The sequence below is a fragment of the Mobula hypostoma genome, chromosome 24, assembly GCF_963921235.1.
Source record: "Mobula hypostoma chromosome 24, sMobHyp1.1, whole genome shotgun sequence".
Lineage (NCBI taxonomy): Eukaryota > Metazoa > Chordata > Chondrichthyes > Myliobatiformes > Myliobatidae > Mobula > Mobula hypostoma.
Genome location: NC_086120.1, coordinates 39,221,656 through 39,293,744, shown reverse-complemented (window position 1 = coordinate 39,293,744; position 72,089 = coordinate 39,221,656). Strand labels below are relative to the sequence as shown.

The following is a 72,089-nucleotide window of genomic DNA, read 5'->3' as shown; positions in this document are numbered from 1 at the left end:
TGATAAGAAGCAAAAGGAAAGAACAAGTTACCCAAAGTTGGAAAATTTGTTATTGAGTCAGAAACAGCGCAAGGTGCCTAGGCAGAAGATGACGTGTAGAGGTGTAGTTCCTCAGCTTACAATAGGTCTCCTTATACAGTACAGGAGCCACAGACAGGTAGGTCAGAGCAGTCATAGGATGAGGAATTAAAGCAGCCACTTGTACCAGTCACCCAGGAGATATTTATTTATTTATACAACGTGAAACAGGCCCTTTTGGCTCTTTGAGCCATGGCCACCCAGCAATCCCCCGATTTAATCCTAGCCTGATAACAGGGCAATTTACAAAGACCAATTAACCTACCAACTGGTACGTCTTTGGACTGTGGAAGGAAACATAAGACCATAAGACAAAGGAGCAGAAGTCAGCCATTCGGCCCATCGAGTCTGCTCCGTCATTTTATCATGATTCGAAGAAGGAGTCTGAGAGTCTGAGTGGGAGTGCCGAGAAAGAGATTTTTGAAATTTTCGTTATTTTTTTTTCTCCAACGGCTTTCTGAGAGGCGGGACTGCGCAGGCGTGTGACGTCGGGCAGTGCAGCGCGGCAGATTTAAAAGGGCAGACATCCTGCTTCGGATTTGATTCGAAGAAGGAGTCTGAGAGTCTGAGTGGGAGTGCCGAGAAAGAGATTTTTGAAATTTTCGTTATTTTTTTTTCTCCAACGGCTTTCTGAGAGGCGGGACTGCGCAGGCGTGTGACGTCGGGCAGTGCAGCGCGGCAGATTTAAAAGGGCAGACATCCTGCTTCGGATTTGATTCGAAGAAGGAGTCTGAGAGTCTGAGTGGGAGTGCCGAAAAAGAGATTTTTGAAATTTTCGTTATTTTTTTTTCTCCAACGGCTTTCTGAGAGGCGGGACTGCGCAGGCGTGTGACGTCGGGCAGTGCAGCGCGGCAGATTTAAAAGGGCAGACATCCTGCTTCGGATTTGATTCGAAGAAGGAGTCTGAGAGTCTGAGTGGGAGTGCCGAGAAAGAGATTTTTGAAATTTTCGTTATTTTTTTTTCTCCAACGGCTTTCTGAGAGGCGGGACTGCGCAGGCGTGTGACGTCGGGCAGTGCAGCGCGGCAGATTTAAAAGGGCAGACATCCTGCTTCGGATTTGATTCGAAGAAGGAGTCTGAGAGTCTGAGTGGGAGTGCCGAGAAAGAGATTTTTGAAATTTTCGTTATTTTTTTTTCTCCAACGGCTTTCTGAGAGGCGGGACTGCGCAGGCGTGTGACGTCGGGCAGTGCAGCGCGGCAGATTTAAAAGGAACAAAGCCTCATAGAGCGGGCAGCGTAGTTTGCGGGCGGCGGAGTGAGCCGGGAGCAGAGTGAAGACTTAAGGGCTTCGGCTCAACGGGCTTAGGCGGAAGCGGGCGAGGCGAGGAAGGTTTGACATTCATTTTCTGTTGCTATTTGAGGAGAGGGGCATTATGACTGTGAGGGCAGTTTGCTGTTCTCGGTGTCGGATGTGGGAGGCCCTGGAGTCTCCAAGCCTCCCGGACGTCTACATCTGCGCCAAGTGCATCGAGATGCAGCTCCTAAGGGACCGCGTTACGGAACTGGAGCTGCAGCTCGATGACCTTCGTCTGGTCAGGGAGAGCGAGGAGGTGATAGAGAGGAGTGGAAGGCAGGTGGTCACGCCGGGGCCACGGGAGGCAGACAAGTGGGTCACGGTTAGGAGAGGGAAGGGGAAAAGGCAGGTGATGAGGAGTACCCCGGCGGCTGTGCCCCTTAACAACAGGTACTCCTGTTTGAGTACTGTTGGGGGGGACAGCTTACCCGGGGGAAGCGACAGTGGCCCTGCCTCCGGCACAGAGTCTGGCCCTGTAGCTCAGAAGGGTAGGGCAAGGAAGAGGAGGGCAGTTGTGATAGGGGACTCGATAGTAAGGGGGTCAGATAGGCGATTCTGTGGACGCAGTCCAGAGACTCGGATGGTAGTTTGCCTCCCTGGTGCCAGGGTCCGGGATATTTCTGATCGTGTCCAAGATATCCTGAAGTGGGAGGGTGAAGAGCCAGAGGTCCTGGTACATATAGGTACCAATGACATAGGTAGGAAAAGGGATGAGGTCCTGAAAGAAGAATATAGGGAGCTAGGAAGGGAGTTGAGAAAAAGGACCGCAAAGGTAGTAATCTCGGGATTACTGCCTGTGCCACGCGACAGTGAGAGTAGGAATGCGATGAGGTGGAGGATAAATGCGTGGCTGAGGGATTGGAGCAGGGGGCAGGGATTCAAGTTTTTGGATCATTGGGACCTCTTTTGGCGTAGGTGTGACCTGTACAAAAAGGACGGGTTACACTTAAATCCTAGGGGGACCAATATCCTGGCGGGGAGATTAGCGGGGGCTACTGAGGTGACTTTAAACTAGAATGGTTGGGGGGTGGGAATCAAATTAAAGCGGCTAGGTGTGAGGAGGTTAGTTCACAACAGAGGGATGGGAACCAGTGCAGAGAGACAGAGGAGTGTAAAGTGAGCGTAGAAGCAAAAAGTACAAAGGGGAAAAGTAAAAGTGGCAGGCCGACAAATCCAGGGCAAGCATTAAAAAGGGCTAAGAGAGTTGTAAAAGAGCGCCTGAAGGCTTTATGTGTCAATGCAAGGAGCATTCGTAATAAGGTGGATGAATTGAAAGTGCAGATTGTTATTAATGATTATGATATAGTTGGGATCACAGAGACATGGCTCCAGGGTGACCAGGGATGGGAGCTCAACGTTCAGGGATATTCAATATTCAGGAGGGATAGACACGAAGGAAGGGGAGGTGGGGTGGCGTTGCTGGTTAAAAAAGAGATTAACGCAATAGAAAGGAAGGACATAAGCCGGGAAGATGTGGAATCGATATGGGTAGAGCTGCGTAACACTAAGGGGCAGAAGACGCTGCTGGGAGTTGTGTACAGGCCACCTAACAGTAGTAGTGAGGTCGGAGATGGTATTAAACAGGAAATTAGAAATGTGTGCAATAAAGGAACAGCAGTTATAATGGGTGACTTCAATCTACATGTAGACTGGGTGAACCAAATTGGTAAAGGTGCTGAGGAAGAGGATTTCTTGGAATGTATGCGGGATGGTTTTTTGAACCAACATGTCGAGGAACCGACTAGAGAGCAGGCTATTCTGGACTGGGTTTTGAGCAATGAGGAAGGGTTAATTAGCGATCTTGTCGTGAGAGGCCCCTTGGGTAAGAGTGACCATAATATGGTGGAATTCTTCATTAACATGGAGAGTGACGTAGTTAATTCAGAAACAAAGGTTCTGAACTTAAAGAGGGGTAACTTTGAAGGTATGAGACATGAATTAGCTAAGATAGACTGGCAAATGACACTTCAAGGATTGACGGTGGATATGCAATGGCAGGCATTTAAAGGTTGCATGGATGAACTACAACAATTGTTCATCCCAGTTTGGCAAAAGAATAAATCAAGGAAGGTAGTGCACCCGTGGCTGACAAGAGAAATTAGGGATAGTATCAATTCCAAAGAAGTAGCATACAAATTAGCCAGAGAAAGTGGCTCACCTGAGGACTGGGAGAAATTCAGAGTTCAGCAGAGGAGGACAAAGGGCTTAATTAGGAAGGGGAAAAAAGATTATGAGAGAAAACTGGCAGAGAACATAAAAACGGACTGTAAAAGCTTTTATAGATATGTAAAAAGGAAAAGACTGATAAAGACAAATGTAGGTCCCCTGCAAACAGAAACAGGTGAATTGATTATGGGGAGCAAGGACATGGCAGACCAATTGAATAATTACTTTGGTTCTGTCTTCACTAAGGAGGACATAAATAATCTTCCAGAAATAGTAAGGGACAGAGGGTCCAGTGAGATGGAGGAACTGAGCGAAATACATGTTAGTAGGGAAGTGGTGTTAGGTAAATTGAAGGGATTGAAGGCAGATAAATCCCCAGGGCCAGATGGTCTGCATCCCAGAGTGCTTAAGGAAGTGGCCCAAGAAATAGTGGATGCATTAGTGATAATTTTTCAAAACTCGTTAGATTCTGGACTAGTTCCTGAGGATTGGAGGGTGGCTAATGTAACCCCACTTTTTAAAAAAGGAGGGAGAGAGAAACCGGGGAATTATAGGCCGGTTAGCCTAACGTCGGTGGTGGGGAAACTGCTGGAGTCAGTTATCAAGGATGTGATAACAGCACATTTGGAAAGCGGTGAAATGATCGGACAAAGTCAGCATGGATTTGTGAAAGGAAAATCATGTCTGACGAATCTCATAGAATTTTTTGAGGATGTAACTAGTAGAGTGGATAGGGGAGAACCAGTGGATGTGGTATATTTGGATTTTCAAAAGGCTTTTGACAAGGTCCCACACAGGAGATTAGTGTGCAAACTTAAAGCACATGGTATTGGGGGTAAGGTATTGGTGTGGGTGGAGAATTGGTTAGCAGACAGGAAGCAAAGAGTGGGAATAAACGGGACCTTTTCAGAATGGCAGGCGGTGACTAGTGGGGTACCGCAAGGCTCAGTGCTGGGACCCCAGTTGTTTACAATATATATTAATGACTTGGATGAGGGAATTAAATGCAGCATCTCCAAGTTTGCGGATGACACGAAGCTGGGTGGCAGTGTTAGCAGTGAGGAGGATGCTAAGAGGATGCAGGGTGACTTGGATAGGTTGGGTGAGTGGGCAAACTCATGGCAGATGCAATTTAATGTGGATAAATGTGAAGTTATCCACTTTGGTGGCAAAAATAGGAAAACAGATTATTATCTGAATGGTGGCCGATTAGGAAAAGGGGAGGTGCAACGAGACCTGGGTGTCATTATACACCAGTCATTGAAAGTGGGCATGCAGGTACAGCAGGCGGTGAAAAAGGCGAACGGTATGCTGGCATTTATAGCGAGAGGATTCGAGTACAGGAGCAGGGAGGTACTACTGCAGTTGTACAAGGCCTTGGTGAGACCACACCTGGAGTATTGTGTGCAGTTTTGGTCCCCTAATCTGAGGAAAGACATCCTTGCCATAGAGGGAGTACAAAGAAGGTTCACCAGATTGATTCCTGGGATGGCAGGTCTTTCATATGAAGAAAGACTGGATGAACTGGGCTTGTACTCGTTGGAATTTAGAAGATTGAGGGGGGATCTGATTGAAACGTATAAGATCCTAAAGGGATTGGACAGGCTAGATGCGGGAAGATTGTTCCCGATGTTGGGGAGGTCTAGAACGAGGGGTCACAGTTTGAGGATAGAGGGGAAGCCTTTTAGGACCGACGTTAGGAAAAACTTCTTCACACAGAGAGTGGTGAATCTGTGGAATTCTCTGCCACAGCAAACTGTTGAGGCCAGTTCATTAGCTATGTTTAAAAGGAAGTTAGATATGGCCCTTGTGGCTACAGGGGTCACGGGGTATGGAGGGAAGGCTGGGTTCTGAGTTGGATGATCAGCCATGATCATAATAAATGGCGGTGCAGGCTCGAAGGGCCGAATGGCCTACTCCTGCACCTATTTTCTATGTTTCTATGTTTCTATGTTTCTATGAGCTGATCCATTCTACCAATTAGTCCCATTCCCCCGCCTTCTCACCATAACCCTTGATGCCCCGGCGACTCAGATACCCATCAATCTCTGCCTTAAATACACCCAATGACCTGGCCTCCACTGCTGCCCGTGGCAACAAATTCCATAGATTCACCACCCTCTGACTAAAAAAATTTCTTCGCATCTCTGTTCTGAATGGGCGCCCTTCAGTCCTTAAGTCATGCCCTCTTGTACAAGACTCCCCCATCATGGGAAACAACTTTGCCACATCCACTCTGTCCATGCCTTTCAACATTCAAAATGTTTCTATGAGGTTTCCCCTCATTCTTCTAAACTCCAAGGAATATAGTCCAAGAGCGGACAAACATTCCTCATATGTTAACACTCTCATTCCCGGAATCATTCTAGTGAATCTTCTCTGTACCCTCTCCAACGTCAGCACATCCTTTCTTAAATAAGGAGACTAAAACAGCTCACAGTACTCCAAGTGAGGTCTCACCAGCGCCTTATAGAGCCTCAACATCACATCCCTGCTCCTATACCCTATTCCTCTAGAAATGAATGCCAACATTGCATTCGCCTTCTTCACCACTGACTCAACCTGGAGGTTGACCTTAAGGGTATCCTGTACGAGGACTCCCAAGTCCCGTTGCATCTCAGAACTTTGAATTCTCTCCCCATTTAAATAATAGTCTGCCCGTTTATTTCTTCTGCCAAAGTGCATAACCGTACATTTTCCAACAGAATCTATCGACTTTTGAAAGATCATCGCTAATGCCTCAGCAATCTCCACAGCTACTTCCTTCAGAACACGAGGGTGCATTCCATCTGGTCCGGGTGATTTATCTACCTTTAGACTATTCAGCTTCCTGAGTACCTTCTCTGTCGTGATTGTGACTGCGCATACATAGAAACATAAAAGATAGGTGCAGGAGTAGGCCATTCGGGCCTTCGAGCCAGCACTGCCATTCAGTATGATCATGGCTGATCATCCACCTCAGAACCCTGCACCTGTCTTCTCTCCATACCCCCGATCCCTTTAGCCACAAGGACCATATCTAATTCCCTCTTAAATATAGCCAATGAACTGACCGCAACTGTTTCCTGTGGCAGAGAATTCCACAGATTCACCGCTTTCTGTGTGAAGAAGTTTTTCCACATCTCGGTTCTAAAAGTCTTCCCCTTTATCCTTAAACTGTGACCCCTCGTTCTGGACTTCCCCAACATCGGGAACAATCTTCCTGCATCTAGTCTGTCCAATCCCTTTAGAATTTTATATGTTTCAATAAGATCCTTCCTCAATCTTCTAAATTCCAGTGAGTGTAAGCCTAGTCAATCCAATCTTTAATCGTATGAAAGTCCTGCCATCCCAGGAATCAATCTGGTGAACCTTCTTTGTACTCCCTCTATGGCAAGAGTGTCTTTCCTCAGATTAGGGGACTAAATCTGCACACAATACTCCAGATGTGGTCTCACCAAGGCCTTGTACAACTGCAGTAGTACCTCCCTGCTCCTGTACTCGAATCCTCTTGCTATAAATGCCAGCATACCATTCGCCTTTTTCACCGCCCGCTGTACCTGCATGCCCACTTTCAATGACTGGTGTATAATGACACCCAGGTCTCGTTGCACCTCCCCTTTTCCTAATCGGCCACCATTCAGATAATAATCTGTTTTCCTATTTTTGCCACCAAAGTGGGTAACTTCACATTTATCCACATTAAATTGCATCTGCCATGAATTTGCCCACTCACCCAACCTATCCAAGTCACCCTGCATCCTCTTAGCATCCTCCTCGCAGCTAACACTGCCGCCCAGCTTCCTGTCATCTGCAAACTTAGAGATGCTGCATTTAATTCTCTCATCTAAGCCATTAATATATATTGTAAACAACTGAGGTCCCAGCACTGAGCCTTGCGGTACCCCACTAGTCACTGCCTGCCATTCTGAAAAGGTCCCGTTTATTCCCATTCTTTGCTTCCTGAATGCCAACCAATTCTCTATCCACATCAATACCATACCCCTAATACTGTGTGTTCTAAGTGTGCACACTAATCTCCTGTGTGGGACCTTGTCAAAAGCCTTCTGAAAATCCAAATATACCACATCCACTGGTTCTCCCCATCCACTCTACTAGTTACATCCTCAAAAAATTCTATGAGGTTCGTCAGACATGATCTTCCTTTCACAAATCCATGCTGACTTTGTCTGATGATTTCACCGCTTTCCAAATGCACTGTTATCACATCTTTGATAACTGACTCTAGCATTTTCCCCACCACCGACGTTAGGCTAACTGGTCTATGATTCGCCTGTTTCTCTCTCCCTCCTTTTTTAAAAAGCGGGGTTACATTAGCCACCCTCCAATCCTCAGGAACTAATCCAGAATCTAAAGAGTTTTGAAAAATTATCACTAATGCATCCACTAATGAAACCAGAGCACCTGGAGGAAACCCACGTGGTCACAGGGAGAACATTCACACTCCTTACAGTGAGCGACAGAATGGAACCCAGGTCTCTGGTACTATAAAGCATTGTGCTAACCATTACACTACCATGCTGTCCCATATGAGGGGGCAGAAATAGAAACGTCTTTATGAGGAGATGTTTCCACTTGGCTACCAAGGTCTGCAAAACAGATGACATATTAGATTACTAATATCTTATTCTAGAACATACAATTAGCAAAGTTGATTGAAGACAAGATTGTGGACAATTGTAATTTCCCAAAATTGGAGTATCTCTCAGGTGTTCACTGTATTCACACATGAAGGAAGAACCATTTCATGCAATGATGGATAGGTGCCAATACGTTTAGAATCAAACTTTTCCACAGTCTTCTTCATCTTCTCCTCCTTCTATAATTTCTCCGGATCAAGCATAATTTTGTCCAGAGGTGGCCAATGAGACCAATATGAGAGTCTCATACACTTCCTCTAATAGGGTAGGTAATGATGGCTGACGAAGTTTGGGCTGGGTAATTTACGAAGTGCTGCATTCCTTCTGCTGATTACCCAGGGCTTCTCTGAGTTCCCAATACATGGACTCGAAGATCTCAATAGCTTCCAAATGTTCCTTCTCACCTTGAGCTAAAGATTCCCAGCAGTATGAGTTAACACCCACCATAGATGAGAAAGTTGAAAGGAAAAGAACAGAATTGGCTGAATTGGCTGGAAGAAAAATGGAGGACAATGTGGGATGGAAAGGTTAGACTGGTGTGCTGCCACAGTTGCATAGCAGCTAGCATGAGACTATTACAGCTCGGGACGTCAGTTTGGAGTTCATTTCTGGCGTCCTCTGTAAGAAGTTTCCACATCCTTCCCGTGAGCACATGTTTTTCCTCTAGGTGCTCCGATTTCCTCCCTCACACCAAAGATGTACCAGTTAATAAGTTAATTGGTCATTATAAATTTTTCTGTAATTAAGCTAGAGTTAAGTAGGTGGGTTACTGGGTGGCGCGGCTAGTTGGACTGGAAAGACCATTGGTGAAGGACCATACTCTTCTATGATCTATGAATGGAAAATTCAAATATTTGCTTTTGCTGTCCCACTGCAGTTATATCAGTATATATGAGAGCTCTACACTTGGGTAAGTTATTTGTCGACTGCTCACTGAGGTTGGCAAAGCAGCCAATCTATTTGCGTTATCAAGTGTATGACATAATGGAAGCATTCCACAGATCGCTAAGGGGTAAACTTGACAGGAATCCAGGGAAGCTCGTCAAAATGTTACTGATATCCATCAAGGTTCATTTTGTTAGATATGGCTTTCCGCTTACATATGGCCTCTTCTCCAGGCAGTCATTCAATAGGAATTTGCTTTGTAACACTTTCATTCTCTTTTGGTTTAAATCCTATATCAGATCACTAAGTAAAATGGATCCAAGCAAGGTCAAATGCACACATGGTACATAATTGCACAAGTTTTTCCTTGGAGCAAGCTGCCATAAAGCCTTATCCCCCATTTGCTCTGTGTTTTAAAGAATTCCAGCTACTATATTTTAACCCTATGCTGCCCATAAATGATAAAATTACCTTGCTTAAATTCTGATTTAAATTCACATTAAAATCATAATCTCTACATGGAAACAAGGAGCGGTCGTGAAAATTTCAGCTCGCCAAATACGCATTTGAGAGCATAAGAGAATCCTAAACTGGAGAGCACACGAAAGTGAGTGGTGCAATTAACCTGTGCCCATTAATTGAGATGTGGGCAGCATGCCCGCTTTGCGCCATTACTGTTTTATAATGATTCCCACAGGTAGCCAGCGCTGAATTGGCCAGTAATTGACTGGTTACAAAAGCAGCACTTCAACTTGCTGGGTTCATGTGAGCCTGCCTGCATTAAAGGAAGACTGCCCTTCTTAAAGGGGAAGCGCAACGGGCCTGAATCAGGCACTGATCTCCAACAAGGAAGCAAACCTGACAAAGGAAAGAGTGGAGAGAGACTCGGCACAGGAAAGGGTGACTTCCGAGATTCTGGAAGCTGAATCAGGGAAGGAGTTGAGTCAGAAAAGGCGATCCAAAGCCTTCAAAAGACCCTCCTAATAGATGCTCAGAATCAGTGGGAGCAGAGAACTATAATGGGTGGGTGGAAGGGAGGGAGGAAAGAAGCATACTAAATTGTACTGCTTCCCCTCCCCACACCCTCTTGCTCTGGCTTCTTCCCCCTTCCTTCAATCCTGAAGAACGGTTTGGTGCAAAATGATGACTCTTTATTCTGTTCCGTAGATGCTCCCTGGCCTGCTGAGTTCCTTCAGCATTTTGTGTGTTTTACCATGGAGGGAAGGGGCTTGTTTTTGCTTTTGTTGTTTTGTGGGTTTTTGATGTTCTACATTTGTTGTGTTTTCTCTTGCTCTGCCAAGCATGGGCATGCTATGTTGGTGTCAGAGTGTGTGGTGGCACTTTAAATATTTTTTGAGATACAGCGCGAAGTAGGCTATTCCGGCCCTTCAAGCCATGCCGACCAGCAATCTCCTACTTAACCGTAATCTAATCATGGGACAATTGACAATCACTAATTAGCAAACCAAATGGTACATCTTTGGGAGGAAACCAAAACACCCGGAAGAAACCCATGTGGTCACGGGGGAAATGTACAAACTCCTTACAGGCAGTGGCTGGAATTGAACTGGAGTCGCTGGTACTGTAAACCGTTGTGCTAACCACTACACTACCGTGCCACCACACTTGTGGACTGCTCCCAGCACATCCTTGGGATGTACTGCTGGGTAACGCAAATGACGCATTATACTGTAGGTTTTGATGTACACATGATCAATAAATGAATCTGAACTTAAATGCCTTCTCTCAACAAGCCAAAGACAGTGGATACATATTCATATACTAAATCCTATCAAATGTACCACCAGCCACAAACATGGCACAGTGCAAGGTTTTCATCATTCAATAACCAATAATCGCTAGTAGTCAGAGGACGGTTCAAAAGGTTCAATTTAATATCAAGGAATGTATAAAAAGGGTTCTAAGGTTCAAAAGTTCATTTTATTGTCAAAGTATGCATGTACAATACAACTCTGATATTTGTCTTCTCCAGATAGCCATGAAATACAGAAAGACTGCGGGTGTTGCTGAAAGAAAAGTCATCAACCCCCCCCCCACCACCACACGAAATAGAAAAAGAAGCAAAACTCACAAATCCCAAACCCCCCCAACCCCCCTCCCTCACACAAAAAACTAACAGATCGTCCATATGGAAAATGGCAGCTAAAACATCAAAAACCCAAACCCCCCTCAACCCCCTTTTTCACAAAAAAAGTGATAATAGCATGAAACCCCCAACCCCCTCTCTCAGACACAAAAACTAACATATCTCCCACACAGAAAAACACCAACAAGAACATCAGATCCCAAATTCCCATCTCCTCCTTCGCACAAGAAATAGCGTATTGTCCACCTGCCAGTTGGCAACTAAAAGAAAACTGGAGGGTCCAATATAAACTACAGTCCAATAATCACATAAATCTTATAATTTTGAAAACATCTTCCCATCAGTATCGAGGAGTGTGATCTCACAAACTCAGTATACAACTTGAAATTCGTGCTCTTCACAGATATCCACTAAACTAGAAACCCTAAAGAATAAATGATAGAAACATCAGAACCCCAAAGCCACCCCTCCCCTTCCCACCCACAAGCATTGACCCTCTCCCTCCCCCCCCATGCATCAGCAGAAGCACCCACCACCAAGCAAGTAATATCAAAAGCCCCCCCAAAGAGACCTTGATGTAGAATCCGTCAAAAAACTACAGTCCATAACCCAGCACCTCTATCTTAGACAGGCACGCTCTCTCCATCGAGCGAGAGAGAAGTCGCTCCTGCAACAATGAGAGCTGAGACCAGCAACCCCGCTGTTCCAATGCTACAGCTTTCTGCATTGCATACAGAAAATAAATTATATATAAGTTATACCAGATAGTGAAATAAGCTGTGCAAGAAAAGGCATTAGTGCACACAAAAAAAAAACACAAGAGACAAGTTCATGGCTGTGCAAGAGCAGGGCTTAGTGCTCCATTGCTGAGGTAACCTTGGGGTTGTTCGAGTCAGTTCAAGAACCAATTGGTTGTATTGTCATAGAGTCAAATAGCAAGGAAGAAGCCTTGTTCCCCAGAGTTCTATTTTAGGAAGGTAGCTGTTCCTGATCCAGGTGGTGTGGGACTTCAGGCTTCTGTACCTTCTGCCTGACAGTAGCAGTGAGAAGATGGGAGAGATCCTTGGTGACAAAAGCCTTCTTCTTGAAGCAACACCACCAATAGAGTGGGAAGTATTGTGCCTATGATAGACCAGGTTGAGCCCACTACTCTCTGCATTCCTGAGCACTGGGGTTGCCGTACCAGGCCACGATACAATCAGCCAGGACACTTTCAAAAGTGCATCAGTAAAAGTTAATAAATTCATTTGTAACTTAATAGACGGGATGATAATCATCAAAGTTACAACCTATAACAAAGCAGTAGTAGATCTGCAGAATGTGAAATGGGAGTGTGCCATGTGAGAACAAAGGAAGTGTTTTAACTTAAAAGGTCTTTTAAATTAAAAGCATTTTAAAGATCTTTCAGTGCTACATTTCCCAGAAACAGGCTGAGCTCAAAGATACCTAGGTCAGCCGCATTCCACTGCAGAGATAAGGGGCGAAGAAAATATGAGGAGCATGACAGATCCAGACCGATAAATGGGATCAATTTAATTAAAATTATGCCTCGAGCAAGAACAGAGATAGGAGAGAGATACGGAGAAGGCATATGATAGCTCAGCAAGGACAAACCCTATAAGGTCCATTGACAAGTAAGGGACCACTGAAACACAAGGCAGTCATGCAAAGTAAGGGTATTTTTAAAAAATGCACAGAAAGGAATAATAGACGAAACACAAATGAGCTACTTGAGGTGGATTAAGGCCAGCCTTGGTCTAAGGACATGGTCAGTTCAAGAAGACACCAACGAGAAGAGCTCTGTTGCCCTTTGCTTTAATGTTGACATCATCCCTGTCCTCAGGCACATCAAGACCAGAGTCGGAGTGTGGTGACTCTTTGAGAGCCGATCCCAGCTGATCATCTCATTACATTTATTTTCATTTTAAATCTCGGTTTTAAGTCTAACAGGATCACCAATGTATGGTGCCAGAAAAGAACACTGCATCTGCTGATTGCCTGACCATCTGGACCAGCTTCAGCCAGTGGTCACGCATTTTCCCTGTATGTCCTGCATGATTGCTCTTCCTAATAATCAGATTAACTGCCTGGAAGAAGAAGCTTTAAGATGTTGTGGCTTTTGTTTTAATAGCACTATACTGCTTGCCAGAAGGAAGCTTTTGGAAAAGGAAAATGGAGGGCAATGTGCTAGGTTAGAATGATGACGCATGGCCAAGTGGTTAAGGCGTTCGTCTAGTGATTTGAAGGTCGCTAGTATGATCCTTGGCTGAGGCAGCGTGTGTGTCATTGAGCAAGGCACTTAACCACACATTGCTCTGCGACGACACCGGTGCCAAGCTGTATGGGTCCTAATGCCCTTCCCTTGAACAACATCAGCGGCATGGAGAGGGGAGACTTGCAGCATGGGCAACTGCCGGTCTTCCATACAACCTTGCCCAGGCCTGCACCCTGGAAACCTTCCAAGATGCAAATCCATGGTCTCTTGAGACTAACGGATGCCTATTAAAAAAAGGTTGATTGAGAATTAGGTTTATATTGGTTGGCACAACATAACGGCTGAAGGAATGGTACAGTGTTGTTTTATGCTCTATGTGAGTCAACAAACCATGCTTTTATGAAGCCTTGTATGGACAAAGAGAGTGTCAAAACCCTACAGTCGCAGAAACGTTTGTGGGTTTGATATTTGCCATCTTGGTCCCCAAATGTCACACATATCTCCACAGGAGTCCTCCAGCAGATTGCCTGATTTGCTCAGTGGCTCCAAGCCACCTAGACCATAAATCAGCATGATATCCTTCAGCCCCCACTACTCTGCCAGGGTCTTAGCTATGGTCCGTCAAGTCAAGCAATCTAGACTGCTGGTACCTGTGGAGAGAAGATGTCGTATGTGGCCAGAGTTCTCCAAGTCCACTTATGCTCAGGTTCATCCTCTCAGGAAATTCAGCCCCCTCTATTATAACCCAACATCCTTCAACCATCCCCGATACGTGCAGCTCCTCGAGTATTGAGTAGTGGCAGCTGAGGGAACAGAATAAAAGAAAACATGCAAATGATGACTGTACCAGCATGAGTGGCCCGTATTTATGTACGTATAAGTGATGCATTGTGTTATTGTATCTAGGGGTGGCATTTTGCTGGTCTAGGTGGATGTGGAAGAATCTCAGAGGATGTGATTGAAGAGGGTACCTTACTGTGTCAACACACATGGCAAAGGAAGACTTTGACTAAAATAAGATATTCCATTGTGTCACAAAATAGTGGACCCGGGTGTCATTTATATGTCCCTGAGTCCAACCCTTGCACAAGCAGCAGTAGTCCAGTCCTGCCCTGTGATAACCAAGATGCCACAATAGCATCGCAGGTAGCACGATGCTGTTACAGCTCAGGGTGTTCCAGAGTTTGAAGTTCAATTACGGCGCCACTCTGTACATCCTGCATGTGGAATGTGTGGGTTTTCGCTGGGTGCTACAATCTCTTCCCACAGTCCCAAGACATATCGGGTAGGTTGATTGATCATTGTAAATTGTCATGCGAGTAGGTCAGAGTCAATCAGGGTCGTGAGGTTGCTGGGTAAGAGTGGCTAAAAGGGCCAAGGCCGACTCTGCGCTGTATCGCTAAATAAACAAACAAACAAACAAATAAATAAGCAGAGTTAAACAAGGGGAGATACCTGACCCACAGTTTATCACAAGCATTGGCCAGGGACAAAGGTTTGCAGAGGTTTGACGAAAGGTTTAATGAAGGTGTTGTGTTTTACTGAGAATATTTAAGACAGACAGACAGCACGGTAGCGTGACGCTTTACAACGCCAGCGATCCGAGTTGAATCCCGCCACAGTCCGTAAGGAGTTTGCGTGTTCTCCCCGTGACCGCGTGGGTTTCCTCTGGGAGCTCCAGTTCCCACCGACACTCCAAAAATATATGGGATGATGGGTTAATTGGGCAAATTTGTATGATTGGGTGGTGTGCACTCATTGGGCCAGAAGGGCCTGTTCTCTAAATAATAAACAAACAAACAAATAAATAAATAAATTCTCTCATTCTCTCTCTCTCTCTCTCTCTCCCCCCCCCCCTCTCTCTCTCTCTTGATTTACGTAGAAAGGAAGGAAGCAAGGAAGTGGTTATCAGAGAGGGAGCAAGATTATTGTCATCAGAAGTCAATTCAATAGATCACCTAAAGTACAATTTGAACTCTCTCTGCTTTTTGACTCAGAGGTGTAAATATTATCAATAAAGATACTGATAATATTTTTACTTATAGTTACATCGGTGACTGTGTAGCGATGTTCAGTATTGCTACATAATTAAGTACAAACTATCAGCCCTACACAGCTAAAATGATTGGTTCTCCCACAGTAAAAAGAAAATGTGTTTCCAACACAGTCAGTCTTAGATATTCCCTTTACTGTGTGTGATCAAGGTCACACAACCATTGTTTATCCAATTTACTGATATCTGTAACATCATCTTGGTCCCTGGCTCCAAGCGAGGAGGGGCTGGCACTACATGCTTGATATCGGTGTCATTTGTAAAAATTGCGTATATCAGTGATCTTAATGATAGATATCAGAAGAAAAACATTCTCACCGATTACAAAATCCATACCAGTTCATTGCCTGATTCTCATTTCTATCAAGCAAAGACCTTTGCAAAGAGCCTTAAGCCGTAAATATGCTCAATAATTTTATGCAATCATGTCCTTCTTTTATTCTGCAGTTTATTCCAGCCCTGCATGAAATACATACATACGGCTAAGTTGATTGCACTCTCTGAATAGGAGCCTTGGGTTCTACGCAACCCAGTTAAAGAACAATTATTACCCCTCAACCATCAGCCTCCTGAACTGGAGTAGATAACTTCACTCACCCCAACACCGAGGTCCCAATTGATTCCAAAACCTATAGGCTCACTTTCAAAGACACTGCAACTTGCTGGATCACCTGTCCAATACAAATACCGATGTCAGGCTGCTGTTTATTGACTACAGCTCAGTGTTTAACTGTCTGCATCACAGACTAGTATGGGGGGTGGGGAGGGACTACTGCACAGGGAGTATAAAATTAGTCAACTCCATTATGAGCACTAGCTTCCATAGTATCCAGAACATCTTCAAGGAACGACATCTCAAAAAGGCATAATCCATCATTAAGGACCCCCTCACCCAGGACATGCCCTCTTCTCATTGCTACCATCAGGTAGGAGGTACTGAAGCCTGAAGGCACACACTCAATAATTCAGGAACAGCTTCTCCTCTGCTGCCATCCAATTTCTAAATGGACATTGAACCCATGAACACTACCTCACTACTTTTTTATTTCTGTTTTTGTACTGCTTATTTAATGTAACTATTTAATATAAATATTTATATGCATCCGTTAGTCTCGTGAGACCATGAATTTGCGCCTTGGAAGGTTTCCAGGGGGCAGGCCTGGGCAAGGTTGTGTAGAAGACCGGCAGTTGCCCATGCTGCAAGTCTTCCCTCTCCACACCACCGACGTTGTCCAAGGGAAGGGCACTAGGGCCGATACAGCTTGGCACCAGTGTCGTCGCAGAGCAATGTGTGGTTAAGTGCCTTGCTCAAGGACACAACACGCTGCCTCAGCTAAGGCTCGAACTAGCGACCTTCAGATCACTAGACCAACACCTTATCCACTTGGCCATGTGCCAACAATATAAATATGTACTTACTGTAATTCACATTGTTTTCTATTTTATTATGTATTGCTTTGTATTGCTGCTGCAAAGTTAACAAATTTCATGACATATGCTGGTGATATTAAACCTGATTCTGATTCTGAGCTCATGTACTCATTATGATTTATGACTTATTTATCTATTATTATTATTATTATTTTGTTTTTCTTTTGTATTTGCACAAATCATTGTCTTTTGCAGATTGGTTGTTTATTCATCTTCGTGTGTAGTTTTTCATTGGTTTTATCATGTTTCTTTGTACTTACTGTGAGCACCTGCAAGGAAGTGAATCGCAAGGTATTATATGGTGACAGATATGTACTTTGATAATAAATTTACATTGAACTTTGAAATTTAAACTCTATGCCCCTGAGACAGAAATCCCACAGTGTCTTCAATGCCAACGTATATTCTCCTTCTGGAGCATCCGCCTTCTTTCTGTAAAGTTGATAGACTCAACACCCACCCGCACCCCCCCCCCAATCCCACCCCCTTGCGGAATGTAAATGGAGGTTGGTTATCAAGACTACAGCACATGAAATTGGGATAATATGATTAGAAATGGTTAGAAAGCAAAGTGTTGGGCCCTCAGCATCAAGAACACACCCTCTTCTCATTACTGCCATCAGGGACGAGGCGCAAGAGCTTGAAGATGCACACTCAACATTTTCTGAATGATTTCTTCCCCTCTGTCATCAGATTTATGGATAATCCATGAACACAACCTTGCTATTCCTCTTTTGCACTATTAATTAATTAATTTGTTTGTTTATTTATTATTTGTCTATCATTTATTTATTTATAGTTTAGTAATTTATTCATTGTTTTCTAGGTTGTTAGAGCCAGGGATGCTAATGGCGATAAGCTCCAACTGCCTATTAAATTCTCCCAATGGCGTGCACCTCAAATAGCCTCTGACAACCAAGTCTAGCTCCTAGCCTTCACGTGTGGCTCGGCTACTAAATCTGGTGGAACCATTTCTACAGACAGGAAAAGGGACAAAGGCAGGTTACTGGTGCCTTAAAACCAGTCACTTCAGGCAGATGGGGCTCGTCAGCCGTGGTTGGCAGCTCACCGAGGAGAAGGAAAACCCAGATCTCAAAACCTCCGCTGCCTTGCAGCTGCACCCACACATGGAGAAGGCTTTGGGAGTAAAGTCTGAGGGAAAATCCAGATCTGGAGTCACCAAGGCAGTCCTACGTTGAGTTCAACGTCAACTGGCAACTCCTGCGACGCAGCTGGTGCCAAGCCGTATCGGTCTCTGCAGTTCCTTTGGGTTCATCAGTTGCATGGGGAGGGGGAGCCTGTACAAGGGCAACTGCTTGCTCTCCCTGTACTGCCTGGACTTGCGTATCTAGACAGCTAGGACACAAAACTCATGGTTGGCCCCAACCACTGGAGGCCTCAGAGAATTATTTATTCATTGTAACATAGTTTCTGTTATGCCTGCGCTGTACTGCTGCCACAATACAATGAGCTTCATGACTATTGTCAGTAACAACAAACCTGCTTCTGGTTCTGATTCTGAAGTGGAGTTTCCTCGAGTTGGCAGCTATGTGACTGAAGGGCTATCGCAAGTGTCAGTGCTTGGCCCGCAGATTGTCACATGTTTGTTAATGTTACTAAAGCCGGTAGGACCACGGGAACAGAGGAAGCTGAAAGGAGACTTCAAGGGGATGCAGACAAGCTGAGCGAATGGGCAAGGATGTGGCAGATGGAACACAAGATGGGTAAGAGGGCTACAGATAGTGGAATCTGATAGGAAAAGAACAGGGAGCATGGAACCGACTGATGGAGATGGAGTAGGCACATGGGAACAGTAGGGGAGGGGAAAGAGTGGGAGAGATAGCAGAAGGCATGGAGAAGGAGCAGTGAGTGAGGATCTCACAAAACTGCCATCAAAGAGAGAAAGTAAACTTCTTCAAAGTGGTTATACCCTGAAACGACTTCACAGTATGAGTACATGAAATCGTATCTTATTTCTTTATTTATGTGTTTGTGTTATTTAGAGATACAGCGTGAAACAGGCCCTTTTGTCCCAACGAGCTGCACTGTCCAGCAACCCACCTATTTAACCCTGGCCTAATCACAGGACAATTTACAATGACCAATTCAACTACTAACTGATATGTCTTTGGAATGTGGGAGGAAACCAGAGCACCTGGAGGAAACCCACATGGTCACAGGAGGAACGTACAATCTTTCTTACGGATGATGCCAGAATTGAACTCTGAACTCCGACGCCTTGAGCTGTAATAGTGTCATACTAACCACAATGTTACCATGGCACTCTTATCAAGCCAAGGGGATCTGTAACACCAGTCCAACTGGGTGTTTTTCTCAAGGGTAGTAAAAAGATTCCATGTCCTTACATGGTTTCAGTAATTATACAGTTCTGGGGTTTGTACTGGTTTATCATCTGACAGTACGAAGCTAAGGTTTACAATGGCCTGTAACAATCTCTTCAGCCATGAAGGGAGTTCAGCATTAAAGCTTTAAACTAGGTCACAAAATCTTGGAAAAAAAGATTGAATTAGTTATAACTTGCACCAGTTGCCTTCCTGTAACAACCATTTCCCAATTAACTGTAATTTACAGACTTTTCCATCAGCGCAGAACTATCTTATTCAGAATGGATTTTCTACAAAAAACTTAAACATAAACTAGGACTGCACCTGTGAAAGTTGCAGCAAGGCAAAGATTAAGATAACGTCCAAGCAAGGACAGTTTACACATCAACACACACAAAATGCTGGAGGAACTCAGGAGGCCAGACAGCATCTATGGAAGGGAACAAACAGTTGACGTTTCGGGCCAAGACCCTTCATCAGGACTGGAAAGGAAGGGGAAAGATGACAGAATAAAAAGATGGGGAAGGAGAAGGAGGCTAGCTAGAAGGTGATAGGTGAAACTAGGTGGGTAGGAAAGATAAAGGGCTGGAGAGGATGGAACCTGATAAGAGAGGAGAAGTGATCAACAGGAGAAATTGACAGGCAAGTAAGAAGAGGTAAGGGACTAGAGTGGGGAAAAGAAGAAGAGGGCAGTGAGAAGGATTTTTTTTACCAGAGGGAGAAATCGATACTCATGCCATCGGGTCACCGTACCTCATCATGACATAACAGGAATGAGAATCGGAATTAAAATGTTTGGCTGCCAGGAAGTTCTGCTTTTCGTGGATGGAGAGGAGGTACACGATGAAGTAGTCCCCCAATTACAAATCGGGTGCAGTCAGCCCGGGCAAGAAAAATCTCTAAAGATCATAACTTCCCTTTGCATAACAGAGGACGAGAGCCATTTGTCATACCAACATAATGATGCAAACCAAGGATTCTAGGGCGACACTTACTATTAGTCAGTTACTTTACTAATTCTGAAGTAGTATTGGCCATATATATTAACACATAGATTCAATTGGCTATTAATACTGGCATAGCAATTGAATATGCAACTGAGGAATTTGAACACCCACAAAGTTATCAATCGGTCAATATCTGTATCCAATTAGTGAATTTCTCTATTAAGTGTCATTTCTTAGTTTAAACATTAGAACAGCTTTCTGATAGGGGCCACACTGTTCTCCTTGCGCACAATTAAATAACAAGTAGTTGAGGAACGAATGTGAGTTTTTGAGGTCCTTTTCATCAGCAATGACACGCCATCTGACAGAGAGCAGCCTTACACTTTAGAACACACAATTTTGTTGATGAGGAGGACAGAAATATTAATTGAATGAAAACAAAATCCACATTCTTAAAACTAATACAAATTAAAATTCAGATCAAAAATTCACAAATATGCAATTCTTCAGGGAATTTGCTCTTTGGAACTTCTCTGAGGTTTCATATCTTTAGGTTACACAACAGAGGTGAACTTGTAGCAAAATCTTCCTGAGAACACAATGTGTTTTTTTTTACCAGATAGGCATTTAGATACAGACAAGTATTTGCTCTAACATTCAACACAGATTTCTAGATTTTATTCTAAATTAGTTACCCATTCTTTGCATGAATGTACTCATCAGTTGAGTATATGATGTCAATACTATTGGTGAGAACTTGATTCAGCAACAAGCACTCTCATCACAGAAAGAGAAAAATTAAGACCCATTGTATTCTGGAGAACATTGGTTGCAAATTCCTTTTCATCTTCTTTCAGCCTTACTATATATATTAATATTGTGATTATGTAAGTAAATTAGTACACCAAAGGACACTAGTTTAGTCCTGTGTCTAAATACATTTACCTAAATTAAGTTAATTAACTGAATCATGGTCATAAAAACCCATGTGATTCAGCAGTGTCCTTCCAGGGAGAAAAGTTTGTCAGAAGGTCACAGAGAACCAGGCCTTTCAGCCCACCAGCTCAGTACTGACCATCAACCAGCCATTTACACAATCCTGCACTAACCCCACTTTTTATTCTCTCTACATTCTCATCAGCACCTCACAGCTACCATTCACCTACATATTAGAGTAATTTATAGTGGCCAACTAAGCTACCATCCCATGTTTCTTTGAGCTGTAGAGGGAAACCAGATCACGCAGAGGAAACTCCCTGCAGTCACAGGGAGAATGTGTATACTCCACTTGGACAGCTTCTGGAGTTAGGTTTGAACCCAGGTCTCCAGTACTGCGAGGCAGTGATCCTACTAGCCCTGCCGTGCCGGCCTGGTCTACATTAGATTTCTAACTAACAGTAATATGGTTGATTGTTAACTATTCTTAAATTACAGAGCAAGCTACTTAGTTCTATTCAGGAAGGGTAAAAAATATTGCCATTTCCATTCAGTAGGATGCACAGCCGCGTAGTGGTTAATGTAGTACTTTGCAGTGCCAGTGGGCTGGATTTAGTTCCCACTGATTTCTGTAAGGAAATTGTAAATTTTGACCGTGTGGGATTCTTCTGGGTGCTCCATTTCCTCCCTCATTCCAAATTCATACAGGTTAGTAAGTTAATTGATCATGTGGGTACGGGTGAAGTTAATATCGTTAACATACTACGTTGGCATCAAAAGCAGAGCGACACTTGTCAACTGCCCCGGCATTTCTACTGACTGCACTGGTCATTGACGTAAATGACACATCTTGCTGTATGTTTTGATGTACATGTGACAAATAAAGCTAATGTACTACATCCCATCAGAAATGCTGATATCATAAATCCAGTTATGTATACATAGCTATGAAGTTACATCCCAACCATCCAAAACCTTGTTTTTCTTCATTCCCGGTTTGGAATTTCCTATTTGACGTCTATTTCTACAAATACTTTGTAACATTGTAAGTTTTATGGCTTGCACTGTACTGCTGTTGCAAAACACAAATTTCATGATGCGTGTACAAAATGCCGGAGAAACTCAGCAAGTCAGGCAAATCAGGAAGGGAATGAACAGTTGAATTTTTGGGCTGAGACCTTTCATCAAGTCTATTTTGATTCTGTTTATTCCTTTCCATAGATGCTGCCCGACCTGCTGACCAGTATTTTGCGTGTGTGCGTGTTGCTCAATATTCCCAGCATCGGCAGAATCTCACAGTGATTCTGATTCTGACACTGAATAAGACTTGAAGCAGCAGCTTCAAAGCAAGAGGTAAATTCTGGAGACAAGCTCTAAACCCAAGACATTTTGTTGTTCCTCATATGAAAGGTTACAGATCAATTTCCAGGTTATGGCAGCACTCCATTCCTGTGAAATACGAGTAACTCAAACAGTTCGCAAGTCAGAAATGCAGATGTGAAACAATTTCCCTATGACAGCTGGAAATCCATCCCTACAGTCTCTTGAACATCCTTCTCCATGTATAGACTGTACACAGGTGTGCATTCGTAAACTGGGGTGGACCTGTATATCGTGAAAGCAATATTTCCATTAACCACCTCAGGTACTTGAATCATCATCAAATCAAAGTGTCATTAGCACGAATGTCCTTTTCTAAAATAATGCTCATTCTTTCCTCTGCTTTGGTTTCATTATTAGCAATATGGAAAGTCAACCCCATTATTGATAGGACTAATCAGCCAGTCAGTTGAGGGGGCCCAACTTCTGTTAGAAACTGTTGCAAGAAATTAAAACCTATGCTTGGCAGTTGATCCCTGAGGGTGGTTTATTGTGGTGACTCTAGCAGCTGCTCAGAATGTTTATCCAATCTTCTTCCCAACTCTTGCCTTCTTTTCCTATTGAGTCATTGGCTAATATCCGACAGATGATAATTGTCTTCCCGTATTTCAGACGAGCGACGGCACGTATGGGCATGTTTACAGAACAGACAACTGATGGGTTCTGACAACTCTGAGCCCACTTATTAAACTTTATTTCAACCATCAGGATGCAGAACATTTTGTTTATCATAGCCCAATACCCTGAGGCTAATTCTGAAGCTTTGATATAATTTTCAGATGACAAGATTAGTTTATAATAGGATATCTGGTTTAGCTGCCATATTTGTTTGTATTGCTGAAGAAGAATTATTTGATTATTTTTATTGACCTACAGCATAGCTTAGGCCAGTCCAGCCCCTCGAGTCCGCCACCAGTAACCTCGGATTTTAATCCTAGCCTAGTCACACAACAATTTACAATGAACAATTAACCTACCAACTGATACATCTTTGGCCTCCACAGCCATCCATGATAACGAATTCTGCAGATCCATCACACTCTGGCTAACAGAAATTCCTCCTCATCTCTTTTCTGAAGGGATGTCCCTCTATTCTGAGGCTGTGCCCTCTGGTCCAAGACTCCACCACTGGACAAAATATTTTCTCCATGTCCACACTATCTGGGCCTTTCAATCTTTGACAATTTTCAAAGAGATCCTCCCTCATTCTTCTAATCTCCAGTCCAGAGCCAACAAACACTCCTCAGAGATCTCCCTAACCTGCTGAGCATTTCTAGGACATCTTGATTTCGTTTCAGTTTAGTTAATATTTAGGATTTTAATTCTCAATTTAGCAGTGTGACATAACCACTAATTGCTCTGATCTTTCATGGGAGCTAAAGTGGTGAGACCTGGTACAGAGTGCATGAGGAGACAGAGGGCAGACGGCCCACTGTGTTCGTACTGGTGCCAGCTCCTCCAGTGAAGCTGCCTGGCTTGTTACTATTTCCTTTCTCAGCATATTCTTGCTCATCTCTGCTTAAGGATGAGTGCTAAGTTTTGGTACAGAATTAGAATCAGTCTTTATTACAGCAACGAGGAAGCTGCCTTACCAATAAATAAGCTCTTCTACTTGTTTTGAGAATGGACGCGTCTTTGCCTCTAAACACAAACGGTTCTGCAGACGAAGGAAATCCAGAGCAACACTCACACAATGCTGGAAGAACTCAACACATCAGACATGATCTATGGAGAGGAATAAACAATCGACATTTCATGCCCAGAACATGAGTAGAGTGAACTGTTTATTCCTCTTCATAGATGCTGTCTGAGCTGATGAGTCCCTCCAGAATTTTGTATGATTTAATATTGACATCTTTTTAACTAAAGGAAATGAACAACTTAAGATAGTAGTAGGTGTTGGGGAATTTTTATTAGAAACTATAGAATTCCATTCAGGTTTCATCCCATTTTGCAGAATTAAACTTCAAAATGACCATTCATCATACAATGTTCTACTGGACTCAATGGGATAGTGTATACTTTCCATAGATTTAGCAATGAGGACATGCCTGAGAAATTCAAATTCGGAATTACAGAATTTACAGTCTAAGAACAAGCTTCGGACAATGTTGGTTTCTTTTTTATATCAAGGCTCCCAAAACAGCTCTCCCAGTCGTTCAACTTTGCAGTGGTTCAGATACAGCTGATGTTGTAAGTTTTTCTCTCTTCCTCCCATTCTCTTTAATACTGGGAGATGGGCCACAATTTAGAGTTAGAGGAAATTTAGCAGGGCTCTTTTCAGTTAGTTCTAGCACCTCTGCAGAATAACGGGACTAATCCTGCCAGAGGAAAACAAATTTGATGTCTTTAGCATGTCTGGGTGATTTCATGTCAAATGTTCTTCTGTTTCCCCTCAGATATATAATGGGGCTGCTAGGCAACATTGACTATGGCCTGGAAAGAAATTTCTGAATGAAGAACTTGGACAATGACTGAAGTAAACAAATGAGAAAGAAAATTTATTGTGCAAAACTTATCACTGGTGTGATACTTCCTGCGCTTCTGCTCGATAAGACCATAAAACCACAAGACGTAGGAGCAGAATTAGGCCATTCAGCTATTTCATCATGGCTGATCCCGGATCCCAATCAACCCCATATATCTGCCATCTCACCGTATCCCTTGATGCCCCAACCAATCTGGAAGCTATCAACTTCCATTTTGAATATACCCACGGACTTGGCCTCCACTGCAGTCTGTGGCAGAGTGTTCCACAGATTCACCGCCCTCTGGCTAAAAAAATTCCTCCTTACTTCCGTTCTAAAAGGTCGCCCCTCAATTTTGAGGCTGTGCCCTTTGGGTCTGGGTCCCCCCACCAGAGGAAACATCCTCTCCACATCTAACTTATCCTGTTCTTTTAACATTCAGTAGGTTTCAATGAGATCCCCACACATTCTTCTAAATTCCAGTGAGTACAGGCCCAAAGCAGCCAAATGCTCCTCACATGTTAACCCCTTCAGTCCAGGAATAATCCTCGTCAACCTCCTCTAGACTCTCTCCATAAACAATACATCCTTCCTGAGATAAGGGACGCAAAACTTTTGACAATACTCCAAGTACAACCTGACTGGTGTCTTATAAAGCTTCAGCTCCTTGTTTTTATATTCTATTCCCCGTGAAATAAATGCCAACATTGCATTTGCCTTCTTTACCACAGACTCTACCTGTGAATTAACCTTCTGGGAGTCTTGCACGAGGATTCCTAAGTCCCTTGGCACCTCTGATGTTTGAATTTTCTCCCCATTTAGACACAGTCTGGGCTATTATTCCTTTTACCAAAATGCATTATCATACATTTCCTAACACTATATTCCATCTGCCACATTTTTGCCCATTCTTCTAATTTGTTTAGGTCATGCTGCAATTGCATTGTTTCCTCAGCACTAACTACCTCTCAATCTATTTTCATATCATCCACAAACTTTGCCACTAAGCCATCAATTCCATTATCTATATTATTGACAAACGATATGTAAAGTACCAGTCCCAATACTGACCCCTGAGGAACACCACTAGTCACTAGCAACCAACCAGAAAAGGCCCCTTTTATTCCCACCCACTGCCTCCTGCCTGTCAGCCATTCCGCTATCCATGCTAGTGCCTTTCCTGTAACAACATAGGATTTAATCTTGTTAAATCTTATCTAATGCCTTCTGAAAATTCAAGTAAATGAAATTCACTATCTCTCCTTTGACCACCCTGCTTGTTACTTCCTTGAAGAACTCTAACAGATTAGTCAGGCAAAATTTCCCTTTACATAAGCCATGCTGATATTGACTTATTTTATCATTAGTCTCCAAGTATCCCGAAACCTTGTCCTTAATAATGGGCACTTTCTCAACCACTGAGGTTAGGCTAACTGGCCTATAATTTCCTCTTTTGTCTTCCTCCCTTCTTAAAGAGTGGAGACACACTTGCAATCTTCCAGTCCTCTTGGACCATGCCAGAATCAAGTGATTCCTGAAAGATCATGACTAATGCATCCGTTATCTTTTCAGCAGCTTCTTTCAGGACTCTAGGATGTAGCCCTTCTGGTCTGGGTGACTTATCCACCTTAAGACCTTTCAGTTTGCCTGGCATTTATTCCTTTGTAATAGCAATGGCACTCACTCCTGCTCCTGCTTTTTGGCAGATTAATTAATAAAACACTACCTTGTTGATGGTTCGAAAGGGGAACTGTAAAGGGAACCTGATCCCAGGACCAGGAGAATACACCTAGTGGCCACTCTGTTAGGTACCTCTGTATCTAACGGAGTGGCTACCCTGTGCATGTTTGTGGTCTTCTGTTGCTGTAGCCCATCCACTTCAAGATTCGATGTATTGTGCATTCAGAAATGCTCTTCTACACACCACTGTTGTAGCACATATTTATTTGCATTACTGTCACCTTCCTGTCAGCTTTAACCAGTCTTCTGACGTCTTTCATTAACAAGGCATTTACATCCATGGAACTGCTGCACAATGGATTTTTTTTTTTTTTTTTGTTTTCGTACCATCCTCAGTAAACTCTAAAGACTATTTTGTACATGAAAATCCCAGGAGATCAGCAATTTCTGAGATACTCAAACTATCCCTTCTGGCACCAACAATCATTCTGTGGTCAAAGTCACTTGAGATCACATTTCTTCCCCATTCTGATGTTTAGTCTGAACAACAACTGCACCTCTTGACCGCGTCTATGTGCTTTTATGCGCTGAGTTGCTGCCACATGATTGGCTGATTAGATATTTGCATTAACGAGCAGGTGTACAGATGTAGCTGAGCGTATGTTACCATTGTTGTGTCTGTGCACAACTATGTATCAATTAAATAAAAGCATGCACGTGGGTGATGACTTTAACTGGTGTATTCACATTGAAGCGAGAGAAAGAGAGAGAACAATGTGCATGCGTCAACAACAGCACACGCGCAGACAACAAATCAATACGTAGCGCTAAGTGGGGTGGGGTCATTGCTCTAAAAGGAATAGATCCATACTTTACTACTTTGAGATTCATTTTCTTACAAACATTACAGGAAAAAAAAGAAATACAATAGAATTTTATGAAAAACACTATGCATAAACAAAGACTGTCAAACAACCAATGTGCAAAAGAGGACAAACCATGCAAATAAAAATAATACTGAGGGTATGAGGTGTAAACATTTACTCTCACCTCTGCTCAAAGGTGGAAGTATTTTAGTAAGCTCATAGAGAGGTATTTCCACTGGTAAGAAAGTGCAGGAGGTGTGCAGAATTAAATATAGACCTGAATAAATATCTAAACACAAGTACGTGGGTTACTGTCTGAACCAGAAGTGACAAGGAGAGGTACTCCCGCCAGCCTCCAGTTCCAGCACATTTTCCTCCGCAACTTCCGCCACCTTCAACAGGACCCCACTACTAAGCACATCTTTCCCTCACCACCCCTCTCCGTTTTCCGCAGGGATCGTTCCCTCCACGACTCCCTGATCCACACATCCCTCCCCACAGATCTCCCACCCGGCACATATCCCTGTAAGCGTAAGTGCTACACCTGTCCCTACACCTCCTCTCTTGCCACCATTCAGGGCCCCAAACAGTCCTTCCAGGTGAGGCAACACTTCACTTGTGAGTCTGTTGGGGTCATCTATTGCATCTGGTGCTCCAGGTGTGGCCTCCTCTACATCAGTGAAACCCGACGCAGATTGGGGGACTGCTTCGTCGAACACCTCCGCTCCGTCCGCCAAAACAGACAGGGTCTCCCAGTAGCCACCCACTTCAACTCTGCTTCCCATTCCTAATCAGATATGTCCATACATGGCCTCCTCTACTGCCATGATGAGGCTAAAGTCAGATTGGAGGAGCAACACTTCATATACCGTCTAGGTAGTCTCCAGCCCCTTGGTATGAACATAGAATTCTCCAACTTCCGGTGATTCCCTCCCCCTCCCTTCCTCTATCCCTATTTCACTCTGCCCCCTCCCCCAGCTGCCTATCACCTCCCTCATGGTTCCGCCTCCTTCTACTACCCATTGTGCTTTCCCCTATTCTTTCTTCACTTTTCCTGCCTATCACCTCCCTGCTTCCCCTCCCCACCCCTTTATCTTTCCCCTTCCTGGTTTTTCACCTGGAACCTACCAGCCTTCTCCTTCCCACCCTCTCCCTACCTTCTTTATAGGGCCTCTTCCCCTTCCCTCTTCAGTCCTGATGAAGGGTTCCGGCCCAAAATGTTGACTGATCGTTTCCACGGATGCTGCCTGACCTGCTGAGTTCCTCCGGCGTGTTGTGAGTGTTGCTTTGACCCCAGCATCTGCAGATTATTTTGTGTTTATGACAGGGAGAGGTACTTCCACTGAGGAAGGTGCAAGTTCAGGCAGGAATTGGACTCCAACTGATGGTAAAAACCTTTTGAATCAGGAGGCCAGTCACAGATACCGAAAGCAATTGCAGCAGCAGAAAAAGGATGGTGAGATGATCAAAGTCACTTCAATCATAGTGGATGAGCAAATCAAAGACCTGGCTGTCTTTTCTTTATTCATCAGTGGGATGTGCACACAGCAGACAAACCCAGCATTTATTATCCGTCCTTACACAGCTCTGAATAGAAAGGCTTCTTATGCCAGTTCTGAGACTTGTTTAAAGTAAACTTTATATTAGGTCTTTGGGCTTCACTATAGGTCTTCATAATAGGACAGTACTGTACAAAACTGTTAGGCAAGTGTAAACAAATTCTGTAAAGGGAAGATGCTTTCAAAAATAATGAAATTAGAAGTTTCTAAATATCAAAATTACTATCAAGAGCAGTAAATAGTAAAAAGAAAACTAAATCAAATCAATATTTGGTGTCGACACCCTTTGCCTTTAAAACTGCATCAATTCTCTTAGGTACACTGTTGTGCAGTTTTATAAGAAAATCAGCTGGTAGGTTGTCCCAAGCATCTTGGTGAACTTGCCACAGTTCTTCTGCAGATTTTGACTTTCTCGCTTACTTCTGTCTCTCCAGGTAATCACAGACAACCTCAATAATGTTGAGATGAGGGCTCTATGGAGACCATGCCATCTGAAACCATTTAAGAAATCTAGTGTGCCTAAGACTTTTGCACAGTACTGTATTTATCAACGTGGAGTGGTGAGCGAGTTTGTAAATCTGGTGGGAGCAAAGGACGTTGGGAATGGTGAGGATGGAGCACTGTGGGAGGGGTGTGAGACAGGTGGCGCGGGTGCTGACACACCCAGCTCTGAGACACTGGGCAAGGTCATTTCATTCCAAACAATTGTTTTACTGATCATTTCAAAATGTCTCTCTGGTGCTTCCAGCTCCCTTCCCCTGTTCCCAATCATGATTCCCCTCTCCTTGTCCCCTTCCCACTCTCAGTCCACAAGAGAGACACATATCAGAAACAGATTTATCATCACTCACAATGAAACTTGTTCTTTTTTGTGGCAGCTGTACAGAGCAATACATAAAATCATCACAGTACTGTGTAAAAGTCTTAGGCACCCCTGCTATGTATATGTGCCTAAATCGTTTGCACAATACTGTAAAAAATTGAAAATAAATTTAAGTTAAACATAAATTATGCAAAATTATACAAGAACACAATTAGAACAAAAAAGACCTTTGTAGTGCAAAGTGGTAATGGTTTGCTGTACTAGGGGTGCGATTAGGGTTGCAAATTGTTTCAAAAAATGAATGGCTGAAGGAAAGTCACTCAGAACCTGAAGGCGCGGGAGCTCAGGCTTCCGTACCTTGTAGCAATGGGAAGTGCCTTAGACTTTGGCACAGTACTGTAGTAATTTTACGTATTGCACTGTACTGCTGCAAAAAAAAACACAAATTTCATGACACGTGTGAGTGATGATAAACCTGATTCTGATATGGGTCTCTTTTGTAGACTGAGAACAGGAAGGGGGCAGGAGGACGGGAATCACGTTTGGAAAAAGGGGAAGGGAGAGGGGAGGGAATGGGAAACACCAGTGAGACATTCTGTAGTGATCAATAAACCAATTGTTTCAAATCAAATGCCCTTCCCTGGTGTCTCAAGGCTGGGTGTGTCCTCACCCACGCCATCTCCTGCCCCTAGCATTCCCTCCGTGTCATCTGTCCCAAATCCCTCCCACAGCGCTCTGCCTTCGCCATTCCTGATATCCTTTGCTCCCACCAGATTTACAAACTCGCTCTCCACTCCACGTTGACAAATACAGTACTGTGCAAGAATCTTAGGCACCCTAGCTATATATATGTTCCTCAGACTTTTGCACAGTACTGTAGTGTGTATGCAACAATCCCTCTACTCACTGCATTGTTCCTTGGCCAAATTATCCTATTTCCTTTGTCCTTTAAGCAATCTGTTTTCAGAGTGAATTGACATTTTTGTGTAGCGAACTTATTGTTCTGAGCCTAGATATACACCCAATTTCACAATGTGTTAATAGTGACTAAGTTTAAGTAAATCCAACCCGCTGTTTCATAAACATTATTTAGTTTGCTTAATATTCAATTGATTCCACCACCTATGGACTCACTTTAAAGGACTCCACAACTCATGATCTCAGTAGTTACGTTTGTATTTACCTATTTTTTTATATTTGCACAGTTTGTCTTCTTTTGCACATTGGTTGTTTGTCAGTCTTTGCGTGCAATTTTTCATTGATTCTATTGTATTTCTTTGTTTACTGTGAGTGACACAAAATAAATCACAGGGTAGTACATGGTGACTCACACAAACTTTGATAATAAATTTACTTTGAACTTTGAATTATCTGTTGATAGATTAATTTCAGTTCCTTCTGTAGGATTATCTATTGACTTAAGCCTTTACATCAAGTAGAAAGTCTTTGACGTGAAATGGTAACTCATTCTCCCCCTCTATCAATGCTGCCTGACTTACTGAATATTTCCAGCAATTGTTGTTTTACTTTATTTTTGTTTTCATCATCTCCAGATTTTTGCTTTCAGATTTTGATTTCCAATTTGTCACGTAGCTGTAATATTTAGCATTTTCAGATCCCTGATTTGTTCCAGAAACTGCCTTTCATTTAGTAAAACCTTTCAGGTGTGGCATTAGAAATCAACATCAGTTCATACGGCTAAGGATCTCATGCCAAATCGGACTGCAATAATTTTGCAATAGCATGGAAAGTTAGAGTTGTTAGTCATCCATAATCATAGACATGATGGTACAAGTGATTGTCTCAAAATTCTGGTAAGCAGATCCCCACAAACCATCTGGGTCAAAGTACAGATGAAACACACTTGACCAGTTCCCATGCCAGCGTGAGACAGATTCCAAAAAATGACCGATAAAATTATTCAATTGAATGTAGGAGAATTTCATGCAAATGATGTGTTTCAATGTAAATATTGGTTTTATTCATCACATGTACATTGAAACGTATAGTGAAATGAGTCATATCCATCAATTCAATTCAGCCGTGGATCAACCAATATCCTGCTCGATTCCCTTTTCTCCAGATTCCTTCAGTATTCAAAATTGTTCCTCAGCCTTGAGAATACTCAAAGACCTGACATCCACAGGGCTCTGAAAGAGAATCCAAAAGATTTACAAACTTCCTCATGAAAATAATTTCTTTTCATTTCAGTTTTAAATGACCAATTCCTTATCCCGAGAGCATACTCCTCAGTCCTAAACTCTCCAGGCTAAGAAAACACCCATGCAGCATCATAAACACAAGAGATTCTGTAGGTGCTGGAAATCTGGAGCAACACACACAAAATGCTGGAGAAACTCAACAAATTAGGCAGAATCTATGGAGAGAAATAAACAGTCGATGTTTTGGGACGAGATACTTCAACAAGACTTATAATGGGTCTCAGTCTGAAACATCGACTCTGTATTCCCTTTCATAGGTGCTACCTGACCTGTTGAGTTCCTCCAGCATTTTGCATTTTGCATCATGCAGTATCAATAGTGTTGATCTCGTTGAGACACACAAGAGAGGGATTGTCTTGTGTTCTTTAAAACTTCAACGAGTAAAGGCCCAGATTTTCCAATTTCCCTTCATAGATAACTTCATGATCTTTGAAACAATCTAAATTTGGAGAAGTTAAAAGAAACTTCAGTTTTAATCTCAAAGAACAAAAAAATCTGCAGATGCTGGAAATCTGAGCAACACACACAAAATGCTGGAGGAACTAAGCAGGCCAGGTGGCTTCTATGGAAAAGAGTAACAGAGGACGTTTTAGACTGAAACTCTGCTGAAGGGTTTTGGTCCAAAATGTTGACTGTACTCTTTTCAATAGATGCTACCTGGCCTGCTGAGTTCCTCTAGCATTTTGTTGGTGTCGTCTTAGTTTTAATCTGGGCAATTTGAAGTTTGAAGTGGTAAAATAGTACTGTATTGATAGATTACTAAGATTTCTCCTGTTTCTTCCTTCACAAATGTTTCCTATCCTAATGTATGTGTTCTAGCATCTTCTGCTTTGCATTCAAATTTCCAGTATTCATATTATTTTGTTTTTACAACATATTACTAATTGTCTTGCCATTTGTTTCATTAAGTACAGTAACACAATATAAAGAGTAAAACTCAAGCATAAAACAATGGTCTTATTTGGCTTATTTATTTTATTTTAACTAGCTCTGGCCCCAGCCCAGACCTCACCGTCACTACTGGCAAGCTGAGATCTTCCTTGCTCTCCTTCTTCCACCTCCACTCTCCAACCCTGGGTATCTCAGGGGTCCTCCATCATCTCTTGGGTTCTCAGAGCATCAACATTCCACTCACCCTACCTTCTGTGAATACTCTAACCCTCCCTCCCCTCTGACGCCACCAACTCTCCTCCCCACTCTGATCCTAGTTCAAATCCTTGCTGTGTCTTCGCCATTCAGTCTGACCTTCCCCTCTCTGAGGTGGAATGCTCTGACCTCAGCAAGGGCCTTACCTTTGCCCCCATTCGCGCACACCTCAATGAATTCCTTGTTGTTTTAGTCTAGTGGACTGATGTCTACCTTGCTGAGGCCAGATGGTAACTCTCAGACACCTCCTCTTACTTACCCCTTGAAAAGGACCCCTCTCTAGACCATCAGAAAATTGATTCTGACAGCATCACTAACCTCATCAACTCTGGAGAACTCCAGTCCACTGCCACCGAACTCATAGATCCCTTACCCACTGCTCATGTCTGTATCCTATGAAGATTCATGAACCTGACTGTCTCCATAGGCCAGTTGTCTCTGCCTGCTCCTGCCCCTATTAAACTCAGGTCTGTCTACCTCAGTTCTATTGCACTTCATTCTGCCCCTTCCCACCTACATCTACAGATGCTTTTGATCTCCTCAACAGCTTTCAATTACCTGGCTCTGACCACCTCATTTTTCACCATTGATGTCAAGTTCCTGAACACTGCTATCCCCCAACAAGAAGGCCTTGAAGCTCTCTGCTTCTTTCTCGACAGAAGACTCAACCAGTTCCCCACCGCTACCACCCTCCTCTGTCTGGCAGAACTGATCCTCACCCTCAACAATTTCTCCTTCGGCTCCCCCTACTTGCTCCAAACTCGAGATGTAGATCTGGCCACCCACATGGGCCCCTGCTATGCATGCCTTTTAGTTGGTTAAGAAGAAAGGTCCATGGCTTCAAGCCTTCCCTGGTACTACTCTCCAGGTCTTCCTGCGCTACACTGATAACTACATTGGTGCTGCATCATGCTCCTATGCTGAGCTCATCAATTTCATCAACTTTGCCTCCCTCTTGCATCCTGACCTTAAATGCACTTGGTCCATTTCTGAAACCTCTCTGTACTTTTTCAATCTCTCTGTTTTCATCTCTGGAGACAAACTGTCTACTAACAGTTTTATAAATCTTTTATAAATCTACCAGCTCCCATAGCTACCTTGACGATGCCTTTTCCCACCCCTTCTCCTGTAAAAATGCTATTCCCTTTCCTTAGTTCCTTTGTCTCTGCCTCATCTGTTCACAGGATGAGGCTTTCTTTTCCAGGACATTCCCACCAGCGTAACATGGATACAGTTCCTCTTGACCTTACCTACCACCCCTTCAGCCTCCATACCCAACGCATCATTCTCCATAACTTTTACCATCTTTAATGGAGTCCTATCACCAAACACATATTTACCCCTGCCCCTCAACTCTCTGCTTTGTACAGGGATGATTCCTTCTGTGATTCCCTTGTCCATGTGTTCATCACCACTAATCTCTCTCCTGGCACATATCCCTGCAAGTGACAGAAATGCTACACCTACCCATTGACCTCCTCCCTCACTTCTATTCAAGGCCCCAAACAGTCCTTCCAGGTGAGGCAACACTTCACCTGTGAATCTGTTGGGGCCGTTTATTGAATCCAGTGCTCTGGATGCGGCCACCTCTACATTGGTGAGACTCCACGTAAATTGGGGGAAATCTTTGTTGCTCGCCTTTGCTCCATTTGGCTAAAGCAGGATTTCTTAGTGGCCAACCATTCCCATTCTGACAAGTTGGTCCATGGCCTCCACTTTTGCCACTATCAGGGTGACGAAGCAACACCTCATATGCCATCTAGGTAGCTTTTGACCGCCTTGAATATTGATTTCTTCTTCTGGCAATTTTTCTTCCTCCCTTCCCTCTTCTTCTATACTCCATTCTGTCCTCTTGCCTCTTCTCATCACCTCCTCCTTCTCTTTCTCCTGTGGTCCACTTTGCTTTCCTATCAGATTCCTTTCTCTCCATCCCTTTACCTTCCTACCCATCTGGTTTTACCTTTTGCTTTCTAGCTAGTCCTCATTCCCCTCCCTCCACCATTTTATTCTAGCATCTTTCCCTTTCCTCTCCAGTCCAGAAGTAAGTTCTCAGCCTGAAACTTCAACCGTTTGTTATTCATTTCCATAGATATTGCCTGACATGCAGAGTTCCTCCAGCATTTTGTGTGTGTTGCACAAAACAATAGTGTTTCATCCGTAAAATAATTATGTATGTTAGAATTTGCTTACCGTGTTATAAAATACTGAATACTAATTCAACTGGTTTTGGTTGCTAATATTTCAACACATTGATCTAGATGTAACTAAGCATTAGGTTGTCATGATTTGTGCACCGTTGTGTGAAATACCAGTCTCCATGGTAATCATTCTTTAATCAATTATTATTCACTAGAACTGTTGAAAGGTCATTGAAATGAAACATTTAACTCTCTGTTTCACTTCCTGCAGATTCTGCCTAACTTATTGAGTATTTCAGCATTTTCAACTTTATTTCAGATTTCTGCATTATTTTGCTTTTAGCAGAATGTTCATTGGAACAGAGAGACGTAAGACCATAAGATATAAAAGCAGAATTAGGCCACTTGGCCCATCAGTCTGCTCCCTCATTTCATCATGGCAGATCAGACTTGGCTAACATAAGAGGGCACAGTTTTGAGGTGATTGGAAGCAGATACAGAGGAGATGTCAGGGGTAAGTTTTTTTATGCAGAGTGGTGAGTGCAGGGAATGGGCTGCTGGTGACGGTGGTGGAGGCGAATGCAATAGAGTCTTTTAAGAGACTCCTGGATAGGTACATGGAGCTTAGAAAAACAGAGGGCTATGTGTAACCCTAGGTAACTTCTAAAGTAAGTACATGTCCGGCACAGCATTGTGGGCTGAAGGGCCTGTATTGTGCTGTAGGTTTTCTATGTTTCTACCTATTCCCCTCAGCCCCAATCTACTGCCTTCTCCCCATACACCTTCATACCCTGATTAATCAAGAATCTATTAACCTTTGCTGTACATGTGCCCAATGTCTTGGCCTCTCCAGCTGCCAATGAATTCCACAGATTCACCATTCTCTGGCTGAAGAAATCCCTCCTCATCTCCACTCTAAATGGACATCCCTCTATTCTGAGGCTCTGCCCTCTGGTCCTAGACCCTCCCACCATAGGAAACAGCCCCTCCACATCTACTCTATCGAGACCTTTCACCATTCATTAGGTTTCAACGAGATACCACCCCAACCCCTTCATTCTTCTGCATTCCAATGAGTACAGGTCCAGGGCCATTAATCAGTCCATCAAAAGTAAGAGTCAAAAGTAGTTCGCAAAAGAAATGGAATTACAGTAGAAGTTTGTTGAGCTGGTGGGGAAAGACCAGAGGATTGTAACAGACAGATTTAAAAGAGTTAACACAGAATTAGTGGATCAAATGGTCTGATGCTTTACTCCATGCATTATTTAATTCCATTTACAGTTACAAGGATCAAAGGTCAACTTCATTGAAAGCAACACTCACAACACGCTGAAGGAACTCAGCAGGTCGGGCAGCATCCATAGAAATGATCAGTCAACGTTTCGGGTCAGAACCCGTCATCAGGACTGAAGAGGGAAGGGGCAGAGGCCCTATAAAGAAGGTGGGGGGAGGGTGGGAAGGAGACCCCACCTCTTATAGGGCCTCTGCCCCTTCCCTCTTCAGCCCTGATGAAGAGTTTCAGCCCGAAACGTCGACTGATTGTTTCCACGGATGCTGCCCGAACTGCTGAGTTCCTCCAGCGTGTTGTGAGTGTTGCTTTGACCCCAGCATCTGCAGAATATTTTGTGTTAACTTTATTTAAATCTACTTAAATTGTTTAAATTTAAATATACATTTACATGTATAAGAAATACAACGACGTGGAACAACAGTTAAGAATAATAGAAAATTATCTATAAAAATCAAATCAAATCAAGTTTAATTATCATTCAAACCATGCATAGATACAGCTGAACGAGACAGTGTTCCTCTGGGACACATTCAGAATAGCAAGCAAACATTCAAAAATAGCGAGTAACGTAATTCGAAATATTGAGAAAAGAAGCATATTCACTCGAAAAAAATAACATATATAGTCCAAGACCCTGAGTAACAATATCCAGCAATCGATGGTACAGTCTCCCGGCAGAGTACAGATGCATGCAATTTAGTCTGTCATACCACCACTCAAACACAGGAAGGCAGCACCGACAGGCGAAGCCAAGCCCCAACCAAGCTCTACCACGCTGTAGTGTTTCCACGTCTCTCACCTGGTCTGCAGCAGCAGGCAAGCCCAAGACTTGAGGCCTAGTTCTCACTACAACTGAGGCTACACAGCTCCCATGTTGACTTTCCCTCCACCAGACAAGGGTAACAGGCCTGCAGCAACTTGTATATCACTGTCCAACAGAGTCTTGCGATCGCAAGTGAAATGTCTGAGACGATCTCCCTCAGTTCTACTGCACCAACTCCAATGCTTCCAAGTAGCGGGGAGCAACACAGTCGGCAGCCAGGTCAGATCCCCCAAACCCAAACCAGCTCTTCCGACACATCAGGGTGGCTCCTCCATATCCAGACTAGCTCCCTTGACACCTTGACTGATCATTTTGACATCTTAGCCAACCCCTTCAACACCATGTCTGGCTCTGCCACCAACACCAGTCCAGCTACTCCAATCAACGAGCCGCTCACTAATGGAGTAGCCCCACAGTACCCGATGTTCTTAGAGTAGAATTGCCTTTGAATCATAAAAAAAAACAAGTGTTACAAAGAGAAAACATCTTTGGCTGGGCCCCAAAAGGCTGCTGCATTCACACATGCCGCCATCTTATGGGAAGTTATATACCGGAAAATATATTTAAGAGGTTAAAGTATGGATATAGAATAAAATGTGCATAAATGCATAAATGCCAGCATGTATTTACAAACTGTAGAATGTAAACAGTGTTATAAACAGTGTTTACAGCACAGTTCAGTGACAGAAGTAATAGAAAATGGGAGCTTGGGGCCGAGGTAGTTATCTTCAATATTTAGATTTTGCAACACTCAAATATTGAAATAGAAACTACAGGCAAGATATCTATGGTGTGCAATAAGAACTTGTAAAATTATTTTAATGGAGACATTGACCCACTTAAAAAAGTTTATATCCAGGACTTAAATGGTAGCTCGGTGAGGAACAGACTGTGGCCACTTTATTTTGTACAGCAGTACACCTGCTCGTTAATATAAATATCTAATGAGCTAATCATGTGGCAGCAGACATGGTCAAGAGCTTCATTTGTTGTTCAGAACAAACTTCAGAATGGAGAGGAAATGTGACCTAAGTGACTTTGACCGTGGAATGATTGTTGGTGCCAGACCTCAGAAACTACTGACCTCCTGGGATTTTCATGCACAACAATATCCAGAGTTTACAGAGAATTTTGTGAAAAACAGAAAAACATCCAGAGAGTTGCAGTTCTGTGGGTGAAAACGCCTTGTTAATGAGAGAGATCAGAGGAGAGTGTCCAGACTGATTCAAGTTGACAGGAAGGAGACAGTGTCTCAAATAACTACACACTACGACAGTGGTGTGCAGAAGAGCATCTCTGAATGCACAACGCGTCGATCCTTGAGGTGGATGGGCTACAGCAGCAGAAGACCATGAACGTACACGTGGTGACCATGATTTCTCCATACACTTACACTGAGTGTTATGCTACACTTCCATCCCGTGGGCACCATGTTTCATCTAGGTGTTCCAGTTTCTTCGCACAGTCCAAAGACGTACTGGATAGTAGGTTAATTGGCCATGGTAAACTGCCCTGTAATTAGGCTAGTGTTAAAGTGGGGGTTGTCAGGTGCTGGTGGGCTGCATAGCTTGAAGGGCTGGCACTGCCTACTCTGAGCTGCATCTCTGAATGAATAAATAAATAAATAAATAAATAAATAGATAGATAGGTAGATAGATAGATAGATAGATAGATAGATAGATAGATAGGTAGATAGATAAATAAATGTCACCTAATACTGTCCCGTGATACAAAGCTTCTAAATTTTATCTATGGGATCAAAATGATTTATTTCTCAAGCCTTTCAAACAATTTAGCAAGTTTTCTGAATCTGAAGCATGACCTTCAATATGAGTTCTTGATATAATAGAAGAATAACAACTTTTGGTGGAGACATGGCTTGTTAGCAAAATAATTGTCACAATATTCATTTTTTACTAAGCAATTGCTATATCCATTCCATCTCATCATGTCAGTGCTCACAAGGCCCCCTGATGTTGAATTGTCTTCCAAATGCAGGATATCTAGAGGAAGGTGATTAATCAAATGACTGCACAGTTTGTACATCTCGTACATAAAGTCCAAGGTGGCTGATGGATCATGATTTGAATACAATGCAGTTTGATAAAGAAAGATTACCTTGGTATGCCTATCTTCCTTCAGTGTAGTAGCACAGTGTTGGAACAAGAAACAGCAAATAGAGAAAGATCACAAGTTACTTCAGAGAGAGTGGAATTCAGCCTTATGGAGTGAATAAAATCATAAGGGGAGTAGATAGGGTGAAAGCACACAATCTTTTTTCAAAGATTACAAGCTATAGGCCAACGATGAGAGAGAAAAGATTTCAAAGGGACGAGGGATAATTTCTTCATGTGGAGGGTGGAATATATATGGAATGAGAATTAGTTAAGCCAGATATATTGACAGTTGAAAGACATTTCGATAAGTACATAGATAGGAAAGATTTAGAGGGATAAGAGCCAAGTATGAGCCCAATGAAGGGTCTCGGCCCGAAACAATAACTGTTTACTCTTTTCCTGGCCTGCTGAACTCCTGCAGTATTTTGTGTGTGAAGCATGGGAAAATTGGATTGGCACAGAGGGAAAGCTTGGTAAGCTTGGGAAAATTAAGCTGAATGAGCCTGTATTATTTTAGGACTCTGTAAATTCTTCGCTAATGGTCAAATGGGTGAGATTGTGCCATGTCCTCCAACCATCCTTAATGGATGCTTGAGGCTCTGATATGCACACTCACTCGGTGGTGAGTCTAGTGACAGAGCAGGTGGTTAGTTGTACCACAGTCTAAGCTCCAGCTTGTTTCCGGCTTCGGCTTGGAAGTTGGCAACCAGTTACTACTCATTCACTACAGAACTGGTGGCTAAAAATTACTATGATCCTTAGCATGGTAGCGTGATGGGTAACCAAGCATTATTACAGCACCCACAACCCAAGTTCAGTTCCTGCTGCTGTCTGTAAGGAGGTTGCATGTTCTCCTCGTGCCTGCATGGGTTTCTTCTGGGTTCTCTGGTTTCCTCCCACATTACAAAGATGTACAGGTGAGCAGATTAGTTGGTTATACGGATGTAATTGGGCTGGAACAGCGTGTTACAATGCTGTATCTCTAGATAGATAGAAAGATAAATACAAATTTTGTTTTTATTGTGCATGTCATGAGGAAGTATTGCACAGGATGGCTTCAACAATTAGTTTCCAAAGCTTGAATCCAGTCACTTTAGACAAAACATTGTGGCCTCTTAATGTGATACATTTCAGACTTTAACTGTTATAGAAATTGGTCATGGATTAGAATGTGGGGAGGATATGGATGGCCTTACATGAGGAGCAGAAAACTACTCAATGGCCACTTTATTAGTTACTTCCTGAGGTACTCAAACCACCCCATCTGACACCAACAATCATTCCATGGTCAATGTCACTTGGATTATATTTGTTCCCCATTCTTCTGTTTGGACTGAACAACAAATTCACTTCTTGATCATGTTTGCATGCTTTTAAGCACTGGGATGTACTGTCACATGACTGCGTGATTAGATATTTACATTAGTGAGCGGGTGTACAAGTGTACCTAATAAAGTGGCTACTGGGTGTAGAATTCAATCTGGAAAAGTAAATGTTATGCATTGTGAAAGGGAAAATCAGGCAAGGTAATGGAAAATAAGAAATGAAAAGCAAGAGACAGGCTCAGAAATACAGATCCAAAGATGACAGAACTTAATGGGATCAGTAGGGATTTCATTTCATTATAAGTTTTACATTTATGAGGAAGAAAGTTAGAAGTTACTTTCTTTTTCTATGTTTTTGTTCTCACTGTGATATTTCTCATTACTTAGAAATATTTTTGCAGTAGCTTGTCTTCAGCTTTGTTTTATGTTTTGAAATATTTAAACATTTATAAAATGTTTACTTCACTATTAATAGTTCCGAATGTTTCTGAGTTTTGTGAATATTCAGGTAAAATTGAAATACTTGACAGGTTTGACAGTACGTTGGCTTAATATTTACTTAAATGTCTTTTCAGTTTGAATGGACTGTGATAAGACTTCTAATTGATGTTCATTAAATCATGAGGTAAACACAGAGTACTTATTCCTGTATTTTGAGCAAAATAGGAAATAAAGTTTGAAGGATGAGTGATAATGGTCAGTGGAAGGGAATGGGAAAATACAAACATGAGGAAATCTGCAGATGCTAGAAATTCAAGCAACACACATAAAAAATGCTGGTGAATGCAGCAGGCTAGGCAGCATCTATTGGAAAAGGTACAGTCGACGTTTCGGGCCGAGACCTTTCGTCAGGACTAACTGAGCTTGTTTGTCCTGACAAAGGGTCTCAGCCCAAAACGTCAACTGAACCTCTTCCTATAGATGCTGCCTGGCCTGCTGCGTTCACCAGCATTTTTTATGTGTGAAAATGCACATGAGTTTACAAGCAGTTTAGTATCAAATTCAGAATCAGGTTTAATATCACTTTCAGGTTTGGGCCACTGATCTCGGAAAGGATGTACTAACATTGCAGAGGGTCCAAAGGAGGTTCATGAAAATGATTCCAGGATTAAAAGGAGTGTCAAATGAGGAACATTTGATGGCTCTGGGCCTGTACTCACTGGAATTCGGAAGAATGATGGTGACCTCACTAAAATCTATCGAATGCTGAAAGGCCTTTCTAGATTGGATGTGGAGATAATGTTTCCAATGGTGAAGGAGTCTAAGACCAGAACACACAGCCTCAGAATAGATGGATGTCTATTTAGAACAGAGATGAGGAGGAATTTCTTTAGACAGAGCGTGGTGAATCTGTGGAATACGTTGCCACAGGTGGCTTTGGAGGGCAAGTCATTGGGTATACTTAAGGCAGAGGTTGATAGATTCTAGATTAGTCAGGGTATGAAGGGACCTGGGGAGAAGGCAGGAGATTGGGGCTCAGAGGAAAAATGGATCAGTCATGATGAAATGACAGAGAAGATTTGATGGGCTCCTATATCCGATGGTCTTATGGCCCTACGATATATGTTGTGAAACCTGTAGCTTTGTGGCAGCAGTACATTGCAATACATAATCATAATAAAAAACTATAAACTACAATTAGAAGTTTATATCAAAAAAATATTAATTAAGAAAGAGAACGAAGAAATAGTGAGGTGGTGTTAATGGATTCATTGTCCATTCAGAAATCTGATGGCATAGGGGAAGAATCTATTTCTGATACATTGAGAGTGCATCTTCAGGCTCTTCCTTGATGGTAGCAATGAGAAGAAGTCAAGTCCTGAAAGCCGTGGAAATATTTTGAGGAAGTTCTTGAAAGTTTCAAAATTTCAATTTCTCCTCCCCTGCACTCTCCCCCAACTCAATCCAATCTGTTTTGGGTTAATTTAAACGCAAACAACAGGAATTCTGCAGATGCTGGAAATTCAAGCAACACACATCAAAGTTGCTGGTGAACTCAGCAGGCCAAGCAGCATCTGTAGGAAGAGGTGCAGTCGACGTTTCAGGCCGAGACCCTTCGTCAGGGCTAACTTCAGTTAGTCCTGACGAAGGGTCTCGGCCTGAAACGTCGACTGCACCTCTTCCTACAGATGCTGCTTGGCCTGCTGCGTTCACCAGCAACTTTGATGTGTGTTGTTTTGGGTTAATAATTGTTTTCCTTTTTATTTTCTACTTTCTGTTTTTGGGACCTCAGTATGGACAGGTTGCCATTCTTTTTTTCCAAAATTGAATCAGTAAATACACCCTGTCAGGTTCTTAGCATCCTTTACATCCCAAAGTGCTGTAGACACAAAGAAACAGTATTTTCATTGTTATCATAGTTATGGTTGAGAAGGTTAAGTGCTTTAGGTTCCTTGGTGCAAGCAGCACCAATAGACTATCCTAGTCCTGATGCTGATGTCAAGGCCAAGAAAGCTCAACAACACCTCTACTTCCTCAGGAGGCAAAAGAAGTTTGCAATGTCCCTGTTGACTTTTACTAATTTTTATCAATGCATCATAGAAATCATTCTATCTGGATGCAAAATGGCTTGGTGTGGTAACTGCTCTGCACGTAACTGAAAGAAACTGCAGAGACCTGCAGACACAGCTCAGCGTATCACTGGAACTTGCTGAGTATAGCAGCAAGCATACTCAAGTCCCTTCTCAGCCAGGATAACATCATTGACCAGAATAGCAATGAAGGTCAACACTAATTGCATAAGAATATGTGTGCTCTGTTCTTCTAACCCAACAGTATTTTATATACAATGTACTTCAAAGTAAGTTAATGATGAAAGTACATTCATGTCACCATTTTCAACCCTGAGATTCATATACTTGTGGGCATACTCAATAACTCCGTAATAGAATAATAACCACAACAGAATCAATAAAAGACTGCACCATCTCGGAGTTCAACCGGTGTGCAAAAGACAACAAATTGTGCAAATACAAAGAGGGATAAATAATAATATTAAATAAATAAGCACTAAATATCAAGAACATGAGGTGAAGAGTTCCTGAAAGTAAGTAGATAGGTTGTGGGGATATTTCAATGATGGGGCAAATGAAGTTGAGTGAAGTGATCTTCTTTGGTTCAAGACCCAATGGTTAATAAGTGTTCCTGAACTTGGTGGTGTGAACCCTGAAGCTCCTGTACCTTCTTCCTGATGGCAACAGCGAGAAGAGAGCATGTCCTGGATGGTGGGGGTGGGGGTCCCTGATGATGGATGATGCTTTCTTACCATAACGTTTCATGTACTGTCGATGTGCTCAATGGTGGGGAAGACATAACCAGTGATGGATTGGGCTATATCCAACTACTTATAATAGGATTTTCCTTGCAAAGGTATTGGTGTTTCCATACCAGGCTCTGAGGAGCCAGTCAATATACTCTCCACCACACATCTATAAAAGTACATCGAAGTTCTAGGTGTCATTTCGGATCTTCTCAAACTCCTAAGGAAGGAGAGGTGCTACCGAGCTTTCTTCATAATTGCACTTCCATGCTAGGGCCCAGGACAGGCCCTCCAAAATAATAACACCGAGGAATTTAAAATTGCTGACCCTCTTCACCACTGATCCTCCGAGGAGGATTGGCTCATGGACCTCCGGTTATGAAGTCCTACAAAATAGTGAAAAGTGCTTATACAAAAGAGGATTTTGAAGGAGAAGAGTCATCTTATAGGCGAGTAGAATTAGTGAACAAATGTACATAGCCATCTCACCTAGATATTGCTTTGCTGCATTTTAATGTATTAAGGTAGTGTTGTCTGACTCCCTAACACTCTTTCTAAAATATCACAATCTTCACTTTCAATTTCCCAGAACAGTGGTTTTGGTTTCTCAATGTAATAGGGAAACTGTGTTAGTTTCAGTTCAAACTACTCAACTGATCTTGCAGCTGCCTTCACTTTGCCTTACAGATGCAACTTGAGAGCCAGCCATTTATAGGGGCATAGCAACACTCACAACACGCTGGAGGAACTCAGCAGGTTGGGCAGCATCCGTAGAAACGATCAGCCAACGTTTCAGGCCGGAACCTTTCATCAGGACTGAAGAGGGAAGGGGCAAAGGCCCTATGAAGAAGGTGGGGGGAGGGTGGTAGGTTCCAGGTGAAAAACCAGTAAGGGGAAAAATAAAGGGGTGGGGGAGGTGATAGGCAGGAAAGGTGAAGAAGGAATAGGGGAAAACACAATGGGTAGTAGAAGGAGGCAGAACCATGAGGGAGGTGATAGGCAGCTAGGGGAGGGGCAGAGTGAAATAGAGATAGGGGAAGGGAGGGGGAGGAAATTACTGGAAGTTGGAGAATTCTATGTTCATACCAAGGGGCTGGAGACTACCTAGACGGTATATGAGGTTTTGCTCCTCCGACCTGAGTTTAGCCTCATCATGGCAGTAGAGGAGGCCGTGCACGGTCATATCTGAATGGGAATGTGAAGCAGAGTTGAAGTGATGGCAATTGGGAGATCCCGTCTGTTGTGACGGACGGAGCGGAGGTGCTCGATAGGGACGTAGCAGAACACAAGCAATAATCTACCCACTACTGGGAAATACCACTACTTAAAGGAATGGCTGCTACAAAAGATGGAGGGGATGGAAGATTGCTCCCAGGACATCGCAAGAACTGAGATATACCATAAGAACATGAAAAGTGTGAAGTGGTTCATTTCATTAGGTCAAATTTGAAGACAGAATATAATATTAATGGTAAGTCTCTTGGCAGTGTGGAGGATCAGCAAGATCTTGGGGTCCATGTCCATAGGACACTCAAAGCTGCTGTGCAGGTTGACAGTGTTGCTAAGAAGCCATATAGTGTGCTGGCCTTCATCAAACCTGGGACTGAGTTCAAGAGTTGTGAGGTAATGTTGCCACTGTATAAGACCTTAGTTTGACGCCAATTGGAGTACTGTGTTCAGTTCTGGTCACCTCATTACAGGAAGGATGTGGATACTGTAGAGGGAGTGCAGTAGAGAGTTACAAGGATGTTGCCTGGATTGGAGAGCATGCCTTATGAGAATGGGTTGAATGAACTTGGCCTTTTCTCCTTGGAGCAACAGTCTTGATAGAGATGACTTGAAAGATGACTTGATAGAGATGCATAAGAAGATGAGAGGCATTGATCGTGAGGATAGCCGGGGTCTTTTTCCCAGGGCTGAAATGGCTAACATGAGGGGGCACAGTTTTAAGGTGCTTGGAAGTAGGTACAAGGGGGATGTCGGAGATAAGTTTTTCACACAGAGAGTGGTGGGAGTGTGGATTGCACTGTCAGTGACAGTGGTAGAAACAGATACAATACTGTCTTTTAAGAGACTCTTAAGAGAGCTTAGAAAAATAGAGGGCTATGCAATAGTGAAACTTTAGGCAGTTTCTCAAGTAGGTTACATGGTCATCGCAACATTATGAGCCAAAGGGCCTGTAATGTGCTGTAGATTTCTATGTTTCTATGAGAAATATAAGGTAGTAAATCAATTAGCTCCTCGAACCACTTCTATTATTGAATACAGTCATGGTTAATTCATTCTCGCCTCACTAATTTGACTAAAATTTTTAAAGACCAAGAAGATTGCTGAAGGAGGTGCAAGTAGGTACTATGTACTTGGACATTAGCAAGGCCTTTGAAATGGTCCCACACGATAAACTGGTCCAGAAGGTTAGAATACATGGGATGAGTTAGCAAACTGGGTACAAAATTAGTTTGGTGGTAGGAAGCAGATGTGGGTAGTGGAGGGTTGCTTTCAGATTAAAAGTGTGTCCTTTAGGAATCGGTGCTGGGTTTCCCATTGATTGTTTCAACCAATCAGTGATTCGGATGCAAATGTAATTGGTAAGTCAGTGGATGACACCAGAATTGGTGGTATAAACCAAAGTCAAAGTAAATTTATTATCAAAATACATATATGTCACCATATACAACCTTGAGATTCATTTTCTTGATGCTTGAAACCCAGAGCAATACACAAAAAATGGTGGCAGAACTCAGCGGGTTAGGCAGCATCTATGAGGTTGAACAAACAGCCAACATCTTGGAACTGATTAGGCCCTGATGAAAGGTCTTGGCCTGCGATGTTGACTGTTTGTTCTTCTTCATAGTTGCTGCCTGACCAGCTGAGTTTCTCCAGCGTTCTGTTGTGATAATGAACAAAGACTGACAAACAACTAATGTGCAAAAGAAGACAAATAGTGCAAATAAAAAACAATAATGCTGAGAACATTAATTGTAGAGTCCTTGACAGTGAGTCTGTAGGTTATGGAATAAGTTCTGTATTCGGGTGAGTAAAGTTATCTATGAATGGACAATGAAAAGGGTTGGCTAAAATCACAACAGGATCTCAGATCAAGTGGGCCAAGGAATGGCAGATGGAATTTAGCTGAGGCAAGTGGAAACTTTTGGTAAGTGAAAGCAAGGCATAAATTAAAAGTTCAAAGTTCAAAGTAATTTTATTATCAAACTACATTTATGTCACCATATACAGCCCTGAGATTCACTTTCTTGCAGGCATACTTGATAAATCCAAAATAGAATTATAACCATAATAGAATCAATGAAAGACCACACCAACCTCAGCATTCAACCAGTGTACAAAGGCCAACAACGTGCGTTAAGACAAAAAGAAAGAAATTATAATAATAATAAATAAATAAGCAATATATATTGAGAACATGAGATGAAGAGTTCATGAAAGTACTTTCCAAGCTAGCACCTCTTCCTGTATTAATTCCATATCCCTTTGGGTCTTGCTTACATAAGTACCTATCAACCTGCCTCTTAAACTTTATTGTTTATGCCTCCACCTCTTGTGCCAAGAATAGTTGGCATCTGAAGTGAATTGTCAGAGGAAGACTTGGCCTCCACAGCTGCCAGTGACAAAGAATTCCACAGGTTCATCACTCTCTGGCTAAAGAAATTCCTCCTCATCTCCGTTCTATTCTGAGGATGTGTCTTCTGGTCTTAGACACTCCGACCGTAGGAAACATCTTCTCCACATCCACTCTATCAAGGCCTTTCACCATTCAATAGGTTTCAGTGAATTCTAGTGAATACCGGCCCAGAGCCATCAAACACTCTTCATATAACAAGCCATTCAATCCTGGCATCATTTTCGTGAACTTCCTTTGAACCTCTTCAGTTTCAGCACATCTTTTTGAAGATAGGGGGCCCAAAACTGCTCACGATACTGCAAGTGGGGCCTCACCAGTGCTTTATAACGTCTCAACATTACCTCCTTGCTTTTATATTCTAATATAGTACTTATATTCTGATAAAGGACCTCAGCCTGAAACGTTTACTGTTTACTCTTTTCCATAGTTGCTGCCTGGCCTGCTGAGTTCCTCCAGCATTTTGTGTGCATCGCTTCTCCAGCCAGTTCAAAGGCGTCTATAAGGCTGTCATGGAGTGTGGGGGAGAGAGGGCATCAATGGGTCAAAAGGTTATAAAGCATAGAAGCAGGCCTTTTGTCCCAGCATATCAGGGTGGACACATTGGCACAAAAGGCTTGCCTCTCCATTCTACAACTTTGTGACACTTTCATGCTTTCCCCATACACCATGATAGCCCTATAGATATATTTGGACTGACTAGTGAAGGGATGTAGCTATAGAAGGCTGCTCTCCATTGAAGGGGAGCACAGGGACCCAGATATCTGGAGATTTCCAAGGAGGATTTAGGAAGAATAAAGCCACATGTGTACAGCTTATGGATATCTGCAATTCTAACAAGTTCTTCCACCCTCCCTGCCTGTTCCTGTCTCTGAAGTGGAAGTAAATTTAAAATTCCCTGCAGAAAAGATGTATGGTCTGTTTATTCAACACTGAGCTACAAACTGTGAGCTGTGGCGTGGACATTCTTTAATCATCCTGAGGCCGGGAGGCTAAAAGTGAGACCAACACACACAAAATACAGAAGGACCTTAGCAAGTCAGGCAGAATCGATGGAGAGGAACAAACAGTCAACGTTTCAAGCCAAGACTCATCCTCAGGGCTGGAAAGGAAGGGAGAAGACCCAGAATAAAATAATGTGGGAGGAGGAAAAGTATTAAGTGATAGGTGAAGTCAGGTAAGTTGGGGAGGTGGGGGGGGTGACATGAGAAGTTAGAAGGCAATATTGGAAGAGGTAAATGGCTGAAGAAGGAATCTGATAGGAGAGGAGAGTGAATTATGGAAGAAAGGGAATGAGGAGGGGCACCAGGGGGAAGTGGTGGGCAGGTGAGAAGAAGAGAAGGGGTAAGATGAGTGGCTGAATGGAGAATGGAAAAATTTAGAAGGGGAAGGTTGGAGAATTACTGGAAGTTAGAGAAATTGATGTTCATGCCATCAGGCTGAAGGCTATTTAGATGGAATATGAAGTGTTGCTCCTCCAACCATTAGAGTGGCCTTATTGTGGCAGAAGAGGAGGCCGTGGACCGGCCTATTAGAATAGGAATGGTAAGTAGAATTAAAATGGGTGGTCACGGGGAAATCATGCCTGTCTTGGCGGCCGGAGTGAAAATATTCAAAGAAGAAGTGCGCCAATCTACGTCAGGTGTCACCAATGTATTGGGAGCTGCATCGTGAGCTCCAGATACGGTAGATAATCACCAACAGACTCACGGGTGAAGTATTGCCTCAAACTGGAACAACTGCTTGGGGCCATGAATGGTGGTGAGAGAGGAGGTGAAAGGGCAGATGTTAGTGACCTGAACCTCGACGGGTAATGTAGCTAAGGTGCACGTGGAATATTACAGTTAAGTGATAAAATAGAATTCAATCTGAGCATTAGCCATTTAAAAGCACAGTGAGGGAATAAAAGCTATCAGTGTTTACATCAGTGAAGTTGAATGTCACGTAGGAGGTAAATTCCAGGTGTTGAAATACTATACATATCATTTCAGGGAATTTTAATCTGGAAAAAAAAGTTTGGAAAATCCTGTAAGGTGTCAAATTTTCCAGCTAGTGTAAGACCATACAAATATATACAAAAATAATTTTAAAATTTCCAGTTGTGAGTCTGCATTTTCTTGGAGTTGTGTCAAGGCGTTTCCAAACATCTTATCTGTTAAATAAATAAATCAAAACTAGGAAGTCATGGAAGTGAGCAAGATGTAATTCATCTGGGTTGATATTTTTATCCCAAGGAATTAGTTGCAAGCTCCAAATAGAAATATTCAGCTGCACTCTATCTACTGATGATAATAATAATATTAATAATAACTATATTTATACAGCTCCTTTCATACATTAAGATTCAGGCTCAAAGTGCTGTACATAGATTGTAAAGATAAATGAATATAGTCATTAAAATATTAAAAATCGTAGTGATCTTGAGGTTTTAGCTTTTCGAGGCTTCAGTGAAGAGAGGCTTCACTCGGAAAACAAAGGAAAGAAAAGCTTAAGTTTTTTTTCCTTCTCTGCTTGATATCTGCTCAGGTAGGACAGTAGAGATGTTAGGCAGCATAGTGCAGTGTTCCGCTTGTGGGAAGGCATGGAGACCTCCAGTGTCCCTGACAACTACAACTGCAAGAAATTCATCCAGTGCAGCTTCTGTTAAAACACATTAAGGAGTTGGAACTGGAACTGGATGAATGCCGAATCATTCGGGAGGCTGAAGGGGTGATAGATAAGACATATAGAGAAGTAGTTACACTCATGGTGCAGGACACAGGAAACTGGGTGAAAGTCAGGAAGAGGAAAGGGGTTCAGGAGCCAGTGCAGAGTACCCTATGGCCATCCCCCTCAACACAGGTGTATCACTCTGCATACTGTCAGGGGCGATGTCGTAACAGAGGAAAGTCACAGTGGTCGGGTCGCTGGCACTAAGTCTGCCTTTGTGGCTCAGAAGGGAAGGGAAGGGGGAAGAGGAGGCGTGATAGGAGTGATAGAGGATTTGTTAGTCAGGGGAAAAGACAGCAGGATCTGTGGGCAAGAACAAGATTCCCGAATGGTATGTTGCCTCCCAGGTGCCAGGGTCTGGGATATCTTGAATCGAGTGCTCAGCAATTTTAAGTGTAAGGGTAAACAGCTGGAAGTCGTGGTCCATATAGGTACCAATGACATCGATAGGATGACTGACAAGGTTCTGCATCGGGAGTTCAGGGAGTTAGGTGCTAAGTTAAAGGGCAGGACCTCCAGGGTTGTGCTCTCAGGATTGCTAGCCGTGCCACATGTTAGAGAGGCTAGAACTAGGAAGGTTATACAGTTTAATGCGTGGCTAAGGCGTTGGTGCAGGAAGGATGGCATAAGATTTGTGGATCATTGGGTCCTCTTTCAGGGAAGGTGGGACCTATACAGAAGGGATGGTTTGCATCTGAACTGGAAGGGGACTAATACCCTAGTGGGATGGTTTGTTAATGCTGCACGGTAGGGTTTAAACTAGAGTTCCAGGGGGATGGGAACCGGAAAGCCAGAACAGTTAATGGAGAGGTTGTGGAGGCAGATGCTAGTAAGTCTTTAGACAAAGTTAGGAATCAAAAGTTTGAGCATGGTGTGACAAAATCGAAATGGGTGAATACAGGACTGAAGGTGTTGTATCTGAATGTGCGCAGTACATGGAAAAAGGTAGATGAACTTGCAGCACAGTTGCAGATTGGCAGGTATGATGTTGTAGCCATCACTGAACCATGGCTGAAAGATTATAGCTGTGAACTTAATGTCTAAGGATACACATTGTATTGAAAGGATAGGCAGGAAAGCAAAGGGTCTGGCATTGCTCTGTTCGTAAAGAATTAAATCAAATCATTAGAAAGAGGTGACATAGAGTCAGAAAGTGCTGAATCATTGTAGTTAGAGTCAAGGAACTGCAGGGTAAAAAGACCCTTACGGGAATTGTATTCAGGCCCCCAGACAGTAGTGAGGATGTGGTCTACAAATTACAATGGGAGGTAGAAAGTACATGCCAAAGAGACAATGTTACAATAGTCATGGGGGACTTCAATATGCAGGAGGATTGGGAAAATCAGGTTGGTGCTGGATTACAGGTGGGGGAATTTCTAGAGTGCCTATGAGATGGATTTTCAGAGTAGTTTATGGTTGAGCCCAGTAGGGGATCAGCTGTTCTGGACTGGGTGTTGTGCAATGAACCAGAATTGATTAGAGAGCTTAAGGTAAAGAATCCTTTAGGGGAAAGTATCAGAACATGATCAGATTCACCCTGAAATTTGAGAAGAAGCTGAAGTCAGAGGTATCAGTATTACAGCAGAGTAAAGGGAATTACAGAGGCATGAGAGAGTAGTTGGCCAGAATTAATTGGAAAAGAACACTGGCAGGGATAACAGCAGGGTGACAATGGCTGGAATTTCTAGAAGCAATTCAGAAGGCACGGGATATATACATCCCAAAGAGGAAGACGTATTCTAAGAGAAACATGACACAACCATGGCTAACAAGATAAGTCAAAGCCAACATAAAAGCCAGAGAGAGGGCATATAATAGAGCAAAAATTAGTGGGAAGTTAGATTGGGAAGCTTTTAAAAACCAGCAGAAGGCAACTAAAAAAGTCATAAAAAAGGTAAAGATGGAATACAAAAGTAAGCTAGCCAATAATATTAAAAAGGACACCAGAAGTTTCTTTAGGTACATAAAGTGTAAAAGAGAGGCAAGAGTGAATATCAGACCACCGGAAAACGATGCTGGATAGTTAGTAATGGGGAAAAATGAAATGATGGACAAACTAAGCACGTATTTTGCATCAGTCTTCACTGTGGATGACACTAACAGTGTGGTGGAAGTTCCAGGTGTCAGGGGGCATGAAGTGTGTGAAGTTACCATAACTAGACAGAAAGTTATTGGGAAACTGAAGGGTCTGAAGCAGGACCAGATGCTGCACACCCCAGAGCTCTGAAGGAGGTGGCTGAAGAGATAGTGGGGGCATTAGTAATGATCTTTCAAGAATCACTGGACTCTGGAACAGTCCCAAAAGACTTGAAAATTGCATTTGTCACTCCACTCTTCAAGAAGGGAGAGAGGCAGAAGAAAGGAAACTATAGGCCAGTTAGTCTGACCTCAGTGGTTGGGAAGATGTTGGAGTTGCTTATCAAGGATGAGGTCTCAGGGTAATTGGAAGCACAAGATAAAATAGGCCATAGTCAGCATAGCTTACTCATGGGGAAAATCTTGCCTGACAAGTCTGTTGGAATTCTTTGAAGAAACAACCAGCTGGATAGATAAAGGAGAACCTCTTGATGTTGTGTGCTTGAATTTTCAAAAGGCCTTTGACAAGATGCCACACATGAAGCTGCTTAACAAACTACTAGTCCATGGTATTATAGGAAAGATTCTAGCATGGATAAAGCAGTGGCTGATTGGCAGGAGGCAAAGAGTGGGAATAAAGGAAGCCTTTTGTGGCTGGCTGCCGATGACTAGCGGTGCTCCACAGGAGATTCCTTTTACGTTATATGTCAACAATTTAGATGATGGAATTGATGGCTTTGTTTCAAAGTTTGCAGTCAATATAAAGATAGCTAGAGCAATAGGTTATTTTGAAGAAGTAGGGAGGCTACAGAGGGACTTAAACAATTAGGATAATGGGCAAAAAAATGGCAGATGGAATATAGTGCTGGATCATGTATGGTCATGCACTTTGGTAGAAGAAATGGAAGTGTTGGCTATTTTCAAAATGGAGAGAAAGTACAAAAAAACTGAGGCACAAAGGGACTTGGGAGCCTTTGTGTAGGAGCCCCTGAAGGTTAATTTGCAGGTTGAGTCTGTGGTGAGGAAAGCATTCATTTCAAGAATCAGAATCAGAATCAGGGTTATTATCACCGTCATGTGTCGTGAAATTTGTTAACTTAGCAGCAGCAGTTCAATGCAATATAGAAGTGTAAAATAAATAAATTACAGTATACGTATGTTGAATAGATTAAAAATCATGCAAAAGCAGAAATAATATATAGTAAAAAGTGTTCACAGGTTCAATGTCTATTCAGGAATCGGATGGCAGAGGGGAAGAAGCTGTTCCTGAATCGCTGAGTGTGTGCCTTCAGACTTCTGTACCTCCTACTTGGGGGTAACAGTGAGAAAAGGGCATGCCCTGTGTGCTGGAGGTTCTTAATAATGGATGCTACCTTTCTGAGACACTGCTCCTTGAAGATGTCCTGGGTACTTTGTGGGCTAGTACCCAAGATAGAACCGACTAAATTTATGACCCTCTGCGACTTCTTTCGGTCCTGTGCAGTAGCCCCCGCACCCCGATACCAGACAAAGGACTAAAATATAAAAGCAAGGATGTAATGTTGAGACTTTATAAAGCACTGGTGAGGCTTCATTTGGAGTATTGTGAGCAGGTTTGGGCCACTAATCTTAGAAAGGACGTGCTGAAACTGGAGAGGGTTCAAAGGAGATTCATGAAAATGATTCTAGGATTGAATGGCTTGTCATATGAAGAGCATTTGATGGCTCTGGGCCTGTATTCACTGGAATTTAGAAGAATGAGGGGTGACCTCAGTGAAACCTAACAAATGGTGAAAGGCCTTGATAGAGTGCATTTGGAGAAGATGCGTCCTATGGAGGGAGAGTCTCTCAGAATAGAGAGGTGTCCATTTAGAATGGAGATGAGAAAGAACTTCTTTAATCAGAGAGTGGAAAATCTGTGAAATTCTTCGCCACAGGCTGCTGGGGAACCTTTAAGGCAAAGGTTGATAGATTCCTGATTGGTCAGGGTATAAGGGGATACAGGGAGAAAGCAGAAGACTGGGGCTGAGAGAGAAATTGAATCAGTCATGATGAAATGGTGGAGCAGACATGATGGGCCAAATGGCCTAATTCTGCTCCTATATCTTATGGTCTACTTATGGTCTTATGGTAAGTAAAGCCAAATGTTATATTAAGGCCAAATTTAAAAAGTAGATTTTTAGTCTTATTTTGAAACATTCTACAGTGCTAACCTGGCGTATTTTAGTCAGCAGAGTATTCCAGATTTTTGGCGCAGAAGAGCAAAAGGCCACACCACTTCTTATATGCTTGACTCTAGGAGCATGAAGCAAACTAGTCTTCGTAGGTCTGACATTAGGATTAGTGATGTAAACGATGAGGTGTGGGGCATCATGGTAGCGTAGTGGTTAGCAAAACACTTTACAGCACCAGCAACCCAGGTTCAATTCCTGTCGCTGTCTGTAAGGAGTTTGTATGTTCTCACTGTCACCAGGAGGTTTCCTCTGGGAGCTCGGGTTCCTCCCACAGTCCAAAGACATACTGGTTGGTAGGTTAATTTGGTCATTATAAATTGTCCTGTGATTAGACTAGGGTTAAATCGGGGGTTGCCGGGCAGCACAACTTGAAGGGCTGGATGGGCCTTTTCCATATTCTCTATAAATAATAAAGTAAAATATACTGAGGAGCTAAATTATTCAGAGCCTGAAAGGAAAAACTTCAGTAGTTTATAAAGAATCTTAGGCATTTTTTGAGACTTGCTTCTCAAATAAATCACTTATACAGTCAAAGAGTGACACCCAATGTGTCTCTGAGATTGAAACTGTGAAACAGGATTAGGAATGTGACTCATTTAATGTTGTCAATTTTATTTGTAATGTTAATATAAGCTTCCAAATGTAGGCCAGACTCAAGAAGTGTTGGAATTTAACTTCTGGCTAATTACTACATATGAATCATTTTTCCAAGCCAGTCTGCTGTTTCTCACAGGAAAAGGTCAACATAAGAAGTGGGATGAAGCTGATTTTTCTCAAACAGTCCTGAATAAACATTGAAAATTTCAAATAAACTGCAACAAAGGCTTTATTTACATCAGAACTTAAGTTCCAGGAATAAACTCTGGAAACCACTGACTAATTCAAGCAGGTTCTGTGGAATTGTTTCTGATGTGAATTGTTGACCAAGTTCAAGAACAGCTTTCACCATTCTGCTCTTGAACCAGTCAGCAAAACCTTAACCACTACTTCATTATAGTAATGCTGTGACCACTTGGCACTAAAATGAAATTTGTTTTTTTTATCTTTCTTGTCAAAATTGTGTATAATTTATGTTTTTTCTTGTGAATGCCACTGATATGATTCTGTGCACCTCTGAATCTGCTGCAAACTTTCCACTGAACCTGATAATAAACTTCTTGTTAGAAGTCACCATGGGAAGGTTTCTTTCAAGTAAGTCTGTCCTTCTGAAAGGAGCTGAAATGAATTGAGCTGAAAAGTTATTCAGAGTTGAATCTCCAACTTCTGCACATTGATACCATGGTCTCAACCGAGCAGCAGCAAGCATCCAAGTTTCGGCACTCCATTCCCCCAGAGTATGGATAGCTGCTGCTGTCCCTTTAAGACTCTTTATTGCCTACCACATTCCTCCATGGACACTCTGTATTTAAATGCCTTGTGCTGCGCGCTCAGTGCTCACTTTTCACACAAACAGTTGGCAAGATGTACTTTATGAAGTCCTTCAGTTAGTTACAAGAATTGCAAATCAGGGAGATCAGGTAAAATTTCTATGGGTTCCAGCACATGTAGGGGTGAAGGGGAATGAGAGGGTGGATGAGTTGGCAAAGAGGGCGTTAAAGAAAGAAAATGTGGAAATGCACATTAGTATCAGTAAAGCAGAGGTTAAGTGTGTAATCTGGGAAAAAGTCAACCGAATGTGGCAAGAAAGATGGGACAGGGAGGGGAAAGGGAGGTGTTTATATCAAATACAAAAGAGTATTGCAGTTACTAGGGTAGGTAATGGAAACAGAAGAGAGGAAATTGTGTGGACTAGGTTAAGGCTGGGGCACTGTGCATTAAACAAAACATTGAAAATGATAGGGGAACACCAGACAGGATTGTGTGAGGAATGTCAGGAAGAGGAGTCAGCAGAACATGTAGTTCTGAGTTGCAGGAAGTATGGGATACAGAGAGAGATGATGAGAAATAAATTAAGGGAGTTGGGGATGCAGGAATTCACATTAAAAGGGTTGCTGGGCATGGGTGAGAGAGCACAAGTCCGGGTATTTTTAGCGTTTTTAAGGGGTACAGGGGTGTTTTATAGAATATGATGAATAAACAGGAATAGGATACTAGGATGGTCAAAGATGGGAGGGTGAAGTGTAGGTGTGTGTGTGTGTGAAGGGATTTAGAATGTATGTCTAGTGCACATTCTGGAGCAGAGGGTGGCGGTAATGCACCATTAAGCCTGATGCCAACTGCCGTAAAACAAGATACAGACAGACACTCAGTGCTCAATTGTAGGTGCTCCACTACTGTTTGTGATCTTGCCTGTGGAGTTCATTTGTGCTATCTTGTTTATTTTGAGTAGGAGTTAATTCTAGACCTTACTTTGCATTTGGGCTCACCGCTGTCCATAGCTCTCTCGTTACAGCTGGAAAACCCTGAGTTTGTGTGTGTATCATCGACACCATGAATACCAGCTGGATGATTACCTGATGCCGCAATCAGTCACTTCCATTGCTGAATGGGGGTGAATTTTATGCACATGTTTTATATCAGACATCTATCTTTCACACCCTGCATCATGCACGTAAAATGATCCTGCCATTATTGAGAGAAGTTGCTGCAGTCTGGCTTTGTTCAGTTTCTGGAGATGTTTTAAGCTTTCTCTGTTTGCAAAACCACAGACACATTGCTTTTTAAATAAATATGCTTTCTAACAGAAATCCCCCAACTCATTGGCAGGCTCAGATGCTGACACAGTGCAGGTACAATAGTATTTCTGTTTCTGATGTCCAGGCAGGGAGTTGGTGTGAGGGCCAAATCTAGGTGATAGGTCAGATCACGTGCAATCCAAATCATTGTACTTGTAAATATCTAATGTACTTTAATTCTCAATTTTAGCAGTCTTCTCATATCTCAAGTCAAGTTTATTGTCATTTCGACCATAAGCTGCTGGTACAGTACACAGTAAAAACGAAACAACGTTCCTCCAGGAACCTGGTGCTACATGAAACAACACGAAACTACACTAGACTATGTGAGACAACACAAGGCTACACTAGACTAAAAATTGCACTAGACTACAGACCTGCACAGGACTACATAAAGTGCATAAAACAGTGCAGGGTAGTACAATAATTAATAAACAAGACAATAGGCACAGTAGAGGACAAATTACAATATAATCATAAATGATGTAGATGTCAGTCTAGACTCTTGAGTATTGAGGAGTCTGATGGCTTGGGGGAAGAAACTGTTACACAGTCTGGTCGTAAGAGCCCGAATGCTTCGGTACCTTTTGCCAGATGGCAGGAGGGAGAAGAGTTTGTATGAGGGGTGCGTGGGCTCCTTCACAATACTGTTAGCTTTGCAGGTGCAGCGTGTGGTGTAAATGTCTGTAATAGCGGGAAGAGAGACCCCGATGATCTTCTCAGCTGACCTCACTATCCGCTGCAGGGTCTTGTGATCCGAGATGGTGCAATTTCTGAACCAGGCAGTGATGCAGTTGCTCAGGATGCTCTCAATACAACCTCTGTAGAATGTGGTGAGGATGGGGAGTGGGAGATGGACTTTTCTCAGCCTTTGCAGAAAGTAGAGACGCTGCTGGGCTTTCTTTGCTATGGAGCTGCCATTGAGGGACCAGGTGAGATTCTCCGCCAGGTGAACACCAAGAAATTTGGTGCTCTTAACGATTTCAATGAAGGAGCTGTCAATGTTCGGCAGAGAGCGGTCGCTCCGTGTCCACCTGAAGTCAACAACCATCTCTTTTGTTTTGTTCACATTCAGAGACAGGTTGTTGGCTCTGCACTAGTCTGTTAGCTGTTGCAACTCCTCCCTGTATGCTGACTCGTCGTTCTTGCTGATGAGACCCACCACGGTCGTGTCATTGGCAAACTTGATGTGATTCGAGCTGTGTGTTGCTGCACAGTCATAGGTCAGCAGAGTGAACAGCAGTGGACTGAGCACACAGCCCTGGGGATAAGATAGAGACACTTAAGAGCGGTTGTAATCCTTTTGTAACAGACGGATGTCACTTCCACCTTTGCCTTCTGTCATAGACTGTCAAGTAGTTGAAGTATCTTCTGTCTGAGGCCTGGTGGCTATAGGATGTCACGACCTAACAAAACACAGGTGAGTATAAGCGCGAAGAGTGCAGATGGTGGAACAGGTCAACCACCATCTCACCGGCATGCTTGCATCTTAAGCAAATACCATCAACTTGCAATGGTCACAAGGTCATAACATATAGGTACAGAATTAGCCCATTTGGCCCATTGAGTCTACTCACCATTCAATCACAGCTGATTTTCTTCAATCCCATTCTCTTGTCTTCTTCCTGTTCACTTAAGTTTAAAGTTCAACTTTCAAAATAAATGCATTATCAATGTACATATGTGTCTCCATATTCTACCCAGAAAATATGTGGGAATTCGTAATAAATAGAAAAAAAACTCACTAGGATCAATGAAAAACTATACGTGACTGAGACAGACAAATAACTAATGTACAAGGGACTGCGAAAACATGAAAAGAAAAGAAAAGAATGATAATAAATAAGCAATCAATATTGAGAACACGAGTTGTAGAGTCCTTAAAAGTGAGTTCATAGGTTGTGGAATCAGTTGAGTACTGAGGTGATTCAAGTTATCCCCTCTGGTTCAAGAGCCTGATGGTTGAGGGGTAATAACTGCTCGTGGGCCTTGAGGCTCCTGTATTTTCTTCCTGATGGCATCAGTGAGAAGAGAGCATGGCCTGGATAATGGGAGTCCTTGATGACGGATGCTGCTTTCCTGTGACAGCACTCTGTGTAAATCTGCTCAATGGGGACTAGGGCTTTACGTGTGATGGACTGGGCTGTTTTTTTTTGTCACTCAAGGAGACTGGTGTTCCCATACCAGACTGTGATGCAAGCAGTCGCAATAATCTACACCACACATCTATAGAAGTTTGTCAACATTTCAGATGACATGCCAAATCTACATAAACTTCGAAGAAAGTGAGGGAGCTTCCGTGCCTTCTTTGTACCCCAGGACAGATTCACCGAATGATAATGCCGAGGAATATAAAGTTGCTGATTTGTTCCACCTCGAAGACCCTGATGAAGATTGGCTCATGGGCCCCCATTTTCCTCCTCCTGTAGACAATAATCTGCACTTTGGTTTTGCTGACATTGAGTTAGAGGTTGCTGAGCGTCATGATTCAGCCAGATTCTCAATCTCTGCACCCCCCCATGTGCTGATTCGTCATCGCCTTTGATTCTTCCTTGCCAACCACGAACCTATCAACCTCTACTTTAAATACACTCATGACTTGGCCTCCATAGCCCTCTGTGGAAACTGGTTCCACATATTCACAACCTTCTGGATGAAAAAAATTCCATGAGATAATTAGAGCAATGGAAAGAACAAATACCATACTTTGCATAAGTAATGTAACGATAATCAAGAAGTTTTGGAAAATCAGTACAGTTACTTCAGCATTGGCATTCATAAATTCCATTGATAATGCATACTGCAAAACATTTCAATTAGGTTTAAAAGAATTGTATCAACATGTCTAATTTGTAAGAGCTCCATCTTTAATCATCTGAATATTTTTCACCCAGAGTCAGTTATATAACAAGTGGCTTCAGTAAACTGGCTGTGTAGATCAAGTCTAGCTCATTAAGTACCACAGCAATATACCAGTCTTGGAATACTTTAACTGGATCAATGGTCCACTAATGTCTCTTCACCACCTTGTCAGCATGATTGCAAACGAGCAATAAATGCTGGGCTTGCAACAATACCCAGATTCTGAATGATTAATTTAGAAAAAAAATAGAAAAACTGTTACATTCATAACACTAAAGCTGTTAATATTTTGCTATTTAATATGACGTCACTTTGACCGTGTAAGCTGTTTCACCGCATTATGGGTTTATTAATGACAATTAGTAGTTATCAGTAGTTAATTAGCAATCAGGCCAGTAAAATCTGACCTATCAGAAATTTCTCTATCTATATCATATTGCAATGCTGAACAACCATTTCAGAATCAGAATCATGTTTAATATTACTGGCATATGTCAAAATTTGTTGTTTTGTGTCAGCAACACATAGAACATAGAAAAACCACAGCCCAATACAGGCTCTTCGGGCCACAATGCTGTGCCGAACATAATAATAAACACTGTGATTACAAAATGAAGTAAAGTGTATATATAAAAAATTAAATTAAATAAGCATTGTAAAAAGAGGGGGAAAATAGGTAGTTTTCATGGGTTCATTGTCTATTCAGAAATCTGATGGCAGAGGGGGAAGAAGCTGTTCCTGAAGCATTGAATGAGTGTCTTCAGGCTTCTGTACCTTCTCCCTAATGATAGCAATGAGAAGAGGGCATGTCCTGGGTGATGGTGGTCCTTAATGATGGATACCACCTTTTTTGAAGCATCAGCTTTTGAAGGTGTCCTGGAGACTGCAGAGGCTACTGCCCGTGATGTCACTGGCTGAGCTTACAACTTTCTGCAGCATATTTCGATCCTGCGCAGTGGCCTCTCCATGCCATACGGTGATGGAACCAGTTAAAAAGCTCTCCACAGTACATCTGTAGAGATTTGCGAGTGTCCTCGGTGACATACCTATTCTCCTCAAACTCCTAATAAAATATAGCCAGAACCGTGCCTTCTTTGTAATTGAATAGATCCTCAGAGATGCTGACACCCAAGAACTTGAAACCCTTTCCACTTCTGATCCCTCGATGAAGACTGGAATTCTGCCTGATGATTGGTTGCCATTTGGTATCAATATCAACAGTTTGCAGTAAATATGTTCTGTTTTCCTCAAACAATGGTGTCTCCACTCAAAGAATGTTGTAAATTTCCCAGAAGTTGGTGATTAAAAAGATCACTGTAAGTGGGAATTATGAATTTTAAACTTACCTACATTTTGTGGCAGGGTGTATGTCTCTTTGAGGTGCAGTGTGACATCGAACTCTGATTATTTCCATTGCAAGCTTCCATTAATTTATAATCGATAGTAGGTTTAATCCTACTGAATCTACAGCCTAGGATCTTTATTGTCTAGAATATTTTTATACATGATCTATAAATTCAAAGCAATTCAGTACTCACTGCTGTGTTAGGTAGGTGGGAAAACAAAAGCAGTTTTTCAACCAGGGATCAGATAGGTACAAGAGGGTAAACAAGCATGCGAGAGAACTGATGGGGTTGCCACACCAGGGGCCAACGCAGACTCTTTCAGCTAATTGACCTCCTTCTGCGCCAGAACAACTCTATCGTTCAAAGAGTACAGTCAAACTTTTACGCTGGGATCATCAATATTGAGATGAAGTTGTTGCTTTATGTTTGCAGAATGGTAAGAGACTCAAATGTTAATTGTCTTAATGTGATTTATATTAATTAATGTTGATTGCATTCAGGTGTTCTGTCTCCTTTAAGGGCTTTGTATCTATTTTTCTGAGAGGAGGATTAGCTAAGGGGATAAGAATATGGTATGTCTCTCCTGCGAATGGTGACTTGGCTCCAGTTTTATATTTGGCTTTCCCGTTTTAGCATTTCAAATTATTAACATGGTGGGAAGTCTGATGAGTGAAAGATTATACCAGTTGAACTGATCATGAGGGTCAGAGACAAGAATTTTAACTTCTAAAAAGATAAAGTTAGCTTGGAAGTTAGGTATATCTTTACCCTTAGATCAGTAAGCTCCTGTAACGTGTTGCTGGCTCAGTTTTAGATGTGTTGAAATGCTGGCATGCTTGGAAGTAGCAGCTGGATTAATTCCTACCAGGAGCAGATATTGCTTCCTGCAGAAGTCAGTTGTCCACCTGATCTGACTTGCAATCAAAATGCTTTTCCTCCCTTATTAGCCCTGGATATTTTTTGCCTCTCCAGGAGAGTTCATTCTGTAATTTGAGGTGGGGAGTGTCCAGTTAAGAATCTCATTCCACTTACTTTGTGTGATAAGGTCTGAAGAAGGTTCTTGGTCTGAAACATCAATAGTTTATTCCTCTCCATGATTGCTTGCTGACTTCCTTCAGCATTGTGTGTGTGTGTGTGTGTATTTCTCAGGATTTCCAGCATCTGCAGAATCACTTATGTTCAAAGTTCAAAGTTTTTAAGGCATCCGTTAGTCTTCACTCTCCAGGGCACAGGCCTGGGCAAGGTTGTATGGAAGACTGGCAGTTGCCCATGCTGCAAGTCTCCCCTCTCCACAACACCGATGTTGTCCAAAGGAAGGGAAGGGCATTAGGACTCATACAGCTTGGCACCAGTGTCGTCGCAGAACAATGTGTGATTAAGTGCCTTGCTCGAGGACACAACAAGCTGCCTCGGCTGGGGCTCGAAATCACGACCTTCAGATCACTAGTTGAATGCCTTAACTATTTGGCCACATGCCCACACACAAAGTAAGTTCAAAGTAAACTTATTATTAAAGTACATATATGTCACCATATTCAACCCTGAGATTCATTTTCTTGCGGGCATACTCAAAAATCCATAATAGAATAATAACCATAACGGAATCAATTAACTCGGTTTCCACCACTCTTACAACCTGTGAGTTCCAGATTATAACCAATCTTCGTGTTTTAAAAAATTTTTTTTTTTAAATACAGTGCTGTCCAGCAATCTCCCGATTTAATCCAAGTCTAATCACACGGCAATTTACAGTGACAAATTAACCAACCAATCTTTGGACTGTGGGAGAACGAGTGCAAAGAGAGAGCAAAAGAATTGTGAGGTAGTGTTCATAGGTTCATTGTCCGTTCGAAGTCTGATGGCAGAAGGGAAGAAGCTTTTCCTAAAATGCTGAGTGTGTGTCCCAGGCTCCTGTACATCCCCTCTGGTGGGAGCAATGAGAAGAGAGTATGTCCTGAGCAGTTGGGGTCCTTGATAATGGACACTGCGTTTTTGAGGCATCACCTTTAGAAGATGTCCTTGATGGCAGGGATGCTGGTGCCCATGATGGAGCTGGCTGAATTTATAACTCTCTCCAACTTCTTCTAGTTCCGCGCAGTTGTCCCCTCCATATCACATGGTGATGCAACCAGTTGGAATATTCTCCAGGGTACCCTGCTAGTGTTCCCCGATCTTTTCAAAACTATTGTTTGCTGCCCAGAATTAATCATTGGACCTAAAACCCAGTTAAAAAGTCTTGACTTTGGCAGCAGAGACCAATAGTTACACAGGGGATGAGTTTGTATTTTTGTTTTCAGGAAATAAGCTCTATTGGAAGTAAAAATAGTAAATAGTTTGAGAAGACGTGCCCAAATCAGTTCTTTTTTTAATACATGTGCACCTGTAGCTGTTAAACGAACTGGCAAGTCTAATGTGAGACGAGAGGAAGCAAGTTTTAGAGTTAAGTCATGTGCCACGTAATGCCTGCTTCTGTAAAGATTATTCCTAGAATGCAGTAAGGAAATTTATATGGAGTAAGGTAACATTTCACAAACATAGAACAAGAGCATCAGCATGTCAGAGAAGTGATACTTATTGAATAATTCGCACCAGGATTGCTCTGTCTGTCTGCAAATGGCAGGATACCCGGCAGCCAACCAGTTTAATTCCAGTCCTCATTCCCATACTGAGAAGTTGATCCAGAGCCTCCTCCACTGCCACAATGAGGACACTCCCAGGTTGGAGGAGCAACGCCTCATGTTCCACCTGGGTAGCTTCCAACCTGATTGCATGAACATTGATTTCTCTGATTCCATTAATTCCTTCTCTCTTTTCCAATCCCCTATTGTCTCTCCCCTTACCCCTTCTCTTCTACTCACCTTCCTATCACCTCCCTCTGGTGTTCCTCCTTCTCTTTCTCCATGTCCACTGTCCTTTCCTATCAGATTCCGTCTTCAGCCCTTTTTCCTTTTCCACCTATCACTTCCCAGCTTTTCACTTCAACCCCACTCTCCCACCTCCCCCTCCCCACCCGGTTTCATCAATCAGCCTCCAGCTTACACTCCTTCCCTCCTCCTACCTCTCCTTCTGGCTTCTTCCCCCTTTCTTTTCAATTGAGATGAAGGATCTCAACCCAAAACACCGACCATTTATTCGACTCCATAGACGCTGCCTGACCTGCTGAGTTCCTCCAGTGTTTTGTGTGTGCTACCCAGGGTGGCTTGAAAATTTTAGATAGTTCAAAAGCCATTGGAAGGCAGCGTTGCTTTCCCCCACATATGCCTGTTGTTGCTATCACAACAAGAACCCTTACAACAAAATTCCACTCCATGAAGGTAGATTGCAGAAACCTCCACACTCAACATCCCTTAAGCATATAATCTGCAATGCAACAACACCCACTAAACCAAAATATCCATACATGTCTGGCAGGTTGTTTATAATTCTCTTTAATGATACTGATACACTCTTGTTCAATTCAATCCTATAGTTTTTAGCATTGTCCCAGTCTAATTATAGTGCCTGTGTAACTACTTGTGCTGTACTCTTGACGATATAGTACAGGCATAATTGACTGAACAGCTCAAGTAATTGACTGAATGGTCTCCTTTAGTGAGAAAACATCTTCTGATTTATAAAGGAGGAGGGTTAGACGGAGGGTTAGCAATCCCATATAAACCCAGAGCTCCGAAATGCCAGCAGAAGCTCCAAAGTCCTCATCCCTCATCCCTAGAAGCAATTGAAGTGCTATACCTGCCCATACAGCTCTTTCTTCACCTCCTCTCAGGTCCCCAAACAGTCCTTCCATGTGTGGCAGCTCTTCACTGGTGAATCTGCTGGGTTTGTCTGTTGTGTCCAGTGCTCCCAAAGTGGCCTCCTCTGCACTGGGGACACCTGTCGTAAATTGGGAACCGCTTCGATGAGAACTTCTGCTCCACCCATCAAAAGTGGAACTTCCCAGAGGCCAAACATTTTAATTCCAATTCCCATTCCCGTTGCAACATGTCAGTCTATGGCCTCCTCTTATCCCAAGATGAGGCCTCAGGGTGGAGGAGCAACACCTTAGATTTTGTTTGGGCAGCATTCAACTGGATGGCATGAATATCGACTTCTTCCAGTAAAAACATTTTTCTCTTCCCCCTCCCCTTTTCTTCCATTCCCCACTCTAGCTTCTTAACTCTTCACACCTGCTTATCACCTCCTCCTGGGTCCCTTTCTCCTGTAGCCCACACTCCTCTTTATCAGATCCCTTCCTCTCCAGCTCTTTATCTTTTCTACACACCCGGCTTCACCTATCACCTTCTAGAAATCCTCCTTCCCCTCCACTCACCTTTTTGTTCTGGCATCTTCTCTCTTCTTTTCCAGTCCTGAAGAAGCATCTCGGCACAAAAACGTCAACTGCTTATTCGTTTCCATAGATGGTGCCTGACCTGTTGAGTTCCTCCAGCATGTTCTCTGTTTTGCTTTGGATTTCCAGCATCCACAGACTTTCTTGTGTATATGATGGGTTACATCTGGGGAAAATTTGGAAGACTGGCCTAGGGTAGAGGATTCTGGTGAGTATCCGTCAGTGGCCTAGTAGGGGTGACAGCCTTCAGAAGAAGAAGAAGATGGTAACTCTCACAGAACTCCGGAAAGTATTTATGCATTCCTTTACAGAAGGAATTTATTGGATTTATAAATTAAACAGCAAAATCTCTAGAAATAAAGATTATTTCATTCTGCTACTCATCTTTTTAAAATTAACATACTTAATATGGGTAAAAGATGATTTGTTACTCCAGACACTTATTAGAATTAATCACAATAAATGATTTCATCTGAAACCTAAATGTTCCAGTGAGAATAATTAAATTTTTCAACATTATTGAATTCTAAATTTCATAAAAATTCCTTTTAATAGAAAATTATATTATAACTCACTACTAAATGAGTGGATTCTTCTATTCTTATCTCTAAAATTATGCCTTAATGTGACAGCCTATATGCCATTCTTTGTCAATGATATTACAGAGATTTTTCATAATCTTTTCTACAAATGTAACATTGGGTCATCAATCTGCTGAACATTTGTGAAACATCTGAAAGGTTTCTGTATATACCACATCATTGTTGGACTGGGACAGGCTGCATCCATTGGAATGCAGTCCCGAAAAATAAGTTTCAAATAAGAGCTCTCCCATTTCGAAATTACCTCTAAATCGAAGCCCAGTAAATTCCAGTGAAGTACAGCATCTAAGAATAGATGTGCTGACAGTGGAGAGGGTTCAAAGGAGTTTCATGAAAGTGATTCCAGTCTTGAAAGGCTCATCATATGAGGTGCGTTTGATGGTTCTGGGCCACTACACAATGGAATTCAGAAAAACCGGGGTGGGGTGGGAGACCTCATTGAAACCTATTGAATATTTCAAGGTCTCGACAGAGAGGATGTTTCCTATGGCGAGTGAGTCTAAGGCCAGAGGACACAGGCTCAGAATAGAAGAGGTGTCATTTTAGAACGGAGATGCGGAGAAATTTTTTTTAGCTAGAGAGTGGTGAATCTATAGAATTCGTTGCCACAGAAAGCTGTGGAAGACTCCATCCTGGGCCAGTCTTTAAAATTGCCCCATGTGTACCTTGTCATATATCTTCTGGGCAAAAATTCTTCCTCCATCAAGGTTGAGGTTTCTTGAGCTTCTGTTGGCATTTCTATAGCTCTGGGTTTTTAGAGGATGGGGTTGCTAGACCCATGACCAATCCTCCTCCTTTTTGCAGCCAGGCTTGGGACTGCCCACGGTGGAGTTAAGTTAACATATACTCTGTAAGAAAAGAATATAGATTCAGAATTAGGTAGACTATTCACTTAGTAAGCTAAGCAGCACACAAAATGCTGGAGAAACTCAGTAGGCCAGGCAGCGTCTTTGGAAAAGAGTAAACAGTCAACGTTTCGGGCCAAGACTCTTCATCAGTCTCGAGCCGAAACATCATCTGTGGGCTTCTCCATAGGTGCTGCCTGTCCTGCTGAGCTCCTCCAGCATTTTGTGTGTGTTGCTTGGATTTCCAGCAACTGCAGATTTACTCGTTTGCATTTAGAAAGCCTGGTCCTTCTGGAAAATTAATGTGTAAACAAAATTTTCTGCTTGACATACTGTGTTCATCCAGCATTTTGTGTGTATTACTCAAGATTCCCAGCATCTCTTGTGTTACCACTCTGAATATGTAATTATGTCCAACAGGATTTTGGCTGCACAAACAAGAGGAATTCTGAAGATGCTGGAAATTCAAGCAACACACATCAAAGTTGCTGGTGAATGCAGCAGGCCAGGCAGCATCTCTAGGAAGAGGTACAGTCGACGTTTCAGGCCGAGACCCTTCATCAGGACTAACTTCAAGGGTCTCGGCCTGAAACATCATGAAATTTCCCTTGATTAAGTCTGTAATGGTCCTACCCGTTATTTCATCCTCCGTCGGATTCACGCCTGCAATCGCCGTTTTTTTGACTTTGTCATGTTAGGCAAAGATCGCAAGATCCTACATCTACGGACTCCAGAGCCTGCCGGCCCCGACGCTAGCAGGCATGAACTTTCAATTGCGGCTCCTGCCATTGATCTCGGCGGCTCCAACACCTCAGGACATATTCAAAACCCGGACTCCAGCAACGATCATGGACACCTTCACAGCGATTGCACAACCACCAACTGCGTCTCCAGCCTTGAACTCCAGGCCGGGTCTTTATGTGCTGCTGTTGTGACTCCCGTCTCCCCTTCCCCCACCACCACTCCGCAGCCCCGTCTTCCTCAGATCCCACCGTCAACTCCTGGGCCCTCAGAGGCTCCATCTTCCTCTCACCCCAACCCTCCCCTCTCTGATCCCAGCTCTCATCCGTGCCGGGTCTTTACCATCCCCTCCGACCTTCAACTGTCTGAGGCGGAACGCTCTGTCCTCAGTAAGAGCCTCACCTTTGTCCCCCTTCGCCCACACCTCAGCGAGTTCCGTGTTCGCCACGATGCGGAACTTTTCTTCCGCCGTCTCCGTCTCCGAGCCTACTTCTTCAGCAAGGACTCTTCCACCCCCACCGATGACCCCTTCTCCCATCTTCAACCCTCCTCTTCTTCATGGACACCCCGCTCTGGTCTTCTGCCTGCTCTGGATCTCTTTATTGCCAACTGCCGACGGGACATCAACCGTCTCGACTTCACCGCACCTTGTCCCCATTCCAACCTCACTCCTTCGGAACGCTCTGCTCTCCACTCCCTCCGCACTAATCCTAACCTTATTATTAAACCCGCTGATAAAGGGGGTGCTGTTGTAGTCTGGCGTACTGACCTCTACCTTGCCGAGGCGCAGCGACAACTCGCGGATACCTCCTCTTATTTACCCCTCGATCGTGACCCCACTAAGGAGTACCAGGCCATTGCCTCCCACACCATCACCGACTTCATCCGCTCAGGGGATCTCCCATCCACTGCTACCAACCTTATAGTTCCCACACCCTGCACTCCCCGTTTCTACCTCCTACCCAAGATCCACAAACCTGCCTGTCCTGGCCGACCTATTGTCTCAGCTTGCTCCTGCCCCACCGAACTCGTTTCTGCATACCCCGACACTGTTTTATCACCCCTTGTTCAATCCCTTCCGACCTATGTTCGTGACACTTCTCACGCTCTTAAACTTTTCGATGATTTTAAGTTCCCTGGCCCCCACCGCTTTATTTTCACCATGGATGTCCAGTCCTCATGTACTTCCATCCCCCATCAGGAAGGTCTCAAAGCTCTACACTTCTTTTTGGATTCCAGACCTAATCAGTTCCCCTCTACCACCACTCTGCTCCGTCTAGCGGAATTAGTCCTTACTCTTAATAATTTCTCCTTTTGCTCCTCCCATTTCCTCCAAACTAAAGGTGTAGCTATGGGCACCCGTATGGGTCCTAGCTATGCCTGCCTTTTTGTTGGGTTTGTGGAACAATCTATGTTCCGTGCCTATTCTGGTATCTGTCCCCCACTTTTCCTTCGCTACATCGACGACTGCATTGGCGCTGCTTCCTGCACGCATGCAGAACTCGTTGACTTTATTAACTTTGCCTCCAACTTTCACCCTGCCCTCAAGTTTACCTGGTCCATTTCTGACACCTCCCTCCCCTTTCTAGATCTTTCTGTCTCTGTCTCTGGAGACAGCTTATCCACTGATGTCTACTATAAGCCTACTGACTCTCACAGCTATCTGGACTATTCCTCTTCTCACCCTGTCTCTTGCAAAAATGCCATCCTCTTCTCGCAATTCCTCCGTCTCCGCCGCATCTGCTCTCAGGATGAGGCTTTTCATTCTAGGACGAGGGAGATGTCTTCATTTTTTAAAGAAAGGGGCTTCCCTTCCTCCACTATCAACTCTGCTCTTAAACGCATCTCCCCCATTTCACGTACATCTGCTCTCACTCCATCCTCCCACCACCCCACTAGGAATAGGGTTCCCCTGGTCCTCACCTACCACCCCACCAGCCTCCGGGTCCAACATATTATTCTCCGTAACTTCCGCCGCCTCCAACGGGATCCCACCACTAAGCACATCTTTCCCTCCCCCCCTCTCTCTGCATTCCGCAGGGATCGCTCCCTACACAACTCCCTTGTCCATTCATCCCCCCCATCCCTCCCCACTGATCTCCCTCCTGGCACTTATCCATGTAAGCGGAACAAGTGCTACACATGCCCTTACACTTCCTACCTTACCACCATTCAGGGTCCCAAACAGTCCTTCCAGGTGAGGCATCACTTCACCTGTGAGTCGACTGGGGTGATATACTGCGTCCGGTGCTCCCGGTGTGGCCTTTTATATATTGGTGAGACCCGAAGCAGACTGGGAGACCGCTTTGCTGAACATCTACGCTCTGTCCGCCAGAGAAAGCAGGATCTCCCAGTGGCCACACATTTTAATTCCACATCCCATTCCCATTCTGACATGTCTATCCACGGCCTCCTCTACTGTAAAGATGAAGCCACACTCAGGTTGGAGGAACAACACCTTATATTCCGTCTGGGTAGACTCCAACCTGATGGCATGAACATCGACTTCTCTAACTTCCGCTAAGGCCCCACCTCCCCCTCGTACCCCATCTGTTACTCATTTTTATGCACACATTCTTTCTCTCACTCTCCTTTTTCTCCCTCTGTCCCTCTGAATATACCTCTTGCCCATCCTCTGGGTCACCCCCCCCTTGTCTTTCTTCCCGGACCTCCTGTCCCATGATCCTCTCGTATCCCCTTTTGCCTATCACCTGTCCAGCTCTCGGCTCTATCCCTCCCCCTCCTGTCTTCTCCTATCATTTTGCATCTCCCCCTCCCCCTCCAGCTTTCAAATCCCTTACTCACTCTTCCTTCAGTTAGTCCTGACGAAGGGTCTTGGCCTGAAACGTCGACTGCGCCTCTTCCTATAGATGCTGCTTGGCCTGCTGCGTTCACCAGCAACTTTGATGTATGTCCCTTGATTAAGTGTTGGGAGGACTTTGATCAAAGTGCATGAAAGCCCATCCAGACTCTACTCAGCTGTTGACAAATGCATTCCTCTCCCTCAGAGCTCTGAAAATGAACTGATGATTGCAGAGTGTCATTGTCCGATCTGATCACAAGGAATGTGACCAAACAAAACCACTGGAGATACAAGTAGACATGTAGTTTCTGATCTTGGGGCTAGATTGTATCCATTGATTGAGTAAAAGTCATCACTAGACCATACAAAGAAACCCAGGTACATTATTCTAGTCTTTGATTTGCTTTTTTTTTGTTCTAATTATGTCCACTCTAGTAAAATGTTGTATAATTTGTGTTCATTTATGATTTTCCTGTGAACGCTGTACCTGTGATTCTGTGGCAATTAAGTCTTTCATTGCACCTGTGCATACATGTTATTGTACATATGGCAACTTACTTGACTTCTGTTCAAAGTTCAGTGTATTTATTATCAAAGTATGTAAATCATATACAATCTTGAGGTTCAACTTCTTGCAGGCAGCCACAAAACAGAGAAACACAATAGAATTTATGAAAATCCACACACAGCAGAAGCCAACTAACATCCAATGTGCAAAAAAAGAGAACAAGTCATGCAAATAATAAAAAAGTAATTAAGTAACACATAGAACATAAACTGCAAAGTCCGTGAAAGTGAGTCTACAGGCTGTAGAGTTGGTTCAAAGTTCAAACCAATGTATTATCAAAGTACATATTTGAAATCATGTACAACCCTGAGATTTATTTCCTTGCAGGCATTTACAAAAATATGAAGAAGCACAATAGAATCAATGAAAGACAGTGGCCAAGACCACTGCAAAAGATGACAAACTGTGCAAGTAAAATGAGAGAAAATAATAATAATAATAAATAATCAATAAATATTGAGAACATGAAATGAAGAGTCCTTGAAAGT

The 72,089-nt window shown here is 43.0% G+C and overlaps 1 long non-coding RNA gene across 1 annotated transcript; it reads right to left on the bottom strand.

Moving 5' to 3' along the window:
- Positions 1-31,936: 31,936 nt before the first annotated feature.
- Positions 31,937-67,453, bottom strand: LOC134337348 (uncharacterized). Its single transcript, XR_010015972.1, has 3 exons — positions 67,310-67,453; positions 66,025-66,286; positions 31,937-32,023 (listed from the first exon to the last, which is right to left on the bottom strand). It is a non-coding gene; the product is annotated as an uncharacterized LOC134337348 (long non-coding RNA).
- Between the last annotated feature and the right edge of the window lie 4,636 nt (positions 67,454-72,089).